Here is a 72089-nt window from a genome sequence, read left to right as displayed (position 1 = left end):
CTGGAATCCACTTGGAGAACCACTGCTTTAACCGCTTCCACTGCAATTTTAACACTAAAAGAAGTGTCCTTGCCTGTACTTTGTCCCCCCTTTCCCCTGTCTGTATGAGCTTCAGCGGAACACTTCAATGTGCCCCGCGAGGTCTTTTTACACAGTGGGACTATAGATAGAAGAGACCAGAGTGACTGAGTGAATGAGTAAGAGAGAGAGAGAGAGAGAGAGTGTGCACGGGGGATACAGGATTCTCATCCACCATCCATCTCATATTCTAATGCAGCCATTATGTTCTAAAAGAGGCTGCTCATCTATTCATTTTATGAGGCATTTGCAAAAAAAGATGACACTGCAAGAGGCCCCGTCCGAGTGATTAAAATTCTTTGAATTAGCCCTTCAATCACCGCATACAATTGTGGGTAAAGTACACAGAAATGCACTCAGAAGCCTCATCCAACTCTCCTCCATAATATGAAGTGAAGTGATTGATTTACTCATTTCTCATTCTGAGTTGTTTTCACTGGGAAGAATTGATTAGTCAACACATTAAAAGCTGGTATATCATGCGCCCCTATGCGCAACATGGAAAGGCTTTTAGAAAAATATCCAATAACTCATAACTGCTTATTGCTCAAACCGCACCATATTGATAGTGTTTAACAACAGGGGTTGTAAAATATCCAGCAAAAGGCTGTAAATCATGAAAGAAATAAATGGTAAACAGTGGTGAGTCGGGAGCCAGGCAACAGGGTGACACGATGCACAAACAGCCAAGTTGGCGCTTTGAAGTCACTTGTCAGTGTCACTCTATTACGCAAAGAAAAAAATCACAGTCAGTACTTTTAGGCCAGGTTCACGTTTTGGAGAAATGTTGCAATAATATCCGAGTATCTAGACCGGGATAGTGGGCTTGCTTATTAAAGGAAAGGAAAAGTTTATATATTTCTTTCCACGTAGATCAAGAACAGAGGAAAACAGATGAAAAGTATTGCCTCTGTTTCAAAGAAACAAAAAAGGTGAAATAATTTAGTTTTTTTACTTTGTAATGTAGACCTATTAAAGGCTTAAGGGAAAAGTCAAAGAGTCACCATGGAACATTTTGGTATTTTGAGTCAACAAAAACAAAAGTAGATGACTTCAAAAACCAAATGTGGGCACCATTTCAAAATGCCAAAACAATAATGAACGAGTGTGGGTTTTCTTTTTTCTCCCTTGTTTTAATCTAGTCAGCAAACATGGCACATAGTTGGCTATAGTTTCTGGCTTCAACACATAATTCCCTCTCGGGCAGAAATCTATTGACCGAAATGATAAACAAAAAAATAGCACCTGTGAAAATAACCATCTCCAAGTGAGTGGTTTGGGAATGGAGCCCCACCCTGTTTACAGCGCCGAGAACAAAAACAAACTCTCTCCATGGAGTTCGGGCAAATGCAAGTCACACGCTCCAACCAATACAGGCAAACAACAACAATATCTGAAGCTCTACAGGGAGACCAGGCATTCAGACAACAGAAGCTCTCACACAAACAAGGTGTATGTGTGTGTGTCTGTGTGTACAGTGTGTGCGTGTGTGTGTGTGTGTGTGTGTGTGTGTGTGTGTGTGTGTGTGTGTGTGTGTGTGTGTGTGTGTGTGTGTGTGTGTGTGTGTGTGTGTGCGCTTGCGCGCGCATGCATATGAGTGAGTGCGTGCATGCGCATGCGTACGTGTGTGCGTGAATCAAGAGAACCAGAGAAGTGTGAGGGAAAGTGCAGGTGTGTGCGTTAGGGCTGTCACAATTATTACATAATCGTCTAATCTTGATTATATGACATTATCGCAATTATTTTGTCATAATCGTCATAATCGTGAATGTTGAAAAATGTCAGAAATAGTGGAAATAGCAGATCTACAAGCTCACAACGCGTCGCATTGCGACGCGTTGTGAGCTTGTAGATCGGCTATTTCCAATATCAATGTTATTTGTTAAGTAGTAAGTTGTCAAATATGTCAGTAATGTATTTGTGTATTTAGGTTATGTGTCATATCTACCATATACAACTTCAAAGCCTAAAAGCCAAACAGAAATGTAATTATCAACGACAAATACACAATTAAATCGTTAATCGCCAATTATTTGAGTGACAATTAATCGTCATGTAAAATGTCATATCGTGACAGCCCTATGTGTGATGCTGAAACAGAGTAAGAAAAATAATGCTACCCACTCCCCCAGCATCAGGTCAAGTGAATCATGGAGAGCAAAGGGAAGACACCGCCGTCGCCCACGATGGGCAGCAGAAAAGCACAGCGGTGTGACTTCACCGCGCCAGAGTGGGTACGTTCGGTACACTCACCCTCAATGTCCAGGGGACTCTGAATGAAGAGGTAATGAATCTCACTTAACAAGGCCATTATCAGTGGAGGAACTGGTGCACTGTCGCGAGGGAGTCCAAATCATCCACGTCTTTCACATCCACCACTAGTCTTCTACGGTTAGTCGGTTACACGAGGCAATGTACAGTATGAACGCTACCACACTCATGTCATGTGAAAGAATCATGTATATCGTCGTTGTCGGATGAAAACCTTGTATGTCCAAAACCGTTCGTTTTGCATTTATCATTTTAAAAATGATTTAAACTAGTGAAAACAGCCCATCTACAAGCACACAACGCCTCGCACCGTGAGGCGTTGTGTGCTTGTAGATCGGCTGTTTTCACTACTTTTGTGCGACGGCCTTGTACGATGAAGCAGGGCTTTACTTTGCGAAAGAACGTACAAATTTGAAACTTGGAGATACGAGGTTTACACCCTACAACGACGATATATAAAACCATTATTCTACTTGCAGGAGTCCGGATATAACACAGGTAAACAACCTACTGCACCTACAGTAAGGGGACACTGAACTAATGAGGCATCAATTAAGTTTTGGTCAAGTAGCAATCGCAATCACCTGAACACTTTAATTAAATTGTGTGACTCCACACTCATTAGCATTTAGTTTCCTCTCCTAGAGCATTGCATCTTGGGTAATAATTAATTACTGTTTCCCAATTACCACCCAGCTGGAAATATATATCAAATAAACAAGGAACAACCTGTCAATTAGGCACAGCCTTCATAATAGTATAATAATAATGTTTTATTTTAATATAATGTAAGGTTATACTTATACTACAAAGTGAATCATTTGTGCATCAACACAATGCATCACGGTACAATGTGTCATGAACTTAGCTATGCTATTTATTCCTCTCTTTTTGAATGTATTTAGAAATATTCTGTTTCTTTTTTGAACATTTCTGCCCATGACATGCCCAAAACAGGGATGCCATAGGGTTAACATGGTTAACTGCAAAGGCAGAAAGAATGGTTACATTAGGCAATCTGTCAACAGAATTTGCATTGCTGCTCTCTCTCTCCCGGTCTCCATTGCTCTCCCTTGCTTCTTCCTGGAGCCCACAGCGCTCCCGGCTCAGATCTCAGCACTCTGATGGCTTATCACATAGTGAGCAGCAGGGCTAAGCTGGAGCCATGCGCCCCAAAGACGTGATCAAAGCACACCAAATTTGCACCCGGCACCGATGACGGAGGAGCGAGCCCTGTCATGTGACGCTGCTTGTCAGGGTGGTGCTGCTGCCAACTGAAAACAGCACAGAGGCAAAGAAGGACGCGGCGGGTCTCCTGGAGTTACTTTGGCCTTATTACACGGCACTGCGTACTACTAGGGCATTCACCAAATATTCGAATATTCATTTCAAATATCAAAGTCACTATTCGACGTTTTTCACCGAAGTCGAATATTCGCGTATTTTTATTTTTGTATTGTAAAATATATAGTTTATAAAGCTTGGCTAGATAGGAAGTCATAAGAATGAGTTGTCAATGCCCCTGGTGGATGAATTAGTTAATGCTCTATACCAGGGGTTCTCAAACCTTTTTTAGGCCGTGACCCCCAAAATAAACATATTTGAACTGGGGACCCCCACCCTGACAAGCACTTGGAATGTAGGTGTTACATTTAATGTGACTCGGTTACGCAGTTAAATATTGTGAAAATAGCTACATGCATAATCTACATGCTCACAACGCCTCACAGCGCAATGTTCGCCTCTTGCTTACTTAATATTTGACAGTTTGGCCAGTCCTGTCGAATATTCGACTATTCGAATACTTTGAGGTCGAATAATTCGAATACTAAAAATCACTATTTGTGAATGCCCTACTGCGTACACCGTGGTAAAGCAGGCTGCATAGTGTCTGCGACGACTGTGAGGATTCTGATTTTCAAAGGTGAAATTCTCTAATGTTGGAGTTTACAGCATGCAGCAGAGCTAACGTGATTTCGGTAACAGTCAAATTCCAACACTAGCGACCTCAGGAAGCCACCAGCCACCACCAGGTTAATATTCTTGCCCTTGCTTTTGATAAATGTAAAGCAAATTGACTGGGTATGGTCACAGACAATAAACCAGTAAGACTCCCTAATCGGGAGATTAAGTGACCGTCACGTCGCATACACAAACTTTAGAAGGCAATCGTAGCCAATCAGGAAAGAATATGGGAAATGGGACAGATCCATGTTGATGACATGACTTTAGAGATACTGTGTACCGCTTTGCATGATTTTAGGGCAAAATCTGTAGGAGCAGTGTCCAAAAATGTGTTTTGCTCAAATCGGCCTGATGGTGGCGCTAGAAGAGGGCCATGTGAGATATCAGGGGCGGAGGTTGTGATTTGCGGGGTCAAGGGTCTGAGGGAGTGGAGGAAGTTGCTCAGGATAAGGAAATCTGGAGGTCTCAGTTGGAACTGTTGCCCCCGCGACCCGATTCCGGATAAGCGGTTGAAGATGGATGGATGGATGGATGAAGGGTCATGGATCCGTTTCTACATTTACTATAAAAGATTGCATTTTTAAAAAATATTAAAATAGCAGATCAACTATTTTCACTATTCTTGAAATGGGGATTAAGTGGTTAATTCATAAAGTATTTGTTGTAAGTTTGTGTGTCCCACGTTTGTGTGTGTGAGACGCCATTATTCCTCTGGGTCTTGAGCTGAAGAGGTTGCTATAGACAACAGGTGTAGCAAATACACATCGTCATAGACTGAGCATCAGGGCATCCTGATTCTAAGCCTCCGGTGTCCCTTTCTTGCTCTTTATGTGAACTCTTGGCCTGTTCCCAAAGTACAGAACTACCACTAAGTACACTATATGGCCCACTACACAGTAAAATCATGAGTGGTAAAACTCTCAGAGTGTAAACACAGACACATAAGAGTTAACTCAGCACTCAGGATTGTGTAGTAAGTTGTGTAGTAACAACATATCTCAGTACATTTTCTAAAAAAAGACAGATGACGGTAAATCCTGATAAATATTCCCTTAAAATGTGTCCATGTATATGGGTTTTGTCATGACCAAACCCACCCAGACCCAACGTATAAAAAGACTGGACAACAGCTGATCAAAACAGGTGCAGAGGTTTAGGCTGGCAGCTGAGCACATATTGGAGCATATGTTTGGACCTCAGACGTCAGTCTGGAAATGTTTGTAGCTTACCTTCGACGTACCCCGAAGAGATGCCAAGCTGTGCTGCTCAGGAAATTCAGATTTCAAGTTGCTATATGCTAAGAGGCTCTCGCAACAACCCTGGAAAGTGAGCAATGAATCACACATAACTGCAAGTACTTTGAAGTTATTAGCAATTTTGTTAGACAACAACCAAGTTACACCAGAGAACCAACCAAATAATATCAACTTGTAATCTAAAAGTCAAATAAAAATAAAAGCTAAAATATTTTCTTCTTGCCCATGGTTTAAAGAAAATATATGATAAGTTGTTTGTAAACAGAAAGTGAATAGTAAATGTGATGTGTTTTACTTCCATTTAGGGGAAACTGAATGTGAAATTCACAACTACGCAGTTGTTAAAAGATGCTTTTCAGTTTCATTCGTTTATTGGTTTGGTCAATGTATTTTTTTCCAAGTTGACATACAAATCGATTATTACAATGAGTAACACATCCTGTGAGTAATGTTATGAAATATTACTTTCATGAGTAATGATGTAATAACAACATTATAACAGTTAGTATGTAAAGTAATGCAATACTTTGAGATTTTTTTCAAAGCTTGTAATGAATTCAAGCACACTACTAATGACAACACAATTCGTCTCTCCCATTAGCTTTTTGGAGTTTTAGTAGATTTTTCTATACATAAACCGATTTTTCTATACATAAACCATGTACCAATAGAGGGTGCTGCTGCAGCTTCTGAGTTGTTTGTGTTGTGGCAAACTATTCCATTTAGCCTACCATCTTCCAATTCCAAGAATTGTGTTATTTAATAATTATGCCTAGTGTTTTTGTGCTTCAAGTAATGCACAAGTAATGTAGGCCTGATCCATTAATTAGCGTAGCAAGTAATATTGTGTTATTACTTTTAACTTAAAGTAATACGTAATATGTAATGCATTACATTCTGAAAGTAACTTCCCCAACACTGTCAGTATGAGGCTTATCTCTGATAAAGTGTAGTGATATTCTAGGTAGGGCCCTGACTTTGGACCCTATAGGACGGAGAAAAAAGAAAAACCTCCATCCTTCGGACTGATCCCTCTCAGCTGTCAACCTCACAGCCGGTAAAGTGGGATCTGTGACAACCAACTCAATTCAACATCTAATCTGAGCCCTAATCCAATCAGACAGACCCTGTAGCCTACGGGTTGTAGCAAAATGATGATACACCACCCCATACGCTCAAAAATACAACTTTACAGTGGCTACATGGCCAGTAACTTTACAACCATCAGCCCTGACAGAGAATCATCAATTAGTTATTTATAACTACATTCAATATATTAACCATCTTATTTCCTCAATTAAACGGTTCACAATGTTATACAATAACATTACACGAGGTGATTGATTGAACAATCTCAACCATTTTGATAAGTGAGTTGCATTGACTATTAGTATGACAATGACATGCCTATTGTTTCAACTTGTTTATTTATTTCACATTTCTCACCTTGACCTTATAGGCCATATTGAATTTAAACAATATGTCATCATATCTGAGTGGGATTCATTTGAAACTCGCGCCAGGGTTTACTCGAGTTGAAAATGCTCAATACACAAGCATACTGTACATCTCAATCTCAGTGTTAAATTAGGTACATTTCAATACAACCACTCCTTACTGCAATACTGACTTCAGTGCTGATACACTGTAGATGGAATGGAATCATAATTTAGTCTTACCCTCAAATTATTTACTCTAGGTTATCTCTTTCAATCTGTTTTTTTAAAGGTCATCAGCAAAGAGAGAGAGATAAATATATCAGATATTTTCCTACACTGTTCTCAAGTGTCAAACAAGCATTCACACAAATCAGTTTTTTTTATTCTCTGTGTACTCACACTAGAATCCAAGGTGAAATACAATGAGGTTGATTCACAAAAGCCAAAGACTGGCGTTTAGAAAACAGGCATCACAAAGGAAACTTGAACAGATTAATCTTTTTGGCGTGGGCAGTGGAACTGTTGCCAACGGCTACATATTGATGATGTGGCTTGTGCCGTAAAGTACAAATATTTTGCTGAATAACACACCCTGCAGTTTAATTAGGTAAATTAATCTATCTTTCATTAAGATGAGAATGAATTCCCTCTGTGTCCTATGTTCTACCCATCAGGCAACTAAACTAAACGAGACTCTTCAACCACTAAAAGGAAAACATAACCTGTCCTACACTAACAAAGATGGACAAACAAGAGAATAGAGATACGTATCCTACATACAGTTCAAAGACGCAGACATGCATAATCCGACAAAAACACATTTTTTATGAGAGCAGATCGTGTGCATCCCAGCGCTGTATTTCTAAAACACAGCGCAGCGGCAGTCAAATGCATATTGGAGGAGAGTTTAATTGATTGTAATTGCATGCTACCCCACTTCCTCCTCCCGTAGACACATGACATTTTTGTCAGTGTCCCAGCCTTTATTAAGGACAGATGACAGTGGAAGACAGTAATTAATGGCTGCATGAGTAAATGGTTGTCCTGAGCATGTGCGGTCTCCATGGAGACCAAGGAGCTGCACAATGCTCACCTGAGGCTGTCCACTCTCTGACCAATGGGCGTCCTCCGTTGGCACGGAGCGCACAGTGTGCCTGGGCATGGCACAGAGGCAGAGCAGCTGCCTGGGCACACCACAGGAGGCGGGACACACTAACCTTTACCCTGCAAATATTGTTGTGTGCCTTTCTTTTGTTATCACTTCTCAATTCATGTACCGCTACTACACACTAATAACAATGCAGCGATCATATGTACACTGCACTGTTCCTCGTTGGGATAGACAAATTGCCAACAAATTCATGTGTCGGACTTTCAGTTTGCTTTGTAAAAAATACAAAATGAAAAAAACATTACAGACAACCTGACTAAAGGCATCTTTGCGTCAAATTAAGAACAAACAACACAAAGAAGTGACAGCAAGCCAGCAAATGAATCAGAAAACTACACAATATAGTAAAGTGCAGATGCAGAAGCTCATTCCCACACTGGGACAAAAATATCTCTTCTTATCGTTCAGTTGCTACTAGCGAGGGTGCACAGAGGCAGTTTACAGTCTCCCCATACCCGGCACATTTCAATATGTGTTCACAAATACTGAGCGGTCAGATGAAAGAGGGGGCCGCTCCACTCAGGGATGGGAGTCCTCCTCAGACTGAATGCAAGAGTGACTGATTAGTTTCTTCTCCATTTGGCCATAGCTCTCCACGTAGAGAGCCTTAACAAAAGCCTGTAGTCATATCTCTTTGAGGACCAACTAGAAATAAGAGACTTTTCCAAACAACATCACATCGCAGATTGCAAATCTTAAGATTTATTCAGTCAGTAAGCCAGGCATAAGTTTTGCCTGTCTAAAACCAGACAGACTGGACAGTGTTTGTTTGTTCTCATCATGCTCACTTGCCATAAGTTGAAGAATCGGGCAGGGGCAAGAGAATAAAAAAGGCTGGGACCTCTGCTGCATACACAGGCTGTGTCAAACACTGTGGCTGGAAAAGTTGCAAAGAAAGTTCACCCTGTGCTTTAAAACCTGGGTCAGCATTTGCGAAGGTCCATTTCTGCATAAGTGAGCACACAAAACCCTGTGCCTGTTCAAATAGTCTGCCGCTCTCTCTCTCTCTGTCTCAGGCAGCTCATGACAACAGCCCAGCAGCAGCACTGTTTGATCTCCAATGTTTTCCTTAATCTGGGTTGTCAAGGTTCGCTTGTTGGAGACTGTTTACTTTACTTCTCCTACAAAAAAAAAGTGTTTTTTTTTTCCTTTCCTTTTTTCCCCCGCAGACAATGACTAATCTCAAGAAGACTAAGGAGAAGGTGGCAATGACGGCAAGAGCTGTTAAAGCTGCAGTTGCCTTTTCATTTAATTTTCATGATGGTTTTCTTTTTTTCTCACATTGTTTCCATCTGAAGGTTTGACCGAGTCAATAGAAATAGAAATAAAAATGAACACTGAACTCAGTGTAGCTGTCTGCTCATAGGTGTACTCTCTATCACTAAAAACTAATTTGTGCGCCATTCCTCGTGTTTGAAACAAAGTGTGCTAAATGTAAACTAAAACACTGTAAGCATTTCAGAATATGCAATAATTTCTATAATAATAATTATCATTATTACACTAATAAAAACATTGCATTAAAAATTAAACAATGTTGATAAATGGAACACTGCATGTTCATAAATGTACAACTAATTTGTGTGTCGTGGTTGTTTAGTTTGATTTATATCCTTTTTTTTAATGAAATGTCAAAAATGTTGCATAGATGCTAAAATGTTCATACGTTAATTAAAGTGGTTTAACTTTAAACTTTGTTTTCTTCGATGCAAAACTACACCTCTTGCAATCATCTGTACAGTACAACAAATTTGGTTGGATTTTCACATTCCAATAACTGGGATGTAATTCAAAATAGCAAAAATTCAACTCTGCTCTGCTTTTTTTTTACAAATAGTAATTATATGCTCTGTACCTTCATCCTATTTACCAGCATGGCCCTAACTATTAACAGAATTACTATTTTCCACAACCATGCAAGAGCACATAAAGCCACATATTATTCAAACTTCAATCAGAAATCCACTGAATAGGCTCTCCTATAGTGGAATGAAAGCATGGTCTTACAACTTTTAAGAAGATTATGTTAATCACAGTATGATTAATCTATAGTAAATAACCATGTAAGTAATAAGTTAATTCTGAAAACCAATATCTACTTTAAATTCAGCAGAGAGTTGTCATAATAAACACAGACTAGACATAGTAGACATAGGCATACAGCCCACCACACCAAAAATGTGTTTTAAGAACTTCAACATCAAAGCAAATAACGGGCAGTCAAATAAATAAGTGTGTAAACTGTAACTGCTTGCATGTAACAAAACTGAAATATCGTTACACTTAATCAGAGATGACGCTGGTCATTGTAATGTCTTTTATGTAGTAAAGACTTTGAACGACATAAGGTAGCACGTGGGGAGAAACCCCTTCCCTGACTGCGTTCCAAAGAAATCACGGCACACAAACTTTCACCATACTGTACTTAGAAAGTTTCGCGTGCTATCCTACTCTTACTACTACCTTCTAATAAACGTCGTTTTATCCAACCGTAGCCTATATATGCCCAATATATGCGTTCTATAGAATTGACATAAACAGAGAAATGCTTTAATCAAAGGGTATTTGTAACCGGGGGGAGGTGGTGTTGGTGGTGGTTGGGGGGGTCGCGAGTAACAACTAGAGGAGCAACTTTCCAAAAAAGTAGATGATGGCATCATGTCTCTTTTCCCTTCACACCGCCGAGCCCTCACCGCTCTAAAACGGGATTATTACACAGTAACTAGCAGACAGTCCTCGCCAACATAACTACAGGTGTTGTTTTATTTGTTTATTTCGCCGTTGGTTGGAAAGAAAAAAGAAAGAAAGCGAGAAAAAAAACAGCAGCAAACAAAGCCAAAAACTCCATGTGTGTGTGTGCAAAGTGTGACAGGCAGCATAACAAGCGAGAGAACATTGTCGTGTTGTAAAAAACTTACCAGAATGAATCGAACACACAACGGTGCGACGGTGGGGTGAGAGCGCACGCGGAGGACACAATTCGCTTATAGAGAGCAGCAGAGAGATGATAATCAACTGCGTGCACGCGTAGAGCTTGTGTACCGAGAAACACATGCAACAATCACACTGTAAATACTAACAAGCCATATTACTCCGCTCTCGGTAGTGAGAGAGGGAACTAACTTAAAACAGAGCGATGAGGAAAATGTGTGTGTGTGTGAGTGAGTGTGTGTCGCGTTGCACGAAGAAGAAGAGAGCGTCGTCTCCTCGCAAAGAACGATGGAGTTTTCACGCTGCCTTGTGTCTCGTACGAGCTTAGCTTGTAATGTTGTTACATGATTTTAACGGCGGCGAGACGAGAAAGAAAAGAGGAGAGGAGAGAGAAAAAAGAATCGCGGATTTGGATTGTTGTTATTTTCTGATGTTCCAAGTCCGTGACGTCACATCCACCTGCTGGGGTAAACAACACTGTCTGGTTGCAGAATGATCCCCTCACTGAATTAAAAAGTCAGAAATTATAGTCAGTTGGTTGGTGGGGGAAAAGTACTCACATTTTGTATTTTTTAAGTAAAAGTATCAACGCTGCAATGTAGAAATACTCTGTTAAGTAAAAGTTCAAAATGTACACATGAGTAAAAGTATGCAAATATATAATGGCATCAAAATGTATAGGCTACTTGAAGCACCAAAAGTAAAAGTACAAAATGTTTTAAAAATAGCAGATCTATAAGCTCACAATGCATCTCATTGCGACACGTTGTGAGCTTGTAGATCTGCTATTTTAAAATAGCCTAGTAGGTATAAAATAGGGATAGTGGTTAATGTATGTTTTATAGGCTAATAATATCATTTAGTATATCTGCAAAGTAACTAACTTTTCAAATATATGTAGTGGAGTAAAAGTACATTTGGCTCCGAGATGTAGTGGAGTAGTACTAAAAACAAACAAACATTGGAAATACTCCAGTAAAGTACAAATACCTAAAAATTGTACTTAAATACATTACTAGCTACATAAGTAAATATAGCTACTTAGTTACTTTACAACACTGGAACTAGTTAACATTGACACACATTCTTTATATGGGACATGTGGCTGTGCATTAGTTTGAGCTAATAGTTTAACAGGAAAGGAGGTTTGTCATGAAACTAATGTTTAAGCGGCTAATTGCAATGGACAGAAGCTCTTCTGCCAAATCTTTTCTTGTATTTGGTAGGGGGGGGGGGCATCATTTCACTAAATCCTTATTGGAGAGAGACAACATTCTTGGGCATGAACATCAAAGATGTTTTGATTCTAACATGAATCAAATTCCAGGAGACCTGCTTGAACTTTAGATATGGCAATACATGGTCAGTGTGCAGGTGTTAATGCAATTTTGCTTTGCATTTGTTGACTTGAATAACATTTTGTTAACCTATTGCATTTACAACTTTGTCAGGTTGATATGAATTTAAATTTAAATCACTATTGTGGGTTAATACAAAAGGGGAGGGGCATGTTTTGACAGAATATCTACTTGTCACTAGAAGTGTTAGTGGCATTATGACTTATTGAAATCTCTGTCATTTGCCCTTGCAGAGGAGAATTAGAGTGGACCTGTAGTCAATAGCCCAGTTAACATTCATTGAAAAGCAACATTAATTTAACCCTAAGGGAAAATATTTTAAGTCATTGTGTCCTTGATCAAGATCTGAAAAGCAAAGCCCTATTTCATTATAAACGACATTAAATTGATCATGAATGCAGTGCATCTAGGAGGAATGCTGATGATAAGTTGTCCCGGGGAAGTCTGTTTCTTAGTAGAGAGCGCCACCCTCTGTCCATCCCTGGTCACATACTCCCAATCACCATCACATCTCTTAGCAAAACTATTTATAGTTAATAATATATGACTTTTAACAAAAACTTATAATCTTTGTTTTGTTTAGCCAATAAATACAATGCTAAAAAGACTTTGGTGTTGAGGTGACAGCTGGGGATGGCTTGTTTTCCTACTGTAAAGAGGTAATGGGGAAGCAAGTTGCCTCAAGGCATAGGGAGAAACATCAGTCACTGTGCAGCCCACAGCCACGTATTGTGTATAATGACCTTCAGGTCTGGACCAAGGAACCCACAGAAACACATGCAGATGTCAACTGGACCATTCACTTGATAAAATACAGAGCTGGCTTTGGAAATATGTCGAGATATGCATGCACACAAACACATACACCAACAGTAGTTTCATCTATTCAAGACTCAATCCACTGAAATAATGGAAATCATTGGCATGACAATGACACAAATATGCTGCAAATATGAGTTGTTTTTAACAATGGGTTATACAGTAGAATAGATCAATCATGAACAATATGAAGTTGAGTTATACAATGTATTTGCTTGTTGATGTGAAACCTTGTGCTTTCTTTTAATGTCCTTTGCAAGCATAACACATTTCTAAATAGGCCCATCTCATATTATAAAGCCAATCTAGCAGATCTCGTCATTTTAATTCCTCACTGACATTATTTGCATTTGAATAGGCCTACAGCATCAATAACAACTAACAGCTATGTATTAGTTTGAAATTGTTATCACATTTTGTTGGTTTCATTCTGGTGATGTGCTGTGGATTAGGCCTTGACTTGATAGGGTGCAGTTACAAATTAATTGAGGATCGCTATCACTTACGTAACAACCTCTCTAAGCGTACTCGTGCACACAACACAGTAATTAGCTTTCTGTTAATTAGGTAATTAAGCAAATGAAAAGAAGCTCCTCTCGACTTCCGAAGGGGTGGCTTTCATACGCTGCTTTCCCCTGCAACTGGGGGCATAGTGAACGGCAAGGAACAATGGGGGACTAGCATTCTACAAGGATGAGCACTTCTGAATGAGGTTTAGATAATTACTTCTAAGGAGACTCACCGATCTGTATGGACTGATTTCAGTTGACTGAAAGGACAAGGAAGATGAACTTATATAATAATTGCACAATATTCCACAAGCAACATTCTTTTTAGTCATTTTATTTACTTGTTTTCACAATCAGTGAAATATTTCCAATCTTGGTTAATTTCACAAAGATTATACAAAAGCCTCAAGCATCACTTCCCCATGTCACACAGAGAATTTGGACCGTATATGTATATTTAGGAATTAAAGCCCCATGGTGACAATGCTTTTAATTTTAAGAGCAGGCTTATGTGCATGCTGATGATGTCTTAGCTTTATGCAGACCAATAACATTCCAATAATAAGTAGCTAGACCCCTATGAAATAATTATATGGATGGCAAAAAAGGTCTGTTGCTGCATATGAATTAACCTACCTATATTCTATTTATGCTTCACTGCAATGCATGTTAAACTCAGAAATAACATTGGAGAATATAAAGGCAATATAACTTTTGTGCTTTTTACCAATTGATTCCTCCCCACGCACATTTGTGTATGTTGTCACTGCTGTTGTACTGACTCACCTGCCAGTGAGGAGCCCCCGCTGGGAGGATGTAGATTAGAGCCTTCTTCCTACTCCTCCCGCACAACGCTCTCTGCTGACAGGTGTTGCCGCAGTGACTGCGTACCTGCAGTGACAAATATCACCCTCCCCGCCTAGCTTCCCTCCCCAAAACATGGGCCAATTGTGTTCGTATGGACGCTCAGCACACCAGAATGCTACTCCCATAACGGGTAGGCCTACATTTATCTGGTGGTATCGCTTCAAGCCAGGAGCCAGGAGGCTCTTCCTCAGACCTTAATAGAGGAAGAGCCTCCCCGGCCGCTCAAATAACCAATACATTAAAGAATACCAGATTAAATGAGGGCAATAGGGTCAAGGTCAAAGGAAATTGTCCAATTTACGCCAGCATGTTCTGTTCCTGAGTCATAATACATTGAATATTAAAAGGATTCCGATTTTTGGGGTCAAGATCAGTAAAACTAATTTCCAGTATAACTCAAAAAATGATTAGATGGACATTTACAATTTTTTTTACAAAGAGGAAGTCAAATTTAGTATTTCATTTGGCAACATGACCTTTGACCTTGATCATCGTTGAAAAGTCTAAACCACCAGCTTTTCCAAAGTGAAGAGTACAAATTCTTCCCTCCGAAGGATTAGTGTTCTTTATATGTGGCCCAACTTGTTTCAATAACTACTGTATATCACAAGTCCTACTGATTTTAACTTTTAAAAAAGGGCCTTGTTCAGGTCAATTTGAATTCAATTTACCTGCAGAAGATCCATTCCATGCCAGATCGAAACGTCAAACTTTCAAATAAAGGAGTACCATTGTTGGTGTGCAGGTTCTACATTTTAAACATTTTGTATTTTTAACCCAGCACCCCATTATCGATGTGTGCATAAATTACATACTTACAAGAGGCCTAACACACATCTCATATTGAACTGTGCACAAACATGTGCATTGGGGGCAACTACTTTTGTAGAAGCCAGCCTTTCCTCACTTAAGATTTATTTATGTTTCACTGTCAGTGTGGCCATTCTGAAAAACCAATGGCATCATGGCAATATTTATCTGGTTCTTATAAGGACTGTGTGGCGTTACAGTGGAGATAATACTGCACAGCTCAAGACCCTGATGTTAGACTGGATGGTGTGGAGGGCAGTGAGTTGGTGTTGGCTACTTGGCTACTCCGCAATCTTGCATCCCATTAGGGCTGCAACTTTCAACTGTCTTCTTGGCAATTATTCTATTGATTTAATGTAATAATCGAGAAGCGTCTGCGTGTTTATGTATTTTTTTATGTATCAACGAATCAATCAATGCAAAAAATCTGTTAGTCTAATTAACCACTGACACCCTATTTTATAATTTTCCATGCAATGGTGTCACGCACAAATAACCAATCTACAAGCACAGTAGTACACAATGCATCACATCGCTACACATGTGAGCTTGTAGATATGCTATTTTAGCTAAATGAGTTTGACATATACCAGGTAGTTGTAATAAGCATGAACTAATAAGTAAGATATAGACCAGGATGTTGCAAAACGCATAGTTCACTTTTAACAAGTGCATAATACAATATTTACCATTAAGAAGCCCTAAGGGCGAGAAGAGACCTCGCCCTTAGGACGTCTTACTGGTAGATTGTCCAATGCACGCATCCATTGCCCCAATCATTACCCACATTATTAATCTATCTATTAAGCATGGTTATGTGACCCAGGACTTCAAATTAGCTAAAGTAATCCCCCTGCACAAACAAGGCAGTAAACTAGACCCAACTACCACCCAATTTCCATTCTTAGTTCCATCTCTAAAGTAATGGAAAAAAATCGTCTATGAACAAGTTGCTAGATATCTAGAAGATAATACGTTGATTTACGAGTTCCAATCTGGCTTCAGAGAGTACCATTCCACAGACACATGCCACAAGACTCTAGGTGATGCGCTTATTGGGCCCCTCATTGATTACGGAATCCTCGTATGGTATCGTGATGCCCCTATTGCCTTAAAGTTAAAGCTCCAAACAGCCCACAACAAACTGATTAGGGTCGTGCTTGGTCTTCCTCCTCGGGCCCATCATACCGTTTATCACCACATAAACGTGGGGTTGCTCAAAGTAGCTGACAGAGTACAGCATCTTGCAATGGGCCTGGTGTACAAGATACACTACACCTCCAAGATACCCAGGTACCTGACAAACTACTTCTTAAAGGTCAAGGATGTCCACGATCACAACACCAGAGGCAGCTCCACTAATCATGTTCAACCTAGATGTAACACTAAACAATGCTCTGCCTCGTTCTCCTGCTATACCACCAACATGTGGAACGACCTTCCGCAGGCCTTAAAGGAGTGCAAATCCCTAGCCTCCTTCAAAATTGGTCTGAAAAGTCACCTTCAGGCGGCTGCTATTCGAGACTTGTAAATAGACCAAGCCCCCATGTTTCCACCCCCCCCCTTTTCTGCTTTTGTAATATGTTATCCTATGCAAAGTACTCTGTTCTATCAATCTGTCTTTCAATGTTATGAGATACATAAAGTGGTTCCTGTGTAAATAAGCCGTAACGCTTACTAGGATCTCCTTTTAGTTGACCTTGTACCAGTGATTTGTGCTGTTCTGAAACTGTACTTTTTCCTATTGCAAACTTCTAATAACTTCTTCAATCAATCAATCAAACTGGAACACTGACTCTACATAGAAAGATAAATGGGTTCTCTGTTTGAGTAGAGGTTAAGTGATTAGATCTGTCGCTACCCGCATCTGTATAACTCATTGTTAAAAGGCTATAAAAGACAACCAAATGTGCTTCAATTCTTGGAGAGAAATTTCTCTGACAGTTGGAAGAGATGAAAGGGTGTGCAGGCGGAAGTGAAAGTATCTGCGAGACAGATTTCACCATATTGATTTGTACCGGGCATGTGTGGAACGCATGTATGTCTGTGGACACCACCATTGATGTAGTACCGATGTACATGTCCGTGGACCCTCATGGCTACATGGACAGACAGACAGACGAACGGATGGACGGACGGACGGACGGACGGACGGACGGACGGACGTAGGCCTTAAGCCAAAGATTGCTTTCCGTTTTATACATTGTGACCGATAAGACACAATCATCAAGCAAACATGGGTGTCTGTGTAATAATTTTCAAAAAGTGTCCATTTCCGCCCTTTCAGACAACTTACTCAAGGTTTTCAAAAGTCTCTGTTTTTAGTAGTTTTAGAACAGTGTGGACACCAAGCGTAAATGCTGCAAAGGTTATGAATTTTAAATTGACATGGCCTGTAGGTGGATTAAATATCAGGCCTAAAGGCCTTGTGACTTTAGAGAGACTCATACTGTACATCTATGAGGATGACTTTGGCTATTGGCTCTAACTTTGCCAAAGATTGATTGATTGAAGGCTTTATTAGAACTTTGCATAGGAAAAGGTACAGTTTCATGACAAGGTCAACTAAAAGGAGATCCTAGTAAGCTTTTCGACGTATTTACACAGGAAACCTTTATGTATCTCACATAACATTGAATGACAGATGGATAGAACACAGTACTATGCAGTAGATATCGCCAGAAAAAGAAGAAAACAGTGCAAGAAAATATATAGATATTTACAATAGAAGGCTCAGGGGGAGGATAGGGCTAGGCTAGGTTTATTTTTACCAGTTACGATTTTAAAGGATGTTAGGGATTTACACTCCTTTAAGGCCTACGGTAAGGCGTTCCACATTTTGGTGGTATAGCAGGAGAACGAGTTTGAACCCTTTGTTTGAGTTGACTCTGGGGGGTTGAACGTGATATGTGGCGCTGCCTCTGGTCTTTTAATTATGGACATCCTAAGTATTTTGTCAGGTACATGGGTATCTTAGTGGTGTAGTATATAGGAGCTTAGTCACATAGTCACTAATAGGCTATTATTGATTAAGCGCTAAATATACCAAGAACTACATAACAAAAGACTACGTTTGGTAGAGATTTAACACAGGTTAAGTACAACATTACAAAGTTAAGTACAGTTACAGCTGTGATTCCCTGCCAGATAACCACAAACCTTCATTTCGATACTTCTGTCAGTCAGACACGCGCAAACACAAAATCACATGGTTGCACCTGATAATACCGAAAATATAAACAGAAAATCTGGTATGAAGGGAAATAATGACTCTTTGAGGGTATACTGTTCTTTTTCTAAATGTGGGTGTCCATGCATGTGTACACATGCTTCCATGAGTATGCACATTTTTTGTTTATTTCCTATTTAAAGTATAGTATGTGGAAATCTTCTATTGTAATGTGTGTGAAAGTACAGTATGTGCTATGCACGTATTCATACAATGCTGTTACTACTACAGGTCATCAACAGACAGAAGGAAAATATTCAATATCGACTGTATACAAGCAACACAAGACAAAATGTTAGAAAGAAGATGGAAATATTTACTTCTGTATTATATATATGTTTCTTTTATTGAACACTGTTCCTCTCTAATGAAACATTTTATTTCCAACATAACAGGGATGACAATGTATGGCATACATTTAAAATAAAAGTTCTTAAAAGTGATGACAACCTAGACAAAGGCACAATTCTAGAAATGGAAAGGATATAACTCACTTTAGTAGAAGCTGTGGAAATCAAAAGGACTCTACTCAAGTGGCCATCTAACCGTTAACTCAAGCTTTGGTGTTTCCAGCAGGTTGAAACAAAGCTTATTTCAAACATGCTTTCCACATATGTACGTATACGTACCATGTAACTCAAGTGATCCCTTTAGTCATAATCTATAGGACTTTTACAGTACATCATTATTGGATGTGTCATATTGCAGTAACCTGCAGATTTAGTGGGCAGTGACAAAGTATGGCATATTGCTTTGTGAGTGGGAGAACATTTCAATATCATTAATCCCCAAACTCTTTAACACATTTCAGAAAGGAACGGCAATCATAATAACATGAAAACGCAGCAGTCTATTCAGACAGAGAAACCACTCAAATCAAACACATTAGTCTTTGCCGAGTGAAGAAACAAGTTTTGGCAAGTGTGTTTTGTCAGTTTACACACACATTTTCACTCAAACGGACAACAATGTGAATAGGATCTAGAGCTGTTCGTTTTATCCTTTTGACAGATATGTATACATTATGTTAATACATGATGTCAAAGATCAAGAGCTCACGCTGGATCCTCCGGTGCCTACACATTTTACATTTCAAAATGCCATAGTTTATGTAGATTTGTCAAACCATATCTGCCAACTACAAATAGCTTAATGCTTGATGAGTAAATAAACTGCATGTTCCATTTTTACTATGTATGGTGTTGCCAAATCATTGCAAGAAGATTGTAGCTAGGTGAAATAGCTCAGGCTACAAATCAATTACCAATAACTGGGGCGTTGACTAGCTTTACATGGGCTGACTGGGTACGATTTTCCTGCAGGACAAATTCTTGACACACAGAACGCATTGCATGTCTCCTTATAGCCTACAAAATTCACCTAAAAAACACCCCCGGAATTACCCTTACAATACAACTCTCCCATGTGACGTTAGTGCGTCATATAGTAGATGAGTTGATGTCATAGTCTGGCCTTCCGAGTGTTTAGATAACCGGTACTGCACTAGCATTATAAACACAGAAAGATCCTGAGCCTCTAACCTAGTCCTAATGCACAGAATGACAAAAAATGTGTCACTCCCTATATCCAGCAAATGGTTGTCGTATGAGGAACCCTATAATCATTAAAATTATAATAACTACCAATTCCATATCATTGGAAATAAGTGGTCTACAATCAAAACCACATCTCCCATCCATTATAGTAACTAGTCCAAACTTGAACTAAAGTGGTGTGATTGTCACATATAGAATAAATCAAACAACCACAGGTAACCACTTTCCAAACACAACCCAGTGAAAGGTAATGTCTGGGAATAATGGCCCGATTTGGAATATGGAGAACATACTTTAATCTGGCCTACAAATGAAGATACAAGTTAGATATTTGTATTGCAAATTAGCTGAACTGGATCATTCACATGGTCCTTCTCCCATCTAGCTTGAATTAATCCATTTAAAGCAAATTTATGCATTTCATAAAATGCTAAAATAAGCCACCGTGCATTATTTATTGAAACATGCCACTTCAGTCTATTTGGCTCAAGTTTAATCACAACCCCTGACAAAACAGAAATTGAACATATGGTTGCATAATGCTCCATTACAACAAACAAATTAAGCCCCCAACATTTTCTACTAATGTTTTACTTGTATATCAGTGTGGTAAACTATGTAGGGCTCAATCCTACTCATAACAGAGACAAAGTACAGCATCTCTTCAAAGTAGTATGCACATTAGCCTACTGTACATGACACTCATGTACACGTTTACTTTCCACAAAATGTAATCATTAGGCAACCGCAAAATGTGGGTGTGTTGTGCTCTCTAGAAGGTTCCATCCTGTGCTCAAAGCTGTACTGAAGTTTCATAAATCATGAATGTATGCATTTCGGCAATAGTTTCATAATTGAAGGCCAATATTTATGGAATGAATCTTCCGACAGCTTTGGGCATGTACTGCACCCTCATACTGTAAGTGGGACAACCTCCCGTATAGGCCCCACCTATGCATAAAGTGCTATGGCACTAAAATGTGTCAATGGAATAATGAAAGTCTAAATAAACGTTAACAAATACGACACATTTAAAGGTTTAACACGGTGAGAATATATTACTGCTACTACCTCTAGAACATCGCCTGAGGTCCGGTGCAGAGAACAGTGCAGTTCAGTTCAATATAAAAAGGAACCAATTAACATGAACTAAAAAGATGTAGACATAATTAAAATCATTAAGAAAAAGATCTACTGTGAACATACTGAAGAGTTCGGAATACCAGGCAATTCTAAATCTTAATGGAAAAAAGTTCGGTTATTAAAATTTATAAAAAATATATTGAAGATTTCCTTGAATCCAAAATATGACTTGATTAAGTTGTGTAGAGCGCCTGATCCTCAGGCAAAGAGTTCAGATTGAAGAAAATAAAGTGCCCCACAACCTAATGTCTTGATCGTCCTCCCTCGAAGGCATGATGTTCCTTATGAGCTGAAAATGTAGAATAGTCATAATCACTATACAGTAGACCCTTGTAACATGCATCGATCTTCTGAAGATCTAACCCACTTAACCGGAATGTTAATCACAGCATTGACTTCACAACTACTGTACAGTAGAGGGTAGCACAGGTCCAAAAAATGGGATCTGAACTGAAACGGACCTATGGATAATTAAAACGGGACCGAGGCAAACTGGGCCTGCTCTGAAAGAAAACAAGGATAATTAAAATATATTAGACCGGTCCGGAGATCATTTATTGCCAAAAATCACTGTGGCATTAGCCTCGCGTAGCCAGGCTTACTCATCTCCGAAGAGAAAAGCCTGGTGACAATAGAAGGCAGAAAGCGTTCAACTTCCGCCGTAGGAATTTCACCAGAAGCTGTATTTTTTTCACGGTGCGGTGTTCCTGCAAACGTATTCCCTGCACGAAATTAACTTTGGTCTACGTCTCCTGCTCTGTCGGTTGCACTCGCAATAAACAATATACAAACAAAAACATTGATTCAAGCAATGTTACACCTATTAAGAGTGAGTTAAGAGCTACAATCTATTTTAGTTTTTTCGCTGGGGAATGTAAACAGACCCGCACCGCATGACGTAACGTCCATTAAACACAGACTTCCGCTAGAAATCTTGGAACACACCGGAAGGCATATTGTCTACAGGGTACTGTGGTATTCATATTGCGATGTGTACCAGTAAACAACTGCTCCCCCTGTTTGAGATCCCACTACTGTACAGTATGTCACACTATTTGGAGCAGGGTGAACATGCTCCAAAATGTTTAGTGTAGCAGGCAAAAAAAAAAAAAAAAAACATAATGAAATGTGATTAACAAGCCATTTCCTTGTCCAGCCCAGACAAAACTATGGATGACCTTTAAGACCTTAAAACACAATGACTAATGTTTAAATTATGCAGCTCACAGTGCAGTTGGTTAACTTTGCATATTCTCGTTGCTGAACAACTCAAGTAATTGTGTTGAATATGATTTGTAAAATACGGGATGTCATACTCACATTTATAAAAAACAGCTTTAAAAGTTATGTGAGGGAGCAGCTCATAGACTTTTCCCAAGATAGTAGCTTCACTGGCAAGAGACGCATCACCATTCCAGACTTGAACAATATCTTCCCGATCACGAACGCTTACACTGACACCTACAACCTCATCATCTGTAAAACAGACACACCAGATGGAGTTTGATCATATAACTAAGTACAATGCATAACAGCTTTTATGGCAAAAGCAAATCCCCAGTTAAGAAAAAAGCAGGTGTGCTTCCTCTGGATGCCTTTTTGTTACGGCAATGGGTACTCAGCTATCAATATAACTAAGCAAAAAAAGAAAGGAAAATTTACTTCGGTCCATTATACATCCCATTTAATAATACCAATTTGTATTGTCTTTTATATCATTTCTATCGTTGATTCGTCACCTTTACAACAAGGTACAGCTTGTAAGCATCGGGCATCGAGGCATGAGCTACTCAGCCAAACGTGTGGGTAGCGCAGACCATAATTTTGCCAAAATGGCTTGCAATACTGTTCTGCTGGCATTTACTCTCGTTATGGGCTTCCCTGACACTGAGCTTAAAATTGACAAAGTGTGACCCAAGCAACAAAGGTGAACACCAAATGAACTGTATTGCAGGCCTGCCAGGCCATTTTGACCATTTTTCGAGGGGCGCTACCCACACGTTTGGCTGTGTTGCTCATTCCACGAATGCCAGATCCTTACAATCTGTACTGTACCGCGTTGTAAAGGTGACAAATCAACGATAACAATGATATCAGAAAATTCCATTTGGCAAAATTAAAGGGGAGATATAATGAACCAAATGTTGGCAAATTTTGGGTCGGTGCTACCCACACGTTTGGCTGTGTAGCTCATGCCTCCAATGCCCAATGCTTACAAGCTGTACCTCGTTGTAAAGGTGACGAATCAACGATAAAAATGGTTATATTAAAGGAGATATGTAATGGACCGAAGTCAAGTTTCCTTTCTTTTTGTGCTTAGTTTATATTCAAATAGCACCAAAGTGGAAAAAGCAGCACTCCAAAATGAAGGCTGCAAGACTGGCTCCAATAAACATTCTTATTTATTGGAAACGCTTGGCACGTTTCGGCCTCAGCCTTCCTCAGAGAAGATTTTAAAAAGAAATCTGCAGTGTCAGTCAGATGCAATAATAATAAGTTTGTTTCTCTTTCATGTCTGTTCCTATATTAGAGTCTTCTTGCAGTAGCAAAAATGCATTAACTTCATCAACCCCGACAGCAATGCATACAATATCAAGTACAGACTTGACACACTCACCTGAAGCACAGTAATCTGCAAACTGCTCCCCAATAGTAGCAAGTAACAATTCTTTCCAAACTGCTGACTAAAACAAGAACATAAGAATCCATTAACAATGCTGTGATTTATGTGAAGTGAATGAAAACTTGTGTTGAAGAGGACAAACACCTACGGTGCTTTCTTTTGGTATTTTCATCTTCCATACACCGCCTTTTGCATTGCTCTCTTCTTCCCTATGTTGGATAAAGAACTGCATCAGATCATCACATTTTGACGCTTTATATACACCGGTATACACTCTTTAGACTAAAATACACATTTGAACATTTTGAATGGAAAATACCAACCAACAACTTAATCATTGGTGGGAGCCATACCATAGTGGTCTCCTCTCTCCACGCATTAAGTGATAGCTACATCTCATGGGCAAGGCAGTCACTGGAGGAATATTGTTGTACACACTCCAGAACATCTATAAAGAGGACAGAAAACAAAGGACAATATACATTAGCAACCACATTACCGCCATTTTAAAAAGGATAAGAGTGAAGAATTCATCTTAGTGAGATATTTTACCACCATGTTACTTAATGTTTTATTACAAAATAATAGGTGGTAGGCCTTTAGTGGAAAACCTTTACAAAAGTATCTAGTTGCACAAAAGTAAGATGGTCAACAATAAGCTAAAGGGTGGCTGCAAGCAAGGATTGGAAGCGGTAGATTACACCTCTGTCATAGAGCTATAGCCCTAGTCCCAAGGACCATTTAAGTCCTTGGGACTAGACTTATGTAGCTCTGGTCCATAGCGTTAGTGGAGTTCTCCCTAACGCTATGTTCGTCTACCTCCCCATCTCCTTGGCAAAACCGGTAAACCCTGCCGTTGTTCCGAAAATAACAAAAACTGTTTCGCCCCTCACCAAACCAAAGGTATCAGTGGACAGTTGAAAGCATACCCTACTTAGTGGACACAGTCTGGGCCCCCCCACCACATGCTTAAAATACATTTCTAGGGCGAAATGAAAAATATTCCACCGGTTGAAGACTCCATTTCTTCATTTAAAAAAATATATATTTGTTGTCGCCATCATGGCACCAACTCACTACTGCCGCGCAGGTGAGAGGACCGCATTAACAGAGCATTAGTCTCACATTGGGTGTTATTCAGCTCTGCGACGTTGGAAGCGTTGTTTAGTAAAAACAGACTTCAACCAGGAAGAGTGTCTCCATCAGGTGAGTTATTTTTCATTTCGCCCTAGAAATGTATTTTAAGTGTGTGGTGGAGGCCCAGACTGCATCCACTAAGTAGAGTAAGCTTTCAACTGTCCACTGATACCTTTGGTTTGGTGAGGGGCGAAACCTTTTTAGTTATTTTCGGACCAGACGGCGGGGTTTTCCGGTTTTGCCAAGATGTTACGGAGGTAGACGAACATAGCGTTAGGGAGGACTCCACTAACGCTATGGGCTTATGAAGCAGGAAAATGAACTAGAACCAAATCTTGTATTGCAAGCTTAGCACATAAAGGGCACTACTGCTCAATGCTATGCTTCTGAACCCCTAGTGCCCGACTATTATCCTGGAAGGTGTGTGTGGGGTCCTCTAGTCTAGGCCATGCCGCTACTACTGTGTGTGACTACAGGTTTCAAAGGGCAGTTGGGCTCAAGACAAAAAATATATATATTATGTGCCACATTTAAAAAATATGATTTTACAATACAGCTTTAGTAAAATGCAATTTAAGTGAGCAGACCCATCCCACCTAAAATGATCTTGCTAATACCTATCTGCAGTTATTAATTTTATTAAACACAAAATATTCTCCACCTGGACAGTTTTAACAGTGTAGATCTTCTTCAGATTGGATTCACACTGTGCAGCAGTTGTCCCTGGCAATGACCTAAAACACAAATTAGAGAACTGCTTGTTATTATCCCCCAATAGCAAATATACTTAATGCACAAGTAACAATTAAGCACAAGAATTACCGTAAATGGCTCATATTCTGAAAGCAATAACTACTACTCTTGAGTGTTTGTTCACTTCAGTAACAGGTTGCAGGGGTCTCCCCCTGTCTCTCTTGAATGCATTTTCAGGTCAGAATACCAGTTTTATACAATCGGGAAAACTCATACAGAAGCAGGCTATACTACTGTAGATAAGCAAGTGAAATTAGAAGTAATGCCAAAGAGAAGAAACTGGAACACAATTTGTTTAAGCTGATAAACGAATCACCTGAATGGATGACATTGGCAACCAACCTGAAAATGTTTTTTATTTTTTTTTACTGGAGATTCCTGTTATTTAACAAACTATGTATAGCAATGATTACCGATTATGCACCCTGGGCAAGATATGACTTCCGCTTGGTTCCAAGTTTACATTCCCCAGCGAAAAAACAAAAATAGATTGCAGCTCTTAACTCGCTCTTAATAGGTGTAACATCGTCTGAATGAATGTTTTTGTTTGTATATTGTTTATTGCTAGCATAACTGACAGAGCAGGAGACGTAGACCCGATTTTTTAAAGAAGTTTGCAGGGACACCGCACTGTGAAAAGACAATTTCCGGGAAAATTTAGCCCCACCTCCTAGAACGTTCTCTGCCTCATATCTTGACCAGGCTTTTCTCTTCGCAGATGAGTAAGCCTGGCTACGCGAGGCTGCCGATTATGTGAATATAGTTTAACCTTTGACCTAATCTGTAACCCTAGATCCCTGTTTCATGTGAGAATCTTCCTGAATTCGGCAGGAGTCTCCTGATTTGTCATTTCTCCTGAATTTCTCTAGCCTGGGTGCCAGCCTGCTCGCTCTGTTCCGCGAATTGTTTCGGAGCGAGGTGGCTGGCACGGGGATTTCCGTGGCTTTCCTTGGCAACACGTGTCATTTCTCCTGGATTTAGTATCGAACTCCAGTAAATTACATCTACTGTGTTCAAAATGTTCTGGGGGAGGACCCCCATACCCCCCGCTTAAGTGGTGTGGGTATAGTCTTGCATTGCTTCACAGTTATCGAATCAAATGTACACCACCCACTTTTTGCATTTTAATGGCTGAAATTGTACCCATCATTTTCTAATGCAAGTAGAGCAAGCCTAATAAAATTATCAAAATCACAAAATTCACCAGAAGACAGGAGAATACATCTACTCGGGGGGGAGGACCTCCAGACCCCCATTTGGCGAGTCCCCCCCCCCCCCCCCCCCCAAATCGACACTTATTGACACCATTTGAAAAGATATGCCAGGGACCCCCCATAAGACAAGATTTTTACAGCTCTATATAGCAGTGATTCTCAACCATTTTAATTTCAAGGACACCCAGTTTGGCATAAATTAAGCTACCCCCATTAATGGCATTTTTTTTTTTTTTTTTTTTATCTTTGAGGCCCCAATTTATATTGTAAAATCAATCTTCATTTAACTCTGGGACGAGTCTATTTGTACACTCACAAGAGTTACATAGCTATATATGGGTCATTTCGCTGGGGACCCCCTGGAAATCCCTCAAGAACTCCTGGCCCTGGGGGTCCCCGGACCCCACTTTGAGAACCAATGGTGTAGGTAGGCTAATGACCCTTTCGTAAATTGCAGCTGCCAGCAGTGCCGCTAGTGGGAAACCTAGGCTCCTTCTGAATGTAGGTCATGTGTTTGTCTTTCCAAGAAGACATCCTTTCTGGCTCATGACTGGCCCATTTTCTATAAAACACGAAGCTGTAACAACTGCTTGAGACGCAAATGAACAAAATACATAATTGGTGCACAGTTCCTGCTCTCTAGTAAAACGCCAAATTAGACTCGAGACATTTATCGTTTGGAAGGCTACAAGTTGAACTGTTGCATCCTAGTTTTCAGCCTCGACTACAACACTTCTCGACACAGACATTCGCTCCAGTGAAACTTCTCGCTGCTGTTTTAGACGATATCCGTGTCGAGACTTCTAACTTTAACCTTCTTTGCCAACGTTTGATAGTTGAACTATTAACGCAAGCAAGCTATCCCTGCATTTTGGCTTGGGGCCTACGGGAATCTCCTTTTTTTATCGCCTAATTATCGACGGGTTTTCTATGCCTTTTATTCAACGTGTGAACTGGAAAACGGTGAAAAGTAGGTTAATAATCACTTCTTAACGTAATAATAATACCTGTCAAGCCAGAAGGTCCAGGGGGAGTGCAGAGGCAACGCTGTGGCGTCTCCTTCGTGTTGCTTCTTTGTGATGTTTTCCACTTCTTTCTCGTCGATGTCAAAGTTGTTTTCAGCCGCAAGTGTCGGTTCGCTGCGTGCTTCCCTCTCCATCTGCAGGCTTTTGCCTACAGGAACCGCCATTTCTGGGGGGAAAATCACAGATTTTTGTGGCCTGCGTATGTGTGAAGCTTCTCATAAAATAAAATTGCCCGGCCGGGGTCGGTCGGTCGGTACAGAAACACTGCCGTGCCGCTTTTTCCGCCCACCAGCGGATGATGATGACGCCTGGAAAATAGCCACTCTACAAGCTCTCGGTGCTCTGCGACCGCGACGCGTTGTGAGCTTGTAGATCGGCGATGTTCGCTGAGCGACGCCTTCGTACGAGGAAGTATACGTGTATGACGCTTCTGCGTCACAGTCGGAACAAAAAGAAAGAAAAAAAGAAAAACGTCATAGCAGCTGGATGGATATCCGAAAGTGATTGATTAATAGGCAAAAAAAAAAAAAAAAAAAAGTGATTAATAGGCCCAGTGGTGGAAAGTAACTAAGTACATTTACTTGTACTTTTTGAGGTATTTGTACTTTAGGCCTACTTGAGTATTTCCATTGTACTTTTATTCCACTACAATTATTTGAAACTTGAGTTTAATTCAAGTTACTTTGTAGATTTAGATTATTATTGCAAAACATATAGGTCTATTACCCATTTCGGCCATTTGGAAATATAGCCGATCAACAAGCTCACACCATTGTGAGCTTGTAGATCTACTATTTTCAAAAGATTTATATACATTTGACAACTTGTGAAATGGGACCTTCTGCATAATACTTTCTACTTTTGGTACTTTGGTGTGGGTGCAGCGACAGAGTATTTCTTCATTGCAGTATTGATACTTTTACTTAAGTGTAAAACATTTGAGTACTTTTCCCACAGCCCTGACACATGACTGTCATGTCATGACGGGGTCATGGGTCATGACAGCGACCGTTGTGTGATCCATGGCTGCGTTGTTTGTACAGTGTGAACAATTTCAAACTGTACCAATACATTACTTTGCTTGCATAATAGAATACTTAGCGCTTAATGTAAAGTCTGATTTCAAAACAATTCTGAAAAAAGACTCTGAAGGTTGGAATATGATAGTTGTAGCCATAGAGTAGGCTATATATAAAAGGGGTCACCAGCACTTTCGCCTATAACATATTCGCCTACACGCATTTGGTCCTTTCGCCTGGCATTTTCGCCTTGGAGGAGAGTCTTTTCACTTTTGCAAAGAGATCATTGCAAATGATCTCTGTCATTTAAATTATAGTGACTGTGACAGTGGTGTCAAGTGAATCTACCAGTTTATTTGACATTTATTATTTACATTTATTTCTAAAGAATTGCAAAATAGTTTTTTATGCCTGTTGACAGGCAAGGTTAGGTGTAGCATATATCTTATATAGACCTATATAGGCTAATAGCCTACATATATATTTTGTATAGCCTAATGTTAAAACAATATAGGCCTACAATACTGTTCATTTTACAATACTGTTCAATACTGCACCAAAGAATGTATAGTATCGGGACATGGATTAATTAATTATTTGGGCGCACCTGATTCCAATAGCTCTGTATTTATGTGATTACTATGGAGTGCATAGGATAGCCATGTGTAGGTTTGACATGTAACACCACTGTCACAGTCACTATAATATTTAAATGACAAAGAGATAATATGAAAACATGGACAGTCTGACAGCAGAATTGAGGGTAGGCGAAATGGCTCAGACAGGTAGGTGAAAAGACTCTCCTCCAAGGTGAAAATGCCAGGCGAAAGGACCAAATGCGTGTAGGCGAATATGTTATAGGCGAATATGCCTGACACCTATAAAAGGTCGTAGCCTATGTTAATGCTGTTAGCCTACAGATGAAGATATTGCATGGCACTGGCTGCAGATGGCGCTGGTGAATCACTGTAGCATTCATGTCGGTTTTCTAAATTGGCTACTTGTCTTGTTGTTTGTAGCCTACTTTTAAGTATCTATGCCTACTTAAAATTGGGTTAACACTTTTAAATTGATGCAAGGCATTTGATATTATGTATTTTTCAGCCTTTTATGCATTAAGGATTATAAGAGGTGTCTGTTGTTTTTGATTAGTAATAATTATAGGCTCTGCATTCCAGGTATTCCCTTTGTGACATTTAATAATGTTGTTACTGGCTCAGTGGCTCTGAGTTGGTGATTGATATTATATTAGGCTACATATAGCCTACTCAATTGATTGATTGATTGATTGATTGGTCGATTGATTGATTGATTGATTGAATGATCGATGTTTTAATTGACAAAAATGATAGGCTGCATAGGCCCATGGCTACAATCCAAAAAGTTTGAGAGCTTACCATCGTGGTCCCTTGCGATTGTGTGCCTGCCTAAGTGTCACGTGACGTTTATTTGTTTCTTATTTAGCCTAGATATGTATTTATGTGGGCAGACAGTGCACTCTCAGAGTTAAAATAACACTGAGGATTTTACTGGAAACTTCATAGGGAAGTCCGTTTTACAAATGCTGCACTTTACGCTCAGTAGCTTAAATGTTTCAAAGAATTCAGACTTAAAGGGAAATTATTTGGAAAATGAATGTAGGCCCATCAAATGAAAGGATTATTTGCCTATATTTATTTATTTATTCAACTTAACTTTTTATATTAAGTATATTTATAATTTAACTTATATAAATTCTCCTGTTATTCTCCTGAAGAATAACTCTTCTCCAGATAAAATAGGTTACACTGCATGACTGCAAGCACAGGCTATGCTGCTCGATCAGTGCATCTCATGACAAATGCAAATATAAACAAGCAAGCCTGTGCCTTTAATGCTGAACCAGTCAGCATGATGGGAAAGTAACTGAGACTGTAACATTTGCATCTCTCCAGTGCATCGAGCCAGACTTCCGTGGCCCCAGATTGCATGAGACGACAAGGACCAATAGACTAATGATTCCAAGCCTATACTTATAGCCTACTTCGCGCAAGCGGCCGTGCATCGCCGAGACGCCGATGCGAGTCTCTGGAGATAATTGCCCGTGGCTCGTTCACCTCTCTGGCCAAACCGCCGTCACTCCATAGCATAGAAAACAAGTTATTGTAAACTGCAAGCAGTCGACTATATAGCCTAGTTGTCCGGTCCATATCCAGGTTATATGGATGGACTGTCTGGCTGCGTTAATGCATCTGATATGACCAACCTTTGACGGAGCTGGCAAGAGTCGGATTTTGACCTCGGCCATCAGTGGAAATTGAGATGTTTTTTTTTTTGTATTCCTCTATTGGATGATTTCAACACGGTTTACACAATGGGCTGCTCGTGCTCTCAGTCAACAGAAAATGGACCTACACAGAACGGCGTTTTGACATTTTCGCATTGGACACTTGTGAGATGAAGGATAAGAAGAAACTAAACAGTGCTGTTATCGCCCCTGTTCCGATGGATCAGATACCATTCCGATTTGATGTGTTGAGTGGAATAATGCATTATTATCCAAGGCGAGTGGATCGGAACAGTTTCCCCTGGTGTAGACTATAATAAGCATAGAGTAAGGTGGGGTAAAAGGCCCCCCCTAAGGAAAATGTCTATTTTATGACCAATTAAAATACATTTTGATATTAATTCAGTATGTACATGTTAACAATGCTTTACCCAATACACCTATATGGGCATCATGTTGAAAAATTAGATACATTTGATTTTATAGTACAAAAAGAAAAACATGTAAAAAGGGCCTATTGCCCCACTACTGGGGTAATAGGCCCCCCCTCTATGGGGTAATAGGCCCCCTTCTATGTCCTGGAGCAGAATAAGTGCTACAATCATGAAAATTGCCATGAGCATTTTCCATGGGTCACTTGACAAGATAATTGTCAGAGGAATTTGAAATTTCAAGATGGTGGCCATTTTTCAAGATGGCTGACACCTTAGTGGAGCAGTTATGTGATATAATGGTTTATTTGGTGCTCCACTAAGGTGGTGGCCATCTTGAAAAATGGCTGCCATATTGAAATTTCAAGTAACTGTGTGTGGCTAATTGCCAAGTAAGTCTGGGTTTCCGAGGCTAATTGCCAAGTGACCCACAGAGACTACTCATGCCAATTTTCAGGCTTGTATCACCAAAATACCCAGGGGGCAAAGGAAGGTGTGCTGCATTTGCCCTGACATAAAAAGTTGTCCACCAGAAATATTATCTATGACCCAGTAGGATCATCACCTATATGGACAACCCGGTCAATTTGTACAACAGTCCAATATGGCCGCCTCAATATTAGCCCCTATTAGTTTTAATGGGGGGTGAATAGGGCAAAATGTTAAACTGAGGGATATTTCCACGAAACTTCACAGGTTGATCAATGGTATACATATGAACATTTTTTTGTATTGCAAGTTTCCATGAAATCCAATATGGCCGCCACAATATGGCCGCCATAATGTAAGGACCCAGAAAATAGGTTTTGCCTCTAACTTCTGAACCAGATGAGCTAGAAACGCAAACTTGGTGTCTATTTCATGGTGTCTGACCATGGGAGACTCAATGGAATAGCTCATTTTATTATTGGGTGTGTCTGGACCTTTATTGTGCATATTTGCAAGATGGTGGACTCCCAAAATAGAGCTTTAACATAATTTCTACCATTATTGTTGACTGCTTTTGCAAATACAAGCAATATGAATCCATTTGCTAAGATTTATGGCACAGAAGGGACTTATACCTGTATTATTCTTGAGTTTGCATGTTGTCAAAATGGCTGTAAACGAGATATTATATTTACTGTCCAATTCTACTGTATGTAGTTGTAGCAAAGACTTCAGATAAAATCAGAGACCAAAACAATGTATCTTAGAAATTATTTTTTTATTTAAAAAAAAAAGAGAGAGATTATCTCAATGAAATGAATGCAACTGCCTTTTTGGGTCTTTCATACATAGACATGCACATGCTTTCCAACAACTTCAGCTTCAGGGAAATTATAATGAACACATGATTAAAACAGGCTGCATTATAATGCAAATAATTGCTAGTCACTATCACTGTCATGTGTACCTATCCTGCTGCATCTTGTCTCCAGTCCTTGGCAACGACACCCCAAGTAGCATGCAATTCCCTTCTTCGCACATGAAGTTCAATCACCCGAGAGAGACTTAGAGTAGAACCGCTGCTCCTTCACTTGGAAAGGAGTCAGCTTAGGTGGTTCGGGCATCTAGTACGGATGCCCCCCGAGCGCCTTCCTAGGAAGGTCCTCGATGCACGTCCCACTGGGAGGAGACCCCGTGGCAGACCTAAGACCAGATGGAAGGATTATATATCCAGACTGGACTGGGAACGCCTCGGTATACTCCCAGAGGGAGTGGAGGAAGTTGCGCAGGATAAGGAAATCTGGAAGTCTCAGTTGGAACTGTTACCCCCGCGACCCGATTCCGGATAAGCGGTTGAAGATGGATGGATGGATGGCACATGAACAGTTTTTCTGGCAGCCTTTGATACAGCTACATGATATTGCCTTGTCCATTGATATAGGCCAGGCTGGCTCTGTAGATGTACAGGGGACTGCCTTCCCATCACTGAGAGACCATCCATATTCAGTGAAGCAAGGGATGTCTGGCTTCGCGATGTGTGCAGTTTTATCTATTATTGCTGCAAGAGCAGCTCTTTTCAGGTGCAGGCCAAAGGCATTTTCTGTAGGTGGCAGCAGCTTCAACAGGGTTGATCGGTTATTTAGGAACTTGTACACTCTCAGCTTTGCCAGGTCAAAGTCCTCCGAATGGTCAGCTTTTGATGCATATACAGCTATTGTGAGGTCTCTAGCCTGATTCTTGACATCCTCTGAGAGGGAATAAGAGGAATTTTCACCAAACTCCTGAAGTGCAGGGAGATCTAGACCCATGCTGGTCTTGAACCATGCCTTCTTTCCAGTGAAAAAGGGATAGCTGGTGGTATCTCTGCCACTCAGGCTGTGAATAAAGGGCAGGGCACGACACTGTGCGAGTCCAAGGGCTGAGACCATGTGATGGATAGGAAGATATGCATGCTGCTCTGTTCTCACCCACAGCTCTGGAAGGTCTAGGAGGTGGGTGGCAGCATGATATAGATGCCTATATCATGCTGCCGCCATGGGAAGGCAGTCCCCTGTCCATCTACAGAGCCAGCCTGGCCTATATCAATGGACAAGGCAATATCATGTAGCTGTATCAAAGGCTGCCAGAAAAACTGTTCATGTGCGAAGAAGGGAATTGCATGCTACTTGGGGTGTCGTTGCCAAGGACTGGAGACAAGATGCAGCAGGATAGGTACACATGACAGTGATAGTGACTAGCAATTATTTGCATTATAATGCAGCCTGTTTTAATCATGTGTTCATTATAATTTCCCTGAAGCTGAAGTTGTTGGAAAGCATGTGCATGTCTATGTGTGAAAGACCCAAAAAGGCAGTTGCATTCATTTTATTGAGATAATCTCTCTCTTTTTTTTATATTTTTTTTTTAATAAAAAAAAATGTTCTAAGATACATTGTTTTGGTCTCTGATTTTATCTGAAGTCATTGCTACAACTACATACAGTAGAATCGGACAGGAAATATAATATCTCGTTTACAGCCATTTTGACAACATGCAAACTCAAGAATAATACAGGTATAAGTCCCTTCTGTGCCATAAATCTTAGCAAATGGATTCATATTGCTTGTATTTGCAAAAGCAGTCAACAATCATGGTAGAAATTATGTTAAAGCTCTATTTTGGGAATCCACCATCTTGCAAATATGCACAATAAAGGTCCAGACACACCCAATAATAAAATTAGCTATTCCATTGAGTCTCCCATGGTCAGACACCATGAAATAGACACCAAGTTTGCGTTTCTAGCTCATCTGGTTCAGAAGTTAGAGGCAAAACCTATTTTCTGGGTCCTTACATTATGGCGGCCATATTGTGGCGGCCATATTGGATTTCATGGAAACTTGCAATACAAAAAAATGTTCATATGTATACCATTGATCAACCTGTGAAGTTTCGTGGAAATATCCCTCAGTTTAAAATTTTGCCCTATTCACCCCCCATTAAAACTAATAGGGGCTAATATTGAGGCGGCCATATTGGACTTTGTTGTACAAATTGACCGGGTTGTCCATATAGGTTGTGATCCTACTGGGTCATAGATAATATTTCTGGTGGACAACTTTTTATGTCAGGGCAAATGCAGGTTTCCCAAAAAAAGGCTGGGTTTGCCCCCTGGGTAAAATAACCCTTTATATCACATAACTGCTCCAATTAGGTGTCAGCCATCTTGAAAAATGTCTGTCATCTTGAAAGTGTCCATTTCAAAGTGACCCATGGAAACTGCTAATGCCAATTTTCACGTTTGTATCATTAACTGAACGATTCTGCCAAAAATAAGCAGTTATTCTCTCCATGGGGCAAAAAGCCTCCGGGGGCTTCTTACCCCACACGAGGGGGGGGCCTATTACCCCAACGCTGTCATTGCAAAGAGTGTCATCTTAAATCTTAAACCTTTTTTATTTTTTTAAGTTGATAATTTATCATAAGGCCTTCCTAATGATATACAAAAAATAAGTGAAGAGGTTCAACTTATTTACACCGAGTTTGGAACATTTTCACAGTGACAAAGAATTAGATCAGTTTATCTTAAATGTGTTTGATTGAGAAAGTTATGACCTGGATTAAGGTGAGACAATGAAATTTGGTATCCATGAAGAGCTAAGGATGCCAGGAATGTGCTGAAATCAAAATTTTTGCCACCTTGTAGTTCTGTAGTCAAATACAGCTGGGGGGCTTATTACCCCAGGGGGGCCTTTTCCCCCACTCTACCCTATCCATCATGTTCAGTCATTTCTTTGTCAGTTTTCATCAACCATTTAAAATGGGCACTTCAATATAGGCCAGTGCACTTGATGAGGGGATATAAAACCAACGCGCTTGTGACAATAGCTCGGGGTTGCATAGATGGCAAACACGAGCGGGTTTGGGGAAAGCAACCCTTCGCTTCACAACGATGCCATCATCATCACCGCCTCTGCGGTGAAAGTGGCTTCACTGGGGCTCATCATGTGTGTCAGCCTGGTCGGGAATGTGTCGCTGTCCCTGCTGCTGCTCAAAGACGGCTCCCTTCACAAGGCTCCATATTATTTTCTCCTTGATCTTTGTTTAGCAGATGTCATACGAGCGGCCGTGTGCTTTCCCTTCGTGATGACATCCATCAACAGCGGCTCCACTTGGACATACAGCGCTTTAAGTTGCAAAATAATCGCTTTCGTGTCTGTCCTGTTCTGTTTCCACGTAGCGTTTTTGCTCTTCTGCGTCAGCGTCACACGATACATGGCCATTGCACATCACAGGTTTTACTCCAAGCGAATGACTTTATGGACTTGTGTGGCGCTTATATGCATGGTCTGGATCCTCTCCGTTGCGATGGCTCTTCCTCCGGTGTTCGACGTTGGCACCTACAAATTCATCCGACAGGAGGAGCAGTGCGTTTTCGAGCATCGATACGTGAAAGCGAACGACTCCCTGGGTTTCATGTTGATGCTGGCTGTCATCGTGGGCACGACGCACGTCGTTTACACAAAGATGCTTTGTTTCGTCTACGACCATCGCAAGATGAAACCAGCCCAGCTGGTACCAGCCATAAGTCACAACTGGACTTTCCACGGCCCCGGGGCGACCGGGCAAGCGGCCGCCAATTGGATAGCGGGGTTTGGACGTGGTCCCACCCCGCCGACGCTGGTGGGCATCAGGCAGCAAGCCTCGCATAATGGAAACAGAAGGCTGCTCGTCTTGGACGAATTTAAGATGGAAAAGCGCATTGGGAAAATGTATTACATGATCACACTTTCGTTTCTCCTTCTCTGGACCCCTTATCTAATTGCGTGCTTCGTTCGGATATTTGTGAAAGGGGGCGCCGTTCCACAGGTGTACCTGACTGCCGCTGTGTGGATGACATTCGTTCAGGCGGGGGCAAATCCCATTATTAGTTTTCTGTTCAACAAGGAGCTTCGGTTGCGTCTCAGAGCATGTTTCCCGTGCTGTCTTGGCACACAAACACCAATGGAGCCATATTGTGTTATTTGAACGGTGTCAGCAAAGTCGCCTAAAACTTATTCGCCTAAACACATTTGGTCCTTTCGCCTGGCACTTTCGCCATGGAGGCGAGTCTTTTCACCGCCGTTGAAGAGCCATTTCGCCATATAGGCTACCCTCAATTCTGCTGTCAGACTGTCCATGTTTGCATATTATCCCTTTGTCATTTAAGTATTAGTGAATGTGACAGTGGTGTTACCTGTCAAATGGTGACCATTACACAGGCTATCCTATATCTCCATAATAATCACATCAATACAGATTAGAGCTATTGGAATCAGGTGCGTCCAAATAATTAATTAAATGTATATGTGCACTGCACAAATAGGTCATGTCCCGATACATCATAGCATTTGATTTGGAAGACTATCATACTGCTGCTATTCTTTATGGTGAAGAAGGTTTGTAAAACATATAGGCTATATGCAGCAAAATTGTTCTGGTGGGAGGCGTGCAGATCCTCCCGCAAGCATAAACTTTCCATGTCTGGTTCTGGTCAGTGCCCTCTCCTCTGCTCTGTGCCAAATTCTGTCTGTCTACCTGTCTGTCTGTCTGTCTGTCTGTCTGTCTGTCTGCCCACAGCGTGACAGCCCGGCCAGTGTGTAGCACCGCGTGTCATCGTTGCCTTTAAAGACACCCGACTTAACATTTTAAGGACAATTAAGGCAAAGTGGATAAAAAAAGACGGACCCTAGAACATTTAGGCGAAATGACTCTTCAATGGCGGTGAAAAGACTCTCCTCCACGGTGAAAGTGCCAGGCGAAAGGACCAAATGTGTTTAGGCGAATACGTTTTAGGCGAAAGTGCTGGTGTCCATTTGAACGCGAATCATTTGACTGATTTCAGCCAAACATTTCATGACTTAATCCTTTTGTTCTTTTTTTATAATCTGCAACTCATTTCAGTATTTTTATTATATACATTGTATGACATATTTGTAAATACTGTATAAAGCTCACTCCCATTTGCTTTGTTTTATTCTTCATTTTGGTTGTATATTTCATAAGCTCTTGTGTGAACAAGTTGATGAAACCTATTTTTACAGTCTTAGCAAATCCATGTTCTTCAAGGTTGTGTTGATAAGGTTCCCTTACTTCCCTACATTCCCTGTAGACAGAATTATTATTATTATTATTACCCCTATTATTATTATTATGCTATTAGGCTATTATTATTACTTTTCTACCAACTTAGACACTGGTAGCCTACTCTGAACAACAAAGAATAACTACTTTGGAACAATGTTTGCATTATTTGTATTTCTGAGAAAATAAATAACATAACTTTTTGTGTGTGTCACGAGTCATGTGTTCATGCATTTCAAGTGAGGAATTAAGACATGGTAAATACCTCCTGTTAGACAATAAAAGGTGTCCTTACCATTTCAAGTCACAGTTTTCATAACTGCAGCTTTTAAATGGCTATCTGTTGCAATAACCTCGCCTACCAGGCTTTCTCCCGAGAGAGAGCCTGGTGTTCGTTCACAACAGAGCGTTTGGTTTCCGCCTAAAGCGCGGAAACCACTAGAAGCGGCGTCGCTTTGATTTGGTTCCCTCCGTTTGTTTCCCCAATCCCTTTTAAAATGCTGGAAATGCTACGTAGTCTTGCCAGTCGCTACGAGTTGGATTAAAAGATGCACATACCAAACGAATTTTTCGAAAGCAAAACTACGCCTCATCAAGGTGTTTATTAGGTCGGCCCTAAAAGTATGTCCTTGGGTGCAGGGGAATATTTTGGGTTAAAACTGAATCCGGTTGATAGTTCCGGCCAAAGCGTAGTCCGTCTAGGACTACAACATGACGTAAAGTGGTTTCCGCTCCCGACCGGATCAAACCCCGTAAAGTGAAGTGATCCCAGACTACTGTTGCAAAGCCTTTTTGCTCAATGGAACATAGTCCCCCCTCCAGTGGTGTACAGTAACAAAGTACATTTGAATGTACTTAGGTACATTTTTATATCTGTGTATTTTATTTATTGGAGCTGTGTGAAGCACAGGCTCCCTATACGTGGCTGTGTGGGTCTGTGTGTGTGTGTGTGTGTGTCTGTGTGTGTGTCTGTGTGTATGTAGCCTGAACTTCCTAAACTTCGGCACGCCACTAGTCCCACAGTTTTGCCACCACACACTCGCGCCATATGTCAAATCGACCGGCTTACTCGGGAATCGTGGGCTATTACTTTTCTAAGAGAAAGGTTCTATAGTTTAATTGATATTAATTTATTAGTGAATTAATTTTCCCCATTGACTTATAATGGGAATTGCAAAAACTCACATTCAATTATTTGTCTCTCGCAAACCATAGGGGCTAGAGTTTCAAGACTTGGAGAGGAGGTTCATAATGATTTCAAGGATTAAATAAAAAATAATTGTGTCATTTGGCCGCATGGTGGCGCCATAACACCCCACTTTACGTTTTGGCCTGTAACTCTTGAACCGTAGGTCAGAAAATTAAAAATATTTTTTCCCTGGATTCCTTGGGTCATGACGCATCTCCCCATATAGGCCACGCCCATTTGCGCCATGATAGATTTTCCGCCATCTTGAATTTTCTCCAAAACACACTTTTTGCTCCTTTTCCTACATATTTTCTTCAAATGTCACAAAAATCGGTACACATGATCCACACACACACACACACACACACACACACACACACACACACACACACACACACACACACACACAGCTCCACTTCACACGGGTGTGATTTTTTTTTCTTTTTTGATACTTATCACTCCACTACATTTCAAAGGCAAATTTTGTACTTCAAAATAGTCTCACAACCATTCCCATTGCATTTTTGGGGAAACTTTCAACTGACCATATTGATGTATATTGATATTAAAAAATGTAAGTAAGTAACAGCAAATACTTCATTACACTTTAACTCAAGTAGAATTTGACAGAGCAACTTTCACTTGTAGTTGATTAATATTTGACTTTGACTCAAGTACTGGAGTCACCACTGACCCCCTCCCTCCCTCAACTTTCTATCGATTACATTTGTTTTGTCCTATTTGCTCATTGACATACAGTAGGAGCTAAGTACACCAAACTGTTTAAAGGTCACTTTGTTCAGTAAATGGTCATTTACTCTGACATTAAAGACCAGGGGTCTGAGGTATGATGTACTTGAGGAGGCATCTGTGTGCTGAAAGTAAGCAGCCTGGTATATTGGATATATGTCAGAGTGAATAAGACCAGAACACAATATTTAACAAATACACTACATGAGCTGCTAAGCGGAACCTTAAAAATCTGTTTCTCTTATTGCACATCATTATTTACAATACTGAAACAAGGCATACTGAATGATGTGCTTGAAATACCTTTGTATTAGGCTAATTAAAGAGTCAAATGCAAACAGTGGACATCTACATGGCCTGTTTTCAAAACTGTTTGGGTGCACTGACTTCTTACATGACCTCACAAAAAAAATCAAGGAGATATGTGTGTCCACAACAATTAGCGTCACAGCATACTTCTCCTTATTGCTCTCGCGAGCCAGACTGTTGCCTCCCACACTTTTCAAATGCTTCCGTCATACATTTAGAGATTGTGGAATAGTTGTCTGTCTTGTTGTACTGATAGCTGGCTATGCTCTGCCACGAGCAGCGAATAGCATAATCACTTTTACACCTGCATGGTCTCTCATTACAAAGGTACTGTACATACATGGACATACATGGGAGACAGACAGACATGCAGGCTGCTTGGCCAATCACGGAAGCCGATGCCTATACATCCCCCAAAAACACAGAGATTTGGAGCATCCTCCACAGACCGCGGACAGACAGATACAGACATTTGTGGTTTTTCAGTTGTCAAAAAACCTTTGTCTGACAGCCCTGATACTCGGCACTGCACTCCCTCAAGTCATATTGGACATACCTATTCAGATAGATAATAGTAGCTAAATGAAGAGATTTGTGGTAAAACATACACTCTTTATTCATATTTTAGACTTTAAAGTGTCACCGCTTTACTGGTTTTGAATTCCAGGTGAAGAATTGACCATCAAATACTCTTTCTTTTTTTACATGAATACAAATATACATACTGTAAATAAAAAGTTATTATTAAATATAGCTTACATGGCATAATAGAAGTTCATTTCTTCATAGGTAATAGTCTTTATACTTAAATGGTGAAAGACATTTAAATGTTCCTGGTGTGGCAATGCATGCCAAATTGGGCAGACAAGGACATGTATGATGCAGTCTTCTGCCATAGAATGGAACCTGGAGATGAGGAGAGAGAGAGAAAGAGAGAAATGTAAGTATACTATGATTCATGGTGGGAATCATACATGGTGAAATTAATGCAAAATACATTTGCTGAAGTGATATTCTTTTAAAGTCATCACAATGTTGACATTAAAGGTGCTTACATGCGTGTCATATACGGTATATGCCATTTTATATGTGAAATTGATATGTGTCATAAATCATAATAAGGAAGCAGGCTGTAGGCTGAGAATGTACTGTGTGTAGAACCCGCCACCCCTGTGGCTAGGGTTTCTCTGACACTGACACAGGCAGTCAGGGACAGCAGCAAGATGTTACAAGCCAGAGCCCTGAGCAGATGGACATGTTGTCAGTATGGGTCTTGCCACCCACCACCTCGGTAGGTGGGGTAACTCTTGACACAGGGACACAGTACACGTTAGGTAGGCGGGTATAAAAAAACACATCATTGTAGAGAGTGGCAAGATGTCACTAGCCGGAGCAGGTGGACATGCTGTCATGACAGAGGTTCTACCTGAGTGTGTGTGGGGATGACTTACAGTTATTTATCTGTTTGCACTGATGCACAACAGGTATGCTGTCACATCCGGCTCAGAGTCCAATTAGTTTGGACTCAAGCCAGGTGTGACTGCATGCTTAAAGCAGGCATCACCCACAGCAGCTCACCTTTTGACTCATCGGGTGACAGTCGTCTCCTTCTTGTCCCATGGGGGTACACATACGCAGACTCCGGATCCAAAGGCTGACCGCACAGCACATGCCTCCACCACACTGAGAATCCCTTTCACATGCCTAGATGTGCGCACACACACACACACACACACACACACACACACACACACACACACACACACACACACACACACGCGCGCGCACGCACACACACACACACACACACACACACACACACACACACACACACACACACACAAATACATACAACTAAGTGAAGACTGTTGTGAGTGTGACACTGTTAGGTCTTTTTATGGCAATTTAAACTGATAAAGCAATTCATACATTTAGAAGTGGTTTGCAATTTAATTAAAGAGATATTTAACTTTCAAATAGTATTTTGATATTTGATATTCATTTTATCAGACCACAAAGCACAAACCCATTGTAACTTCAAAATCAATTTTAACTATTCATCAAAAACACCTGTTCTTTTTTTCTGGTGACTCCTGATGCCCTCCTAATATGTGAGCTGGCCGTGCTTTTTTGATAACCTTTTTATTTTTTTAATTTTCCCAAAAAATTATTAAAAATACATTTAAAAAGTCATCGGAAAATCATAAATGGATTTTGAAGTTACAATGGCTTTGTAGAGAGGGGGCGTGGTCTGATAAAATGAACATCAAATATTTAAATACTAAATCAGGCAACTCAAAGACTATTACTATTACGATAAAATGACTAAAAGTATATATCTTGTTTAATTCTGGTGGCCTTTTTGGGATAGCTTTTTTGTCACTTGTTATATTATTCTTGTCAATTGTCCTTTAAACATTAAACACTTCTGAAATCTGTACAATTGCCTCCAAATCAGGAAGCCAAGTGCTATTTATAAAACATGTGCCAGTTAAATAATTTACATCCTGAGCTGAGTTCTGGACCGTCACCCATTTTGCACCTATCATCATATTATTGGTCCTCACTAATGCTCATGTTTCTACTCAGGCTGTGTCTTAGAGGAGGGCTGTGGACAGTTCAGAAACCCGCCTACCAGTGTAATCATCGTTAGGCAAACAAAGATTTGTATTTATTTTCGTATTAACGCTGTCAATGTTGCCATTGTATATGATTTATAATGGCAAATAGAACATATTCAGCAATAATACATGAATAAATGAATGTGAATCCTGTTGGCTAGAGATAGAGTGTCTCTATCAGGTGAGCCAGCCTTTGACCTTATTTAGAGGATTAACCATATGAAGAATGCCTATACTGGGAATGTCATAATAGTTGAACATTTGTCGAAAACAGGCAAACATTTGCTGAAAACAGCAGATCTGCAAACTCGCATTTTAGATTGTCTGTTTTCCCTCCTTTGTTTTATTATAGGGTCTATATATTTTTATGTAGGTAAAAGGAGGTATAACATGCCCAGGCTGAAATGGGTTGCATAGTTTCATCATACAATGTGACAGTTAGGCTCAGTTTAACTCTGACAAGGTGTATTTTTTTTTATATCACACAGTGTGATATGTGATGAGCGTATATCAGATAGCAAACATTTTACAGTATGCAAGCACCTCTATGTACATGCCTGCTGACGTCCGCTTACCCCTGTGATGACCGCTGAAGATCCATGTGACACCAACAACAGGCAAAAGAGCAATGACAAAGAGGGAGTCATGGTGAAGAGTTTTGCTCCTGTGTCCTCCAGGGCGATAATAAATGCGCTGCAGCCTGTCAGACTAATCTGTGTGTGCATGTGAACGCTAAGAAGTGCTCTCCAAACTCATGTCTTGTGGGGTGGAAGAGGTTTATAAGCCCAGCCTGCCATTCAAAATTTCAATGACTCATTCAGCCGCCAACATGCAACACGTACTGTAGAAAACGCAGAAAGAAAAGAACCCAAGGTAAACTTCACAAGGTCCCTGCCTTTCTCTATGCACTCTTCTTGGAGTCTGACTAATGCCTTTGTGTTATTATTCACACCAAAAACTGAAAACTTGACAAGTAAGCAAGTTTATTTGCATACAGCACCTTTATGTAATGCATAAAATGCATTTTGTTTGCTGTTTTATTGTTAATTGACTACTGTTTAGTTATTTACTGTGTGAGGTTCTATTGCAAGTATTTGTTTTTGGCAGCATTGTGAAGCACATTGTAAATGTTTTGAAAAATGGTCTATGAATAACATTTTTAATTATAATAACAATTATCATTATTAGTAGTAATTGTATCAGTATCAGAATGCAGCACAACACAATTCTACATTTCTTCCTCATTTCTGTTGCTTTTCATGCTTCAAGGCCAAAGGTGTGAATACAGCTTTTGAATTATGGATTCATGGCTATATGGATAGGGGACTTGAAAAGTAAACATACCAAGGTCTCAGACAGGAAGATCTTCAGCCTGAGTGCTAGAAAATATGAACATACAATTTGCTTTGTCTAGAAATCAAATTTGAGTTTGTGTGTCATAACAAAAATGTAGATGTTATTGCAAATCACGCAAGGTAAACTGTTATTCAAATGTCATCTTGTGCATATTACCTTAATCTGGGACGTGTTTTCTTCAGTGATAATTCTTACACGGTCGTACGCATAGATTAGACATGAAGCAGAACAACAACAACATCCAAGAATGTTCCAAAAAGGGTCTGAGTAGTAGTCTCTCAAGAACCGACTAAAGGGCCATTTATAGTTACGTATGGTTGATTTTGTGTACGTTTGGAGGCGAGACAGTACGTACGGTAATTGCGTTGACATTCATACTGACCGTACGGTCTCTGTGTACAGGGTTCAATAAAGCCTATATGTACATACTATATCCACTAGATGGCACCCACATGCATCTTCCCAATGAGCAAATGCAACATGCTACATACATAGCGCCTACATTGTTGACAGAGAGGTTTATAGACACCCTTGGAGGATACACTCGGATTGAACGACACTAACCATCGGCGCTAGTCACTGTGCTGTCCGGGTATAATGTAAAAAGGACTGGAGAATGGATGAGCATGGACACATGCCGTTGCGAACGCCTAGAGCGCGATCTCAATGGGGGCGCCGCCGACAGGTAATGAGCCACGGTACGGTAGCCACCCAAACCGACCCAAAACCGACTAAAAACACCCCGTGCACGGGAGTGGAGAGAGACGCATTTGAGAGAGCTCAGCTGGTAGAGAGCGCTGATTAGGCTGACATGCGGGTCTGCGTCCTGGCCTGTTCACTGTTCAGCGTGTATTTGTGATTTTTTTGTTAGTTTTTTTACTTCCTCCAACGAAATGGATACAAGAAAAAAAGACGAAACATTTCTCCCTCTACTGCCCCCACGGTTGACACAAGTTCGCCACGGGTAGTTCATGTGTACGTACGTTTTTAGCGGTTTTTATCCGTCGGGTTGAGTGTTGTCCGTAAGGTTACGGAGACAATCAATTACGTCCGGACGGCCGGAGGAACCGGATTAAATCACTCTCCCCCTCCGTCTCTTGTGTATTCCTGCGGAGTTTATGTATTACTATGCATGGTACTTAACTGAGCTCCAGTTACAACTGAGCTCCAGTCAAGTGAAAAGGACCTTTTCTTTGACGATGGCTAGCCAGATTGGTTGAGTAGCAATAATGAGATCTACTGAGATTCAATACATTTCGTAAAACAAATAATATTAATAATAAATCCCTGGTCTCCTTGGCTCATGATGCTACTCCACCTAGTCTATATACAGTATGCTCTGCCCATTTCAGCCTAACTAGATCTTTGACCTATAACTGTATTACCATATGTCAATGGTCGTACAAAAACTTGGATTCCTTGACACTTAGAAACACACTTTTTGCTACTACGATTTTGAAATTAGGTATGCGGCAGGTCAACAACAAATCCAAGAAGTCAATAAAAATCACACCCGTGTGAACTGAGCGGTGGTCGTGGAGGCTGCGCAACAGCAAAACAAATATATACCTGTATATATATATATATATATATATATAATAAAAAATATTAAAACAATATTAAACAAAATATTAATAATAAAATGCATGTCACTCAGGCCGCCACTGGTATCCATCCATTGTGTGTGTGTGTGTGTGTGTGTGTGTGTGTGTGTGTGTGTGTGTGTGTGTGTGTGTGTGTGTGTGTGTGTGTGTCTCTGGTCTGGTCTGGCCTGAACAACAGCGCCCCTCCCTTAACATGTGTGGTCAAAAAAGGTACTGTAGGCTACAGACAGACAGACACGCAGACAGACAGACATACCCACACACACGGCCACGTATAGGAGCGTTGTGACCACCGCTCAAAAAAATATAAGGAAAAAAGGCTATTCTAACAAAATGGACCTTTCAGTCTGGTTTGTAATAGTGTGCAGTGATGCTGCACTGTCAGTAAAATCGGAAGTGGTTTCATTGCCTCAAGTGACTTACTTAAAACGATGACTGACATAAAACTTTAAGGCAGCACTGAGGTAGTGCAACTTTTCCACTGTCACCCAGGAGACAGAATGAATGGTTGTTTTACTTTCTGTTTTGCATATTTCACAGGGCTTGGTAAACGTTTTATGATGTCCTGAAAATATAAACGGCATCATATTATGACTGCTCATTGCTACCATGAATATTTATACACCAGATTATCATTACATTTAAAGAGTGTCATAAACGCACTATGGTATCAGCTATACTGGATGCTTCTCTGTCTTCTTTTAAACATCAGTTACTCAAATGGCTCTAAGATATTCCATTGAAAGGTTGTGCACATAAGTCATCACTGTCTAGCTCGAGGTTCCCAAACAGTGTGCCGTGAGACTAATCCAGGTGTCATTATTATTGCAATATACACAGCTATACAGGACTCTCCGTATGCAGAGCTGGTGATGTCTGACATCAGGGTTTTCCGGAACCGGCACTGTGTTCACAGAGATCTCCATATATGGGACGCAGACAAACAGATACAGATATCTCCATATATTCTCCATATATGGGCATAAATGGACACAGGCACACAGATGGTCAAAACGGGTCCTATGACAACAGGTATCATGGGGTTTGCATTACACAGACTTTGGCACGCGCGTTACCCGCCGCAGCAGGGGGTGCAGTGCCCAGCCTCGACCCGACCCGATACGCGATTTTCCGGAACCGACGCGAAAGGTTCGGAATCTCCGTATGCGGAGCTGATGTCTGACATCAGAGTTTTCTGGAACCGACCCTGTGTCTGCAGAGATCTTCATATATGGGCATAAATGCATAAATGGACACAGGCAAACAGATGGTCAAAACGGGTCCTATGACAACAGGTATAATGGGGTTTGCATTAAAGGGTGGGGCATTCATTCCCTATTTACATTGTTCCCGAGTAGGCCGGTCCCCGACTAGCGCTCGGCCGCCTGACAGACAGATACAGAGATCTCCATATATGGGCATAAAATCGACCCATAAAATGGCTATTTACATCGTTCCCGAGTTGGCCGGCCCCGATAGACGCTGGGACAAGGAGACATCAAAACAGCAGTGTTTGACAACCTGTCAGACAAGGCCTAAAGTCCACAGTGTGTGTGTGTGTGTGTGTGTGCTTGAGTGTGCTAATGGTTCTGATCTAAGGATCAGTGACAAAAGTCATATCCTCAAGAATTATTTGTTCAACATTTCTAAGTCTAAAGTTATGAAATTATTTTGTGTCTTATTTGCCTTGATCAGGTATTATGATTAGTAGAAGCTCGGCCGCCGAGCGTCTAGTCGAGGACCGGCCTACTCGGGAACGATGTAAATAGGGATGGTAGTATCTGTCTATCTGCGTCCATTTTATGCCCATATATGGAGATCTGATGTCAGACATCAGATTCCAAAACTTTCGTTGCGGTTGCGGTTATATGGAGATCTCTGCAGACACAGTGCAGACATCAGCTCCGCATACGGAGAATCCGAACCTTTCGTACCGGTTCCGGAAAATCGCGTATCAGGTCGGGTCGAGGCCGGGCACTGCCACTGCACTACCTGCTGCGGAGGGGAACGTGTGTGCCGAATCTGAAGCCGGTGGGACGAACGGTTCTCGAGATATGCGGATTACATACATACACAGACACACACGCACGCACGCATGCAGAGATTTTTCTTTTCTTCAAAAAGGTGTACAGAAGTTGTTAAAATTATGTTTTTATGTGGCCACACCCACCTGTTCATTAAGTATACCTGTGGTTAGCCACGCCCACAGCTGCTGCTGTATGGTAAAAGGGGGAGGGGATGATTTTATGATGTCATTAAAGCAGTGTATTTCAAATGGGCCTTTTGACTCTTTCAGGAAGAAATCCAAATACACAGGGAAGTCATATTTGCATATTATAAACGAACCTGGGGATATATTAGAGCAATGTTAACTCCATAGACATAAAAAACTGAAAAAGTACAAAACTATGGCACCACCTCTTTTACAAAGCCTAAAAGCCAAACAGAAATGTATTTCATATGTATTCCTTATTGTTCAATGCCAAAAATGTCATGATCGTGACAGTCCTACTCATCAATGCCCTACACACACGATCTGCTCACTGCAAATACCCACAGCGGCCAAATCAAGTTGGGCTCCCATCGACTTTCTATACAGGAGGAAAATACCCAGAAAGAAATCTGCTTTAAGTAGGATGTGAGGGGTCTAACTGGCCCCAGAAAACGCCCACAAAACTGACAAAAGGTAATGACATCACTTTTCATCACTAAACCATCATTTTCATTTTTTTGGGACTGAGTTACTATAGGGCCCATGGTGGCCCGCAGAGATTTTTCTTTTCTTCAAAAAAGTGTACAGAAGGTGTTAAAACCCCTAGTTAGACCCCTCACATCCTACTTAAAGCAGATTTTCCTCCTGTATAGAAAGTTGATGGGAGCCCAACTTGATTTGGCCACTGTGGGTATTTGCAGTGAGCAGATCAGGGTAGATTTTTTTATCCTGGCTAGTAGACCAAATTTCCTGTCAGAATCAGTTGAAAAACAAAATAATACAATTTTGTCCAACCTGAGTGTATTTTTTCCCTAGATTTACTAGACTAATAATAATAAAAAACATTGGGTTAGTAATGTAGTTATACTGAGAAAATTATGTACTAGATCAATATGTCTTGAAATACACACTTCACTTTTCCTTTATATTGAAAATTCAATTTCACACATCCTAAAGTAGCACAGTCAGGTAGTGGGTGTCATTTTGGTAATTAGAACATCCTGTACCCATCATTTTCCAATGCTAGTGGGTGTCAGGTGCCCTGGGCAGGATACCTGCATGTCTTACCAGCACACAAGGTGTTTCTTTTAGGTGTTGAGCGGTCGTGCAGTCCTCTCACCACCCTCTCGCCTTCAGAGGGTCATTGTCCAATAAATAAGCAGGGGTGTCAAAAGGGGGGAGGAGTGGGACTGAGTTACTAGGGCCCATGGTGTAGGGGGGCCTTAATTATTTTATACTTTAGCTATTAAAAAATAGCAGATATACAAGCTAACAGCGCGGCGCCGAGTGCAGAGTACAAAGTATTTTGTTGAGATTCTCAGCTATACCGGTACATGCCTTACCCCTTATCGCTATGAACTTCTTTGCCTTTGTTTTATTATTTTTAAAAACATTTTAAAATACTTCAAATAGCTGATGTACATCGGCACGTTGAGAGCTTGTAGATCAGCTATTTGAAATATTCAAAAATATTTTTGAAAATAGTTAAAAATGGCAAAAAGGTTTAGGGATAAGGCATGGATGAAAATAGAGCCCTCTGAACTTTTACATCCCCATCTTTAAACCAATGCCAGGGGTCATCAGTGTGTCCACACACAGACAAACGTGTTCAGACTGAAGTTCATGTCCCCTTCAAAAAAAAATATATATATACTACAGCCAGTATACAGTGGCTGACTTGCCAGTGTCCATGTTTTATATAAGGAATATAATTGCTCGTCATGATATTGGATTATTCAAAGATTCCACGGTGTTCATATTCACAATAGGCACTCTCAGCAAAATGCCTGATGTCCATTGTTGTATCCTGATGTATAAAATAGGTTTAACATTGTTAAACAGGTTTTTATGATATTGTAAGAGTGGCCAGACTCACATTAACAGCCAGAATAAACTGGTACTCTTTGTCAACACCTTACTTTCTTGGATTTGCAAATAAATAATTATAGTACACACCTTTTGATTCAAGTGTATTATTTCAGTATTATCATTAGCATTTCCATATATAATTATAAGACTTCCGACAACGCCACCTCTACACTCTAAAAACAAAAACTAGGCTCTACTCAATTTTATTGGTGAAACATTTTTACACTCAAAAATATTGAGTAAATATTACTGTTATGAAATCAGGTAGATGATACTCAATTAATTTGAGTAAAAGTAACCAAAACTTTTACGTACTTATTAACAACTAAAAATGAGTACAATGACCTAAAGAAATTGAGTAGATATAATTAAATTATTCAGTCAATGCCACAAAAGACTACAAGTAAATACATTGAAATATTAAGTAGATCTAATTGAATATTAGAGTATGATTTAACAAAACAAATATGTCACATGTACTCTATTCATTTACTTTTATTGATTTAATTCATATAGTACCATTTACCCCTTTCATTTACTTTACCTTTTACTCCAGGAGTACATGATGTCAAATGAATACACATGAAATAATTATGCAGATAATTATGTTTTTAATCAACTAATTTTGACCAGTGTAACACCACATCAAGTATGAACATTCAACACACTTTAGTATGTAAATGACATGCAACAATGCCTGCAAAAACAATATGTTTAAAGATAATGATCAGGAAAGGGGTATCCCTGACACTTTTAAAATGTTCTGTTTACTAAAGAGCAGTGTGTGTTCACAATACTGTATATAAGTACCTCTAATTGAACTGTGCATACTGTAAGTAAGCAGTCTGTCAAACATTATGCACCATAAGAACAATGAGCCCATCAAATGAACAGTAAGTCATAACCACAAAATACATTAAAGAAGACAGTCAGAGGCCATTTGGCACGAAAGAAAATCACAACTTGGAATATGAAATAATAAATAAGCATTTACAGTAGCTCAACATTTAAACATATTGACTATGCACACGTGTAATGTCTCTATGCTAAACTGACCTGTTTGCATTATGACTCGAATGCACCAGAAACAAACACTTTACATTAACTAATTACTATCAGCAACAAATACCATTGCAAAAATGCTGTTTTGACAATAAATCCACTTTCAGTACCCACTTTCTGAGAGCATCTTGCTGAACAGTAGTCGGCAAGCAGAAATTCTTTCAGTCTCTGAACTTTGGCTGAAAGGTGTCCAGGATCCAACTCAACTAGTACTTTTTGGAACATCACAAGACCATATCTGAGGTTCTTGGGGTATCTCAGATTAAAGGCATAGAACAGTCCCAACAGATAGCATCTGCTGCTATCTGTTGGGACTGTTCTATGCCTTTAATGCCCCCAAGATTGTTGAGGGCAGTGATGCCCTTAATCACAATACCTACATCAGTAGGTTCATTCATTGAGTCCTCTTGGTTCTGCAGCAGATAGATCTTCATCTTCTTCATCATCACCTCCTCTGTCAACTTCTCTTCTACTCTGACAGGTGCACCAGCAGCTTCCTTCCTGCACACATTGTGAAGATAATTGTTTAGAGCTCACTTTCAGGCTAAATGTTACAAGACACACAGACACACATTGAGCAATCCTAGCTGTCTCCACACATGCAGCCCTGGGCATAATCTTGAATCAGTTGGACCAGACATGCAACGGATGCAACAGCCATTCAGCCAATGTCACAACCTCATTCTCTGGACATCACTATGCTGTTCCTTTGCATGTGATGGTCTCATCCACGATGACATTAAAACGTCAAAACATTTATTTTACTAACTTGAAAGTCCTTGATCTTGACACTATCTTCTTCCAGATGGTCGATGAGACATCGGATGATGACCTCTCGTGTTCGTTGATTGGGGATTCCTCTCTGCAGAATAGAAAAATAATTATTTGAACAATAAAGAAAAAGTATGACTGCACTTTCATAACTAACATAAACTTTGGCAATACAATTGTTTCCACAACCCAGTTTTAGCAACGGAAGCTGGGAGACTGTCCTTAGTAGCTATTAAGACATACATTTAGAAATGAATAATCAGGAGAGAGAGTTGCAGGGGATAAAGATGAGTTTAGCATAAATTAATATAGTAATTATTGTCATTAGCCAGGTGAAATATAATTAAAGCAGTTAGAGTAAATGAACGTTTCATACCTGAAGTACAATACTCATTTGTGCCCAAACTGCCCTTCTTGGACTGGAACATGGACAGTAGTTTGGGGGTATAGAAGTCCAACATTGCCATACATTTTGGCTCAAGATTCAGTGTGGTGATCATCCTGAACTTTGCACTAACCTGGAAGACAGAGATGAGGGGAAGAGAGTAAAAAAGAAGACATGTAGATAATAATGTAGGCCTATACCTGTGCATTTTATCTTCATTGTACACACCATTGTATGCAGCTGTGCATAGCTTGTAATAAATGCAAAAAGTCACAATGACTAGAGGGCTTGCACATTCCCCTCACTGTAACCTTATAGCTGCAAACCTTTGTAAAGAACATAAGTTATACCCAATACATTTGTGTAGCCTATATGCACAAAGATACAGTAAATCTACTTACCAATATTTGCAAACACTCTCCAGGTTTCTTGTTGAAGAAGATGTGTGCTGCTGCTGTTTGTTGACAGAATGTTCCAGTAGAACTTTCCCATGAACCCTTGTGTACAATTTTGAATCTTAGTCATATCTACTCAATTGTTTAAGTTGTTGTGAGAGATGAAAGATTATTAAGTTGAAATGAATAATAATTAAGGGTCTTTTTAAATTGATCCATATAAGTACTCCATACTCAAATATTATGAAGGAAAATTACCAAAACAAATTGAGTATAATTCATGAATAAAATCAGTTGGTCAAATACTAATTTATTCTCATGAAATTAACTCAAATAATATATGTACATCTAACTCAAAAAGAACAGTTGGATTTTTACTCATTTTGTTTGGTGTGACCTACTCAAACAATCACATACATGATATTCAGTGATTTTATTGAGTAAATATAACCTTTTCTAATAGTGCTATTTACTCGGTCACAGAATTCTTTCTTAGAGTGTATAAAAGAGGAAAAGGAGATATATAATAATAACCCTTTTAAGACACACAGGTACGTTTTTCAGGTGTTCAGAGCAATATAAACCCAGGAGAGAAGGAGCCGGACACAGTATTTCCAAAGGTATAACAAGTTCTTTATTATCTAAAATACAGGGGCTTCTATACGCCATAAAACCATTCAAAACACAAATAAAACCCTAACACTCCTAAATAGCGCTTCTAACTAAAAAACCTAAAAACAACCAACAATAAGATCACAACCCGGGTAATTTCCTCCCTTTATCAATTCCCACCGCACAATTAAAGTGCGGGTGCAATATTCGCCGCTTAGCAATTTAAGGCGTATATATAATAATATGAATATTGCAAATCATTAGCTCAATTAGGACGTGTGTTATATATATAATACTAATAGGCGCAGGCAGGTATAATAATAATAATAATTATGATAATAAGCAGGGTGAGTAGAAGACGTGTAGAGGGACACAGCAACTCTTCAGTAACATCTACGTCTCAGGCCTTCGTATCTGCGAACAAGGAAAATAGGCCAGTATCCTTGTATACTTTAACTTATTGGCATAACTCAGGTCAGTGGCTTGAAGAGACAAATGGTGCACAGATTCTCTACTCACACGGAGGCAGCCAATGGCTGCCTGTGCGGGTATTGCGCACGACACCACTGTCACCACTGCGACCCCTCTAGTCAGCTCGGATAGAGCGGCTCGTCTCGGCTCGCCTGGTCAGGATAGATGGTCCGCGGAAACTTCACCGGTTTTGCTGGGCCACCGTGTTGTCTGACTCACTGCGTTGCACTGTGGAGCTCACTCAAGTTCATCATCAATAGTTCTAGGTAGGGCTCACTGCTCATGCCCTCCTGTGTCTGTCCTCAGTCCCTCATAACACTGGTCACCTCTGCCTGTTCACCTGCCTCGCACACACGTCCTCCTCCTTTCACGTTCCGTAACAGAGTGACAGAGTCCCACTTATAAAGGCCGCCCCCTGCCCGACACTAGCCTCTCATTGGCCGGGCATGACGTCAGTCTCTTCTCATTGGCCGAGTAGCGGCCGCTGGTTAACCTATCAGGCTCTTCACACACACATATATCAGAAGGGGAGTTTCATGGAGGGAGAAATAACGTTATTAAACACAAACAAATAAGTAAATGTATAATAAGGGAAACATATAAAATAGCATTCACTTAACAGAAATAATAATAAAACACAAGAGTTTCCAAAGAAATACATTTTAACGAAAAAAAAAGAATAACGCTGTCTTCCACCCCCTCACACTCCCCCCTACTTAAATCGCTGGCAGTCCCTGCAGCTATAGCTTAACCCGGACTATACCGCTGTGGTGGCTGTCCCAAATTTACTCTCCCCGAACGGCGCAGAGCCGTGGGGAAGAACCCATAACACTGCCTCCAGACTGGTCCAGTCGCTGGTGGTTGAGACACCGGCTCAACGCTTCCACCCAGCTCCCGAGGCGCTATACAGACTTTCAAAGCGTTTCGGTGCACCGTTCGATCCCGCCCTCCCTTCTCTGGCCGAATCCTATACACCACCCCCGCATCTCCTACCGTGCCCACTACTACAAACGGCTCGGGGTCCCACCATGAAGCCAGCTTCCCTTGGCCTTGTCTGTTCCGATTCCTCACCCACACTCGCTCACCCGGTACCAACGGTGGGATACCCGCCCGTTTGTCATACATGCGCTTTCTCTGCTCGGCCATACCTCCCATCCTATGCCCTGCAGTACGATAAGCGTCATTTAGTTTCCGTCTGTGATCATGGACCCAGTCTCCTACAGTAAGCCTATTTTGCTGAGCTTGCACTCCTAGCTCTACATCTACGGGGCGTCGCAGATGGCGACCAAACATCAGAAACGTTGGGGCATAGCCAGTGGCACTATGGGGAGTGTTATTATAAGCGTGAACCAGTTCGGGGAGGTGCTCAGGCCATCGGCCGTGCTTGTCAGCATCCAAAGAACGTAACAGATTAAGTAACGTTTGATTAAATCGTTCCGCGCCACCATTTCCGGCCGGATAATAGGGCGTCGTACGGCTCTTGGTAATACCATAATTATTACATAATTGTTGCATAAGGGCGGACTCGAAGTTGGCCCCCCTGTCCGAGTGAAAACGAGCTGGACAACCGAAAGGCTGGATTACATGGGTCCATAGCGCACGGACAGTGGTCTGAGCAGTTTGATCACGTGTCGGAATAGCCCAACTATATTTAGTGAATAAATCAGTTGCTACAAGGATATTCTGACAGGGGTCTGCTGGTCGCCCCAACGTGAGAAAATCAATCGCCACCACTTCTAGAGGGTAGGAAACTTCAAACGGCTGTAAAGGAGCCCTAGGCTCCGTCCTAGTTTTCTGTAAGCCACAATTAACGCACCCCTGATGATAGCGACGTGCCTCCCCCTCCATGCCGTGCCAATAGAATCGTCTGCGGAGCTGTGCTAGAGTCCTATCCACACCAGCGTGCGCAGCGGCCACATGCATCTCTCTCCACGTCTCCTCCTGCCTGGAATTGGGACAAACAATCTGTAAGTATTCTTCTTGGGTATAAGGGTCAGTCACATGACGATACAATACCCCCCCTTCCACGCGCAGCCTCGTCCACTGCCGTAATAACTGGACCGCCCCTCTCGTCCAATTCCTCTTCTCCGTCAAGGTGGGGTGCGTGCCCCTCTCTACGCACCGCATCACCATTTGGATATCCTTGTCCTGTCTCTGCGCGCTCTGCCACTCACCAAGGCTGTTCGTGGCTGCAGGCGTCAGCTCCACCGCCGCAACTGTCGTAGGCTGTACGGGGAACCTGGACAAGGCATCAGCGTTAGCATTATTTTTTCCTGGGCGGTACTTGATATCGAACGTGAACGACGCCAGTTGCGCCGCCCAACGCTGCTCTATGGCTCCTAGTCGAGCTGTCTGGAGATGCGCCACCGGGTTATTGTCTGTGAAAATCGTGAAATGAGCTCCAGCCAAATAATCCTTAAACTTTTCCGTGACAGCCCATTTAAGAGCCAATAATTCTAGTTTAAAGGAACTATAATTAGCATCATTTTGTTCAGTGGGGTGCAAACTGCGGCTTGCATAAGCAATAACTCGTTCTCTCCCATCTTGCATTTGAGCCAACACAGCGCCCAGGCCTTGGTTACTCGCATCTGTATAAACCACAAAAGGTTGATCATAGTCCGCATACGCCAGTACAGGAGCTTGAGTGAGGGCACTCTTTAACGCATTAAATGAATTTTGACATTCAGTGGTCCACCTAATCAGCTGCTGTGAGGACTTATTATCAACGGAGATCCCAATTAACAGGTTATTTAGTGGCCGTGCAATGGCAGCAAAGCCCTCCACAAACCGGCGGTAATAACCTGCGAGGCCCAAGAACGCACAAACCTCCCGTACCGTCGTTGGAGTGGCCCACCCCTGGACTGCCACCAATTTGTCTGGGTCCGGCCGCACTCCTTCTCGGTCCACGACGTGGCCCAGAAACTTCACCTCACGTTGTAGCAGCTTACATTTGTCCAGGCGCAGTTTAAGCCCGTGTTTCCATAACCGCTGGAACACGCGATCCAGGTGCTGTAGATGAGAAGAGAAATCAGGGGAGTATATAATAATATCATCTAAATAAACTAATAAAGACTCGGCCACTTGGCCACTTAAACAGTGTTGCATAAGTCTCTGAAATGTGGCTGGCGCATTACACAGCCCAAAGGGCATTCGTTTAAACTCAAATAACCCCAAAGGGGTCGTAAAGGCAGTTTTTTCTTGATCCCGTGGATCCATGCTCACCTGCCAATATCCACTGGCTAAGTCAAGAGTCGAGAACCACTGGGCCTTAGTCAAGCTCGTCAACGTCTCTTCGATGCGCGGCAGGGGAAACGCGTCCTTGTGCGTTACTGCATTCAGCTTACGGTAGTCGACACAGAACCTCCAGCTGCCATCTTTTTTCTTCACCAGAACGATCGGCGCGGCCCACGGGCTACAGCTCTCAGTGATCACTCCCTTGTCCATCATGTCACTTAGCAAGATCTTCATCTCTTTATACATGGCGGGCGGCAGCGGCCGGTGTCGCTCACGTATAGGCGCAGCGTCAGCGGTATGGATCTGGTGTTGTACTGCCTCCGTCTGTCCAAAATCCTCGTCATGTACAGCAAACACCTTCTCCCACTTCGTCAGCATAGCCTGCAGTTCCTCTTGTTCCCCCTGGGGTAGATCAGTTCGATCGGCGAGCCCCTGGAGCTCCTGGGACAGAGTGCGCACGGGTCCGTCCTCCGTGGCACTCACCAGGGCGACCTCCACCAGGCCATCCGCAGACATGGACAGACTCAGGTCCCGGTCCCCCCGGACATCAGCATCCTGGACCGGATACAATTTCCCCAGCTTCTGGTACCGTCCCACGGTGACACTATAGGGAAAGGGATTACAGAGGCGAATAGGAACCCGCCCTCCCCGCACAGTGACCAAGGCGCGCGCCACCCCCAGCTGGTGCCTGTCCGTCAAGGCCTCCACCAACGCCTCGTAGTCAGTCCCTTGCGGGCCCCGGCGCGTGCGTCCCCATACAACCACTTCACTTTGAGCAGGTACTCGTATCTTCTGACGGCGACCAGGCCACACATAGCCCAAGGAGCCATCATCATTCGTCACCGTTTCAATGCGCTGGCAGGCAGCAAACGCATCTCTCCATAGAGAATTTGCTTGGCGCGGGGGAAAAGCAACCCTCCCAGGCCATTTGAACAGAGTACGCCAGCATGCACTTATTACATTCATGCCAATAATGAGCGGTTGCGTACAGTGTTCATCTTTAACAATGACGACCCCCCTCCCCGGGATTCGTACTCCCTCCAATTCTAGATCAAATACCGCATAATTAGTGTGGGGTATATCCAGCCCGTTTGCTGCCCGTAACTTAAAAACGAGCGGCCCCGTCCCTAAATCAGTTTGGGAAAAGTGTTCAGTAAATAAACTCTGTTGCATTAAAGTGACTTGTGACCCCGTGTCAAGCAGCCCTTGTAATCGAACGCTCCCCATTAGCACATTAACCGTGGGACATTGCCCAATAAACACATCATTGGCCCTGGTTCGTAGCACAGATGACTCACCTCCTGTCGACTGGACCGCGGCGACAGGACAACTCAGTTTAACGGCGGCTGGCCGTTCGCACACCATCTAGCTATATGGCCCGGCTGGTTACACTGTCGACAGATGGGCCTGCCTTCCCTGTCCCATTCATTTCTCTGTGGTGGTGCATAACGGCGCGGCGGTGGCACGTAGGCTGGCTGTGGTGGCGGCGGCGCGGGGCGCACAGCTGGAGCGGCGGCTTGCATGAGCGGTCTCATTTCGTTCATCAATTCCTTCGTAAACCCCTTCATCTGTGTTTTGACATCCTCCATTATTTCTCGCTTCAGTTCCTCTCTCCAAGCAGAGGTCTGTGATGGCACAGGGACAGTTACTGGGTTAATAGCATGACAAACAATTTCAGTAGCTGGCGTACCTCCATGTTCCACGTCCAAGGTCAAGGCCTCCTGTCGTAGTGCGGCGAAGTCTTCGTCGGGATGACGTTGAGCATATATGCGCAGGGCTTGGCCAAGCGGGCCCTCAGCTAACCCCTGGAGAAACTGATCTCGGAGAACGGCATCGGAGGGGGCTGTAGCGGCATCGTATCGTCGCAACCCACAAAACAGTTCTCTCAATCTTAGAATGAACGCATTAACACTTTCCCCTGAGCGCTGTGTACAACTATAAAATTGTGAGCGTACTTTTGAGACAGGGACCGTTTCTTTATACACACTGTCTAAATAAGCAAACAGTTTTTCTACTGTGTCTCGATCTCCGTCATCCAATACATTGACCTGCCGTCTAGCCTCATCAGTTAAGGTTTGTAGTAAGATAGCAACTTTCTTTACCTCTGTGACATCTTGGGTGCTCAATAGCCCTCTAATCTGTACCCTCCATTCTCTATATTTCGTTTCGCCCTCCGTACCTTTAAACGTTGGCAGCCAGGGGGCGCCTGGGTAAACCGGCATCATCATCATTACGAACCACAAGTTTAAATCACACACAATTGTTCAATCTCTCCTTTATATTGCTCTGTACCCGATCCTGCCGACCCACGCCAGATGTAAGAGTGGCCAGACTCACATTAACAGCCAGAATAAACTGGTACTCTTTGTCAACACCTTACTTTCTTGGATTTGCAAATAAATAATTATAGTACACACCTTTTGATTCAAGTGTATTATTTCAGTATTATCATTAGCATTTCCATATATAATTATAAGACTTCCGACAACGCCACCTCTATAAAAGAGGAAAAGGAGATATATAATAATAACCCTTTTAAGACACACAGGTACGTTTTTCAGGTGTTCAGAGCAATATAAACCCAGGAGAGAAGGAGCCGGACACAGTATTTCCAAAGGTATAACAAGTTCTTTATTATCTAAAATACAGGGGCTTCTATACGCCATAAAACCATTCAAAACACAAATAAAACCCTAACACTCCTAAATAGCGCTTCTAACTAAAAAACCTAAAAACAACCAACAATAAGATCACAACCCGGGTAATTTCCTCCCTTTATCAATTCCCACCGCACAATTAAAGTGCGGGTGCAATATTCGCCGCTTAGCAATTTAAGGCGTATATATAATAATATGAATATTGCAAATCATTAGCTCAATTAGGACGTGTGTTATATATATAATACTAATAGGCGCAGGCAGGTATAATAATAATAATAATTATGATAATAAGCAGGGTGAGTAGAAGACGTGTAGAGGGACACAGCAACTCTTCAGTAACATCTACGTCTCAGGCCTTCGTATCTGCGAACAAGGAAAATAGGCCAGTATCCTTGTATACTTTAACTTATTGGCATAACTCAGGTCAGTGGCTTGAAGAGACAAATGGTGCACAGATTCTCTACTCACACGGAGGCAGCCAATGGCTGCCTGTGCGGGTATTGCGCACGACACCACTGTCACCACTGCGACCCCTCTAGTCAGCTCGGATAGAGCGGCTCGTCTCGGCTCGCCTGGTCAGGATAGATGGTCCGCGGAAACTTCACCGGTTTTGCTGGGCCACCGTGTTGTCTGACTCACTGCGTTGCACTGTGGAGCTCACTCAAGTTCATCATCAATAGTTCTAGGTAGGGCTCACTGCTCATGCCCTCCTGTGTCTGTCCTCAGTCCCTCATAACACTGGTCACCTCTGCCTGTTCACCTGCCTCGCACACACGTCCTCCTCCTTTCACGTTCCGTAACAGAGTGACAGAGTCCCACTTATAAAGGCCGCCCCCTGCCCGACACTAGCCTCTCATTGGCCGGGCATGACGTCAGTCTCTTCTCATTGGCCGAGTAGCGGCCGCTGGTTAACCTATCAGGCTCTTCACACACACATATATCAGAAGGGGAGTTTCATGGAGGGAGAAATAACGTTATTAAACACAAACAAATAAGTAAATGTATAATAAGGGAAACATATAAAATAGCATTCACTTAACAGAAATAATAATAAAACACAAGAGTTTCCAAAGAAATACATTTTAACGAAAAAAAAAGAATAACGCTGTCTTCCACCCCCTCACAATATTAAGCAATTTTGCTTAATATCCTCTTAATACCCGCTCAAGGACCCTGGACTTTGAGAACCACTGGCCACTAGTGCCAGTACACCCAGAAACGCAATTGCAGAGAACCATACCAAAGAATGTCTTCCAAACCAATGAATGATCTGATTTTAACGTTTAAGAGCTGCGTTTCTCAAATGCCCTTTGACATTAACACTCTAATAAAGAGCCAAAGTATTTTAAGCAAATGAATAATGTGGATGAAGTCAATATGACACTTCTTCTCTAATTGTCTTAAGTGCTTTCAAAAGTTCAATGCCATCACTTAGGAAAAAGTAGAAAGTGAAGAAGGTAAGAAAGTAGACAAAAGTTCAGAGATGGCCATGGAAATAATAACAATAATTCACTTGACTTTTAAAGCAATTTTTTAAAATGGGTTATAAATTGCTCCATCTGCGCCTTCCGTCTCAGCTTTCTTGCATACTATCTTAAAAAAAAATCAAAGGGATGAGGACTAACCACTCTCCCTCTTTAAAAACACAGCATATTCTTTCCATCTTGTCTACTGGACTAGTCTACATTTAGTATTGTATTCATGTAATAATATTATTGACCACTCCTTTTGTATGTCCGTGGCAAAAATATATTTTGAGGAAAATGTCCATCACAAGTCCAGGGGTTGATGAACCATGACCAATGCAGTAAGTTTGATTTGTGCAGGGATGAGATTTTTTTTTTTTTTTTCACTGCAGGTAGTCTGCATTTCAAAATCCTCCTTAACCCTTAGATTCAATTAAATTCTGTCAATGGACTCAACCTTGTTTTATTTGATGGCCTTCCTGCCCTAGATTTGGCCTTTGTGCCCTCCAAAAATTGACAACAACCAATTGGCCTTGCCCCTAAAATGACGAAATTCTAGGCCTAGTTCCCATTATAACAGTGTCTTGTAGTAACTGAACAGATTGGATTGGTTTGAGTTTTAGAGCTGTTAAATGATGTTATGATGAGCAGGCCAATGCAGAACACTTTTCACACTTGTAATGTAGGCTACTATAATGATATTGAGTTATTTATGGAATTAATTGTGGTGCCCACCCATTTTTATTCAGGCCCATCCAAAACAGATTTTTGTATTTATTTCTGGCTATGCCACTGCTTACAGCCCAAAAGGTTTATTAGGGGTACAGTACCTACCATGTTTTGGTTGTTCTGATTTTTGCCCTTCTCATATTTGACTGCCTGCTCCTATAATAAATATCAAATCTGTCACTGTGTCGCCAAGTGCCACAAAGATATGCTGCGTTGCTTTGTATCTTTTTTAGTTGCCAGTGTGAACGCAGCTAGTTTGAGGGTGGTTAAAGGTATATTCAGTGATTGTATTTCATTCAAATAAAAATATAATTGGTACATTTTCCATTCGTTCTCCTCACTAGAAAGTGTGCTGACCATATAAGGACTTCCACCATGGCCCGTGTTACGAGCATAGCTAGATTCAGTTTTCAGAGGTGGCCAGCCAGTCCTCGACCAATCAGGGTAGAGTATGGCCATAGATATGTTATGATGTTTAGTTATGATGGTCAAAATAAAGATTTTGAGAACCACAGTCGCTCTGATTAAGAACGTCTGCTAAATGCCTAGATTGTAAACTACTGAACTCATAAAATGCCACAGTCTCATAGTAAATCAGTATCATACATATCCTGAAGCTGGAGACGTAGGCCTACCGATATTCAGTGATTGGGTCTGATGATCAAAATGAGAACATTATAATGGTGTAAAAAATCTATAAAAAAATAAAGGCCAGTAAGGGACAAGATGACCCCCGGCCACTTTCATTATCACTGAATACACCTTTAAGTGTTGAATTGATGTTTATCAGCAGAATAATTGATGACTGTTTGACACGGTAATGGGAACCAGTACACCATTAATGATGGGCCAAATGAAAACAGATAGCATAACACTGGCTTTTATTGCATTTTATATCCCAATTTTATGTCAGTCACTGTTGTGTGCCCCACCCAGTCTACACGGTTCTCTAAATAAAGAGGAAGAGGGACAAAATAATTGTTTGCTGGTTGGCTACATGGCGCCAGGAACACCCCATCCATGGCAACCATTTTGTCTCAAAATACATGTTTTTTTTTTAAACAATATATTTATTGAAATTTTTCAGAATGTACAGAATATGTATGTAATATGTATGTTAATATATTGAACATTAAAACAATAAGACATATAGACACTACAGTACTTTCAGATAAGAAGCTTTATCTTAAGAACCCAAGATAACTCAAACCAAATGCCTCCTCTATCTGTTTTGGAAAAGACGATACGAGATTATTCTAATGGAAGTGGTCAAGTTTCTTTAATATATGATACATTTGTTAGGTTGTCTGTAGAATCTTCTGAGGGCAGAAGATTGGCCTGGTGTGAGGATTTGAATGTGGAAATAAGTGTTGAAGAATGGGAGAGAGTCTGCTATAAAGCTCAAACACAGACGATCAATACCAGATACAAGCTTCTACAGTACAAATGGCTGATGCGAACGTATATTACCCCTTCCCTACTCCATCGTTTTGATCCCAACACACCAGACCAATGTATAAAGTGCAATGTGGAGAGGGGAACATTATTTCACTGTTTATGGGAATGCCCAGAGATCATGAAGTTCTGGAAAGAAGTTTTGGGTATATTATCCCAGATAATCTCAAAATACATGTTAATCTTGCTGCTGATAGGAGATTTCGTGAGCACCTGATTGGAGCAAGAGAGGACACTGCTAATTACACAGAACATGTGTAAACACACAGACATTGGCATACTAAGGCGTCCCACACACAGCTGCGTGAAACATCTTCTCCGTATCGTCTGAGAATGGCCACTGGGGGCGCCGTACTAATGCATTGTCAATGGAAGGAAGGTTGTTTGGTGTTTTGTCGTTGCCGTGTCTCTTGGCCAAAAGACAGGCTGTGGTTGAGCTAGAGTACATTAGTACGGCGCCCCCAGTGGCCATTCTCAGACGATACGGAGAAGATGTTTCACGCATATGTGTGAGTCCAGCCTTAGAGGTGGTGCTAGAGAAAAAAACCTGCCAACCATTTAATGGCTAGGGTTCATCCTCCGGAAGGCAGGAATTTTGGTCAAAGAGTAAAGGCAATGAAGTCTACAAAATCTCTAGGGTTCTTCCTCTGGGGAGCATGACGTTAGTGAATTCCATGGCAATCCAACTAGTTGATTTCAAGATATTGAATATTGATATTGTATAAGAGCATAAGAGCAGGTGTGCAGTCATCATTGGACAGCTGCTAAAACGTAGTCTATGTCATAAGCACATTTCTGTTCAGGTTCCATTCAAGTTTCAACTTTAAAAGAAAGAGGCGGGGTTAAAAAATAAAAGGTGTAACTTTTTGATCTTCTTTTTCCAGTCTAGCTTGTCAGCATCATGAATTCATATAGATATGGACATGACGCATTTGTGTGTCTTTTTTGAATAATGTAGTTTAAGGTGGGGAGAGGGGCAGATTATGATGGCAACTGCAGTGGAGTGCATGGCCTTGTGCATTGTCTGGGAATGCTTTCAGGGATGTCTTGACAGCAACAGTATTAGAATGGCATTGACAACAACCAATATAACATGAAAAAGAAAAGCAAAATTCCCCAACACTTTCTACTGTATATAAAAGTCTAAATTGTCCTTGCGTTCTTCACAAAGGCTTTATGTCACCACTGCAGTCTGTCCTTCACCCCACGAGGTCATAACGTCATCATTTCTATATTACATTTTAAAGTCTAAATTCTCCTTGCGTTCTTCACAAAGGCTTTATGTCACCATTTCCACGCCTGCATGATGGCAAATGTCTTTCTTGCAGGACAGCCATATAGGTTGTCTAATATGTGCAATCTGTTCCGACCAAGAAATATACCGTTTATATATCTTTTTTCATGTCTTCTTTCTGCCCGTCCATGTAGATTTATTGGCCATTTGTAACGCTAAATGTTTGTGAGCTGGACTGTGTCGTGCCCTGATGTGGATGATGCCTACAGTGAGTAACCAATAGCCTTGCAGTTAAAAACCTCAAAATGTAAATAAAACCAAAATGTCACATGTAATGACAGAATGTAAATATTGTCAGCAAGCACTGCAAGTGTCTCAGGACAGGATTGACAAAAGGAAGCACACAGTCCAGGCCAGTGGTCTTATAGGAACTAATAATTGTGTCTGCCAGGTCAAAGGCATGGCGAGAGAGTATGTTTTGCACCCTGTCTGTCTGTCCGTCCGTCCGTCCGTCCGCCCGTCCGTCCGTCCGTCCGTCCGTCCGTCCGTCCGTCTATGAACAGCTAATCTCCGGCACCGTTGGATTGACAACAGAGCAGAACCTCTGCCCCAAATTTGTAACATCATGGGCCTGTTATAGCGCCACCAGGAGGCCGATTTAGACAGTACACAGTATCTCTATAGTCATTAACTGAATCGTTATTATCATTTGTTATTCATTATTCGTTTTAGCTATTTCTGAACAGTAACGGTTTTGAGACATACAAGGTTCCAAGTGACGACATGTCAGCGTCCCCGAGACTTGTGGCTGCACGGCACGCTACTGGGTTGCTGCTGTGAGACACTAACGCAGAGCGACACAGAAAGCTCAGAAGTCCCTCCGGGGACCTGACACCCTGTCACATGGAGCAGGTCATGTGAGGGCCTGAGTAAGTGGGCTGTCATGGTGAATTGACCAAGACTGCATTCCATGCTTCATAAATGTCTCATTATTGTTGACGTAAACACGGAGGTGAACCAGGCAAATGTCACGATTTAGTAAAGGATCTTACTGCACCACACAGTGACAGCCGAGCGCAGGTTAATTGAGGATAATTGGAGGCAGGCAAATTATCATTCAACGGCACACATATGGTAGCCGTAACAAGACGGAACCATTACAGCTCAGGCTCTTTCGTTGGATCATTTTAGGTCGACTTTGACTTTCTACATAATTAAAACACAAACTAATCTGAGAAATGCTTGAGACACAAAAGTATGCGAACGTGTCCCATCGTCTCTCATCAAAGGAGGTCGTGAGAGCCGAGGCAGTGGATGAGCAGAGAGAGAGAGTATTTGAGGATGCGGACCACGTGGACTGTGTCCCTAGGGGCAAACAAGAGAGTGATTTGAAAGCAGGGAGTGAGGAGGAGGCAATCGCTCCTTTAAAAGCCTGCCATTCTCCAAGAACGCAGGGGTCCAGCTCTTAATCTGCCTGCCAACACAAGCTCTCTCTCTCTCTCTCTCTCTCTCTCTCTCTCGCTCTCTCTCTCTCTCTCTCTCTCTCTCTCTCTCTCTCTCTCCTCCACCCTATTATTATATGTGGTAAAGATGGGACAGTGCCTTACTGCCTTTCTACGCCGTTGGGCAGCATTGACAATACACAATCATGTTGTTATTTGCACTTTTTTCAAGATTCAAGACGTCAAATAATATAACAAAATGTTGATATACAGTATGCTCATTAGAATGAATATGGCAACCAGTCTAAAATGAGATGAAGATCAAGCTCAAACTATAAATATTTTCTTTAAATCTAATCACAGCACTCAAATTCCTTTCCTAAAGTATCAAACTCGGATAATATTGCCCAGCCCACTGACACATAACCAGGTAATTAATGTTGTGAATTTAAAGAACAAACGTGAAGAATACAGAATACAAGTATTTCACACAACCCACTGAGCACGCCGTCTAAAAGTGGTCTAATAGTGGTATAGATTTGAACGTTTTTTAGTTGTCTAAACTTAGACTAGACGACTAATAGACTTCTAATAGTCGTCTAAATATAGACCGTCTACATTTAGACGACTATTAGAAGTCTATTAGTCGTCTAGTCTAAGTTTAGACAACTAAAAAACTTTCAAATCTATACCACTATTAGACCACTTTTAGACGGCGTGCTTAGTGGGAAAGATATCGCTATTTCTGCATTTTGTTTTTAAATAGCATAACTCATATGTGCTGAGTTGATTAATGAGCTTGCAGCTAACATAATCTATAATATATATATATTTTCCTTACTGAAAGCAATGGGTTGACTTTAGTTTATTGGTTAAATCTTGTGGTTTCAAATGTGATTCTCATTGCTTCATGAGCATGATGTCATTGTCCGGTGGAAACCTCGTATCTCCAAGTTTCAAATTTGTACGTTCTTTCGTAAAGTAAAGCCCTGCTTCATCATACAAGGCCGTCGCACAAAAGTAGTGAAAACAGCAGATCTACCAGCACACAACGCCTCGCGACAACATCAGCGATGACATATATTGTTTTAACAATGCGTTCCTCACAGGAAATAAAGATCAATTTGAAGGAGGACATATTTTGCTGAACTCTGTCCTTTCCTTCACCCTCTCGCCTCCCCCATCCCCAGCCTGCTTACTCGAGACAACAGCCCTGAGGAAGGAGATGCACAGCATAAGGCCTGGATAACAAGGTGCTCTCCTCATTAAAGAGAAGAGCTGGCAGTAACCTTCCCTCCGCCCCCTCTCTTCCCTTGAGCCTCAAGGGCTATCTGTGACTGGGTGAAATATTCCTGTGACTCCATATCACTAGGCAAAGCTGGGACGGATTTACTCCTTTTATGGTGTGGCACCTAGAACAGTGGTTCTCAACCTTTTCAAGCCTCAACTCCCAAAATAATCATATTTCAAGTGGGGACCCCCACCCTGACAAGCACTTGGAATTGTAGAAGTTGGCATTACATTAGTTTGACTCGAGCTGTTCCATGTGAAAATAGCAGATCAACGTGAGGCGGTGTGAGCATGTAGATCTGCTATTTTCACAATTTCTGCCTCTAATATTTGACAATTTGGCCAATGTTTAACCAGAGATACTAAAAACGGTCCTAAAAGTCCTTAAATTGTCACTTTAGAAGTGTCTTGATACCATGTATACACTTATACTGTATGTTGTTCTGTTTACTGTTAAGTGAGAAAACAATGTTAACATACCGGTATAAGCTCAGATCCAACCTTCCCGCCATCCCTCGGGCCAGACTAATATCATCAATATGACATTAGAGACCCACTCGGAAGCCACACGGTCATTAGTCCCTGTCTTGTTATAGCGATACAATAACTAGGTGCTCAGTAGAGGTAAAAGTTGAGTTAAATACCCACCAAGCACGGTCAGGACCTGGACCAATCAGTGACGTCTAGATTGGGGCCAGATCAAGCCAAACCTAGCCTCGCGTTGCCAGGCTTACTCATCTGCGAAGAGAAAAGCCTGGTGACAATATCAGGCAGAAACCGTTCAACTTCCGCTGTGAGAATTTCACCGGAAGACTACAACGCATGACGTAACTTCCGTTAAACACAGCACTTCCGCCACTTCCGCTAGAACCAACCGGAAGTCATATTGTGGCCAGGGTGAGTCAAACCTAGCCTAGTAAACGACCAACTTCTGTAATCCAGTAGGATTTCCAGAATTAAATGGTTTCCGGAAGAGGGCGGGTACGAGGCTATAAGTCAAACCATGACTAGTCAGATCTGGCCTAGAATATCACCTGATTTCAACCAACATAAATCCTGTCCACGAAAACGGACATCCTAGATTAATCAGAGAGGGTCCGATCGAGGCCAGATAAATATCATAACTAGTCAGATATGTCCAAGAATACAACCTTATATGCTCATATTTCAACTAACACTACAAACAAAACAATAACAATAATCCTATAGTCCATGTGACGTCAAGATCATCCCCATATGGGCTGTGATCTGGCCTAGTTCTGAACGTCACCGGACGACCTTATCATAACATCATCATGTCATTTGGCTTGCTGGGTCCCATACGATTGGTGCTTCTAGGACTAGAACTTGAAAGAAGAGGAGCAATCCGAGCACTCAAAAAAGTAAAAGAGGAGAGGGCGGGCATGAAATCGAGGTACTTTATCTACAAATTACAAAAGAGTAAGTGATCTACTTCCGGGTCCGGGTCTGGCCCTGTTACAGATGTTGTCCAAAATCATGCAGATCGGTACACAGTATCTCTGTAGCCGTTAAATGGAACGGGTATTTCTTTCCGAATGTCTGTCTGTCTGTCTGTCTGTCTGAGTGTCTGTCTGTCTGAAACCGCGTTTCTCCTCAGTGGCTGGAGCAATTGATCTGAAATCGCATCACCATCAGCATATGAACACACCTGACATAACTGTGAAGCCCGTTTGTCACTTTCACAAATCGTATGCTGTATAATTGCATTTTTATGGTGTATCTATATCTATTTAGCCTACAGTACCTTTTGTGACCACACATGTTAAGGGAGGGGCGCTGTTGTTCAGGCCATGCACAATCACACACAAACCCACACACACACACACACACACACACACACACACACGGGGGGGGGGGGGGGGGGGAGTGTGTGTGTGTGCAGGCGGGCAGGCAGGCGGGCGGGCGGGGGGGGGGGGGGGGGGGGGGTGGTTCTGGCCCTGTTACAGATGTTGTCCAAAATCATGCAGATCGGTACACAGTATCTCTGTAGCCGTTAAATGGAACGGGTATTTCTTACATTGATGCTCCTACATATTAGCATGCAAGCACCAGTTAAAGTTACTTTCCATCCCTCATATACTGTGTGCACAGTGCACATCCCATAATCCACACACTGCACATCATTTCGGAGCTCATATCTTTGAACGGGTAAGGGCTAGTATGTACTAAATATAGCTTAAAAATTCAAACACCCATGTCACCTTTGCAAGATGTCGTTTCCAAACCTCTGTATACAGTTGTATTCGTTATTACCCTCATATTTTGCCTCTGTATAAAATAGTCCGCCGGCAAATATGTCCGACCGGAAACGTGCGCTGCGGCACAATAGTTCCGCCACAATAGTTCCCCCCCCCAATTTTTTTTTTTAAACTTTTTTTTTTTTTTTTTTTTTTACTTTTTTTTTTTTTTTTTTTTAACTAGATGTGAGCGGCCCGAAGGGCCGCGACCCTCTAGTTTATTACAAAAAGGTTAAAAAGCCAACATGTTTTTCGACCCACTGGTCTTCATCATACATGCCCTGATGAAGACCTATTGGTCGAAACATGTTGGCTTTTTTAACCTTTTTGTAAAAATATAGTAGGTCTACCTTGATTTTATGCCCGCCCTCTCCTCTTTTACTTTTTTGAGTGCTCGGACCTGTCTTGTTATATTTTGATAATTTGTTGTAAAGGTATCAGGCACTCATAGCACAAATTGTTTACAACGCAATAACAACAAAGGCTCAGAGCGATCCTGCATGCCTAAATGAGTAACAATGCAGGCAGGGTCCACAGAGAGAACCTGAACAGTTGCTAACTCTGAATAAATATGCAGAAAGCTCTTGACTGTAGATAACCACACATTTGGTGTAAATTTGTGTACAGTATGTGTAATATACACAAGATAATAAGTGTACTATGGTGGGCAAAGGTCCAAAGAAATTGTACTACCAGCACTGTCTGTCTGTAACAAACAACTTTGTTGTGGCCATGCAAATTAACATTAGAGGGGTAGTTCACCCAAAAAAATATTCCTATTAAAGCCAATAATTTGATGACCAGCAGTGGCTCCTTATGGAGACACAAAGAGCATTCTTTGTTCCTTTTGGAAACACAAAGCGCCTGCTTTGTTCCCTATGGTAACACAACAAGTGTCCTCAAACTATTGGTTTAGGTATGAGACAAAAACAACACAATTTAATTCAAGTGTCCAGGGGGTGAGTAATCGTTGGAAAAAGTCATTTTGGGGGTGAACTATCCCTTTAAGCACATTCAATTGCTCTGTTATATCCATCAAGCCAGTCTGGGTCAACGCTAGCACTGCATGGCTTCCTTTTCACATTCATGAATACCGTAGTCCAATTTCCGCACATTTCCGAATTGAAACTAACGTGAGCACAGCCTCTGGATATGAGCATGGCAGGGTAGGCCTTGTCCAATTGTCCCTTGGGTATAATAATACGTTTTGATTACTACTAAAGTACATAATGTCTCATCACCAACCCCACAAACTCCTCTGTGATTGTTAAATATAAGCATCATCAACACCACAAATACATATATTGAGAAACACCACTGATTACTTATTTTGGTGACCACTTGGCCTCCAGTGTCTCCTTTACTAAATATATACTGTATGCCCCTCAGTTCTACCACCATCAATACTTTTAGTTGCGACCGTAGGTCGCATTTACTACCAACACCTCCACAGGCTGTCCGTGAGTGAGTCAGTCACACGTCACACCCGTGAGTGAGTCAGTCCGTCAGTCACACGTCACACTCTTGCCCTGCTCATATCTCCGCAACCGTTGCCCCGATCCATGCCAAATTTTGCACACACACTCCTTACCTGCCAAACTACAACCTCCAAGGACCTCCAGGGACCCCCAGGTCCCTGGGGGACCCCCAGATGTAAAAAATGACCAAATGTGCTAAACTGACCAAATGACCACCCCAACGGGGCTGCTCACGGGGAATTCCCGGGGACCACCGACTCCTGGTGCTCCAGAACGGATGCAAAAGTGGTGGTGCCCCCAGTGGAGGACCCCCTACACTGCAGCTCACATAAAATGCCGTAACTCCGGCTAGGAGCGACCGGGACAGCCGGGGCCGGTACCTATTCGTCCGCCTTGGCGGCGCGGAGACCCCACCCCTCATTTCTCACACGGCCCTCTTCTAGCGCCACCATGAGGCCCATTCTTGCAAAACACATTTTTGGACACTGCTCCTAAAATTTTTGCCCTAAAATCACGCAAATCGGTACACAGTATGTCTACACTCATCCCATCAACATGAATCTCTCCCATATAGCGCCACCTCCAGGACGATTTTTAAAAACACATTTTTGGACACTGCTCCTACAGATTTTGCCCTAAAATCACGAAAATCACTACACAGTATGTCTACACTCATGTCATCAACATGGATCAGGAAGATTTTGGAAAAACACATTTTTGCCCTATTTGTGGAGATAAGTGACCTACGGTCGCTTATCTCCCGATTAGGGAGTCTTACTGGTATTCAAAACTACTGTAGTTGCCATGCGCAGGTTGGGTTTTTAAAAACCTGACCT

The 72089-nt window shown here is 41.4% G+C and overlaps 3 protein-coding genes and 1 long non-coding RNA gene across 4 annotated transcripts in view; 1 reads left to right on the top strand and 3 right to left on the bottom strand.

Annotated features, from left to right (window-relative positions):
• The window catches only part of LOC308287553, a 142084-nt gene extending 130808 nt beyond the window's left edge, over positions 1-11276 (bottom strand). The window contains exon 1 of the long non-coding RNA XR_013962143.1: positions 11099-11276. This is a non-coding gene — a long non-coding RNA (uncharacterized lncRNA). The remainder of the gene's footprint in view (positions 1-11098) is intronic.
• Positions 11277-19053: 7777 nt separating this feature from the next.
• On the bottom strand, positions 19054-28637 carry eif4e3 (eukaryotic translation initiation factor 4E family member 3). Its single transcript, XM_080728770.1, has 7 exons — positions 28137-28637; positions 25824-25896; positions 24379-24473; positions 24174-24234; positions 24020-24086; positions 22723-22878; positions 19054-21691 (listed from the first exon to the last, which is right to left on the bottom strand). Exons 1-7 carry the CDS (start codon positions 28316-28318, stop codon positions 21645-21647), a joined length of 681 nt encoding a protein of 226 aa, XP_080584896.1. The 5' UTR covers positions 28319-28637; the 3' UTR covers positions 19054-21644.
• A 6659-nt stretch (positions 28638-35296) lies between these two features.
• gpr27 (G protein-coupled receptor 27) lies at positions 35297-37822 on the top strand. Its single transcript, XM_080728769.1, has one exon. It carries the CDS (start codon positions 36182-36184, stop codon positions 37304-37306), a length of 1125 nt encoding a protein of 374 aa, XP_080584895.1. The 5' UTR covers positions 35297-36181; the 3' UTR covers positions 37307-37822.
• A 3610-nt stretch (positions 37823-41432) lies between these two features.
• prok2 (prokineticin 2) lies at positions 41433-43917 on the bottom strand (the record flags this gene model as incomplete). The annotated part of the gene is made up of 3 exons (XM_080728337.1): positions 41433-41555; positions 42228-42353; positions 43846-43917. 3 exons carry the CDS (start codon positions 43915-43917, stop codon positions 41433-41435), a joined length of 321 nt encoding a protein of 106 aa, XP_080584463.1.
• Between the last annotated feature and the right edge of the window lie 28172 nt (positions 43918-72089).

This window comes from Nannobrachium achirus (assembly GCF_963921795.1).
Source record: "Nannobrachium achirus genome assembly, chromosome: 6".
NCBI classification, from domain to species: domain Eukaryota; kingdom Metazoa; phylum Chordata; class Actinopteri; order Myctophiformes; family Myctophidae; genus Nannobrachium; species Nannobrachium achirus.
The sequence above is the reverse complement of the archived record's forward strand: the minus strand, read 5'-3'. Positions and strand labels throughout refer to the sequence as shown.

Coding starts and splice junctions, on each gene's coding strand:
- eif4e3 (XM_080728770.1), bottom strand. CDS start 28,318: ATGGCGGTTCCTGTAGGCAAAAGCCTGCAGATGGAGAGGGAAGCACGC. Junction 25,897..28,136: donor TGGACCTTCTGGCTTGACAG/GTATTATTATTA, acceptor TTTGTGTTTTAG/GTCATTGCCAGGGACAACTG. Junction 24,474..25,823: donor ACACTGTTAAAACTGTCCAG/GTGGAGAATATT, acceptor TCCTCTTTATAG/ATGTTCTGGAGTGTGTACAA.
- gpr27 (XM_080728769.1), top strand. CDS start 36,182: ATGGCAAACACGAGCGGGTTTGGGGAAAGCAACCCTTCGCTTCACAAC.